The sequence below is a fragment of the Danio aesculapii genome, chromosome 8 (genome assembly GCF_903798145.1).
Source record: "Danio aesculapii chromosome 8, fDanAes4.1, whole genome shotgun sequence".
NCBI classification, from domain to species: Eukaryota; Metazoa; Chordata; class Actinopteri; order Cypriniformes; family Danionidae; genus Danio; species Danio aesculapii.
The window spans coordinates 42,412,001-42,481,808 of record NC_079442.1 but is presented as its reverse complement, the minus strand read 5'-3'; the positions used below and the strand labels follow the sequence as shown (position 1 = coordinate 42,481,808).

General features: G+C 35.5%; 2 protein-coding genes across 2 annotated transcripts; both read right to left on the bottom strand.

The window, feature by feature from the left end:
- Window positions 1-3,122: 3,122 nt before the first annotated feature.
- On the bottom strand, window positions 3,123-11,168 carry bcas2 (BCAS2 pre-mRNA processing factor). The gene is made up of 7 exons (XM_056464018.1): window positions 11,040-11,168; window positions 10,734-10,826; window positions 10,582-10,652; window positions 9,038-9,199; window positions 4,375-4,425; window positions 3,719-3,799; window positions 3,123-3,631 (listed from the first exon to the last, which is right to left on the bottom strand). The coding sequence occupies exons 1-7, from the start codon at window positions 11,130-11,132 to the stop codon at window positions 3,505-3,507; spliced, it is 678 nt and encodes a 225-aa protein (XP_056319993.1). The 5' UTR covers window positions 11,133-11,168; the 3' UTR covers window positions 3,123-3,504.
- A 5,703-nt stretch (window positions 11,169-16,871) lies between these two features.
- On the bottom strand, window positions 16,872-69,240 carry LOC130233258 (DENN domain-containing protein 2C-like). The gene is given in 24 exon segments (XM_056463210.1): window positions 16,872-17,503; window positions 19,321-19,407; window positions 25,015-25,257; window positions 30,327-30,435; window positions 32,177-32,218; window positions 38,189-38,366; window positions 40,464-40,500; window positions 40,503-40,611; window positions 43,251-43,391; window positions 43,485-43,557; window positions 46,679-46,703; window positions 46,706-46,746; window positions 46,822-46,859; window positions 46,861-46,932; window positions 48,354-48,496; window positions 48,499-48,540; window positions 48,661-48,705; window positions 48,787-48,849; window positions 51,005-51,014; window positions 59,614-59,781; window positions 63,767-63,831; window positions 63,834-63,878; window positions 66,988-67,112; window positions 69,200-69,240. Coding segments are annotated over 24 exon segments (1,974 nt in total). The 3' UTR covers window positions 16,872-17,471.
- Window positions 69,241-69,808: the final 568 nt, after the last annotated feature.

Here is a 69,808-nt window from a genome sequence, read left to right as displayed (position 1 = left end):
TTAGGGGAAAACAATAGATAGGTGAAGTTAGATTTACGCATTTGGCTTTTATCCAAGGCGACTTGCTTTACATTTATGCTTTACATTTTATTATTGCATTAAAAAAAAGATGAAATCAAGTTAAGGCATAATTTCTCAAAGTTTAATATGGCTAAACCGCAAATGAGACCGTTAATCATGAGCGTCACACAAACCCATTATCATTAATGCAACATTAATCTTCATATATCAGTAATTGGAGTTGATGTTTCTTATTCTCTGCTTTTCGTGAGCGACTATACGTGCATCTTTTCCCTTTGTGCTGTTCAAGCTGCTCTCACTCACTGATTCCTCATTAAAACTTTACATAAAGCATAATTTAAACACTGCACAAAAAATATAAAGGAATATTTCAAGTTATTTACTCTGTCATTTAGCAGCGCGGTGTATATGGGTGTTTCCCAGTGATGGGTTGCTGCTGGAAGGGCATCCGCTGTGTAAAACATATGCTGGATAAGTTGGCGGTTCATTCCACTAGTAGCGACCACTGATTATTAAAGGGTCAAAGCTGAAAAAAATGAATGAATGAATGACTTTTTATTAGAGATGTGGCATTTATACGAGTCACATCTCTAATTTAAAAAAAATCAGTTTTACATCGTTTAACATTAGATATGTTGATATCACGTGACATTTTCTTATGGGGAAAAAGCATGAAGGAAATATACTCACCGGCCAGTTTATTAGGTACACCTGTCTAACTGCTTGTTAAGACAAATTTCTAATCAGCCAATCACATGGCAGCAACTCAATGCATTTAGACATGGTCAAGACAATCTGCTGCAGTTCAAACTGAATGGGAAAGAAAGGTGATTTAAGTGACTTTGAACGTGGCATGGTTGTTGGTGCCAGACGAGCAGGTCAGAGTATTTCAGAAACTGCTGATCTACTGGGATTTTCACGCACAACCATCTCTAGGGTTTACAGAGAATGGTCCGAAAAAGAGTAAATATTCAGTGAGCGGCAGTTCTGTGGGCTCAAATGCCTTGTTGATGCTAGAGGTCAGAGGAGAATGGCCAGACTGGGTCGAGCTGATAGAAAGCCAACAGTAACTCAAATAACCACTCGTTACAACTGAGGTATGCAGAAGAGCATCTCTGAACACACAACATGTCCAACCTTGAGACGGATGGGCTACAGCAGCAGAAGACCACACCGGGTGCCACTCCTGTCAGCTAAGAACTGGAAACTGAGGCTACAATTCAAACAGACTTATCAAAATTGGACGATAGAATATTGGAGAAATGTTGCCTGATCTGATGAGTCTCGATTTCTGCTGAAACATTCAGATTGTAGGGTCAGAAGTTGGCGTCAACAACATGAAAGCATGGATCCATCCTGCCTTGTGTCAACGGTTCAGACTGCTGGTGGTGGTGTAATAGTGTGGGGATATTTTCTTTGTACACTTTGTGCCCATTAGTACCAATTAAGCATCGTGTCAACACCACAGTATTGTTGCTGATCATGTCCATCCCTTTATGACCACAGTGTACTCATCTTCTGATGGCTACATGATGACGCGCCATGACATAAAGCACCAATCGTTTCAGACTGGTTTCTTGAACACGACAATGAGTTCACTGTGCTCAAATGGCCTCCACAGTCACCAGAGCTCAGTCCAATAGAGCACCTTTGGGATGTGGTGGAACGGGAGAATTCGCATCATGTGTGTTCAGCCGACAAATCTGCAGCAACAGCGTGATTCTATCATGTCTATATGGAGCAAAATCTCTGAGGAATATTTCCAGTACCGGGTTGAATCTACGCCACAAATGATTACGGCAGGTCTGAAGCTAATGAACAGTTTAGATTCTAAAAGCAACATTTGGTATTGAAAAATATTACCTTGTCCAAAACATTATGGTGGAGTATCAGGAAAGTAGATTTACTAGTAACCACACACAGAGAGACACACACACATACACACAATCACTATCAAATCAATTTGAAAATGAATGAGCTGAGTGCAGTATTTCGGGGAAAGATCAAAGAAAAAGCACCCACTTAAACAAGGTATTAAAATAGCTTGTGAGCCACAAACAGACCGTTAATTGCAAGCAACCACTGTGGCATGAAATAAAAATCTAAAACACAAGATTACAACTTTGTTACTTTGAAGCTCAATTAGAACAAAGTTACAATAACTGGAAACTAAAGTTAGGGTTCAAGGTAAAACAAAAGGCAACATTTAATGAAATAATTTGTAACCATAAAACATTCTGCCAAACAGAGATCGCCACAGACAGCTCCAAAGTTTGTTCTTGAAATGCCAACTGACCCAGCCGAGGCTCAAACCAGCGACCTTCTTGCTGTGAGGCGATTGTGGTACCCACTGCGCCACCAGCACTAAAACATTTAAGCATAAAGTTTTTTCCCAGGTCATATCCAACTTGAATAGCTAGCATATCTGTTTACTACCTAGTTTTTATGATCATAAACAATATGGTAGTCTTTCTGTTTAGTGTCTGGAAGCAATAAATCCACTTATTAGTAAATACATATTGTCATTTATACAGTTAAATGTCAACAGTGCACATTTGAAGCATTTATATGTACACCTGACAAAAGTCTTTTTGCCTATCCAAGTTTTAGGAACAACAAATAATAACTTGAGTTCTAGTTGATCATTTGGTATCAGAAGTGGCTTATATGAAAGGCAAATGCCTCTAGATTAGGCTTATTTTACCAAAATAAAGTATGGTCTTGATTTTTAATGATTTCATTAGGACAGTAAGGTCTGACTTTGCTTAGACAAAAGTCTTGTCACTTAACAGAAATAATGTACAGTATAGAATATAAAGTCATGGTGCAGTGGAAAAGGAATTAATATTGTGAGTGCCTGCCATGAGCTTGGAGGACCGCATCCATACATCTCCTCAATGACTCCAATAACTTATTAATAAAGTCATCTGGAATGGCAAAGGAAGCGTTCTTGCAGGACTCTCAGAGTTCATCAAGATTCTTTGGATTCATCTTTCAATGCCGCCCCCATCTTACCCCAGACATGCTCAATAATGTTCATATCTGGTGACTGGGCTGGCCAATCCTGAGAGCCAAAAAAAAGTGTTTGTGCACAGAGAAAATGAACATTATTTCATCATTTTATTGTGTATTTCTAAAAAATATTACAAAGAGTAAAACATGAACATGAACTAAACGTCCATCATAAGACACAAAATTATTATAAAATGACAAAAACAGCCACTAAAGCTTTGGAAAAACACCTTTAGGCATACAGCAAACACAAATGTGAGGTATGGATTTCCAGAGACAGTGTGCAGTTCATGATTTTGGGAAAGCATATCTTTATGCACTACAACACTATTGCTCACTTGTGTTTTTATAAAGGCTATTTTCCTATATTACTTATTTGTTCGACAGGAAAAAAAACAAGCTAATTAAAATAAAAAAGCAGAATATCAGACTGTGCTGATCATTCGCTTTTGCAAAGTCTGTGCATGGTGTTCAAAAGTCCTGTCGAATGTTCTCCTTGTTCTCATCGCCCTGCTGCTGTTTCATCTGCGCCACTTCATTCTCCAGCTGCACGATGGCGCGCTCGATCTCATAGTTCTTACTGACGAGAGACACCCAGCTGTGAAAACACACGCAGAAATATGGGAGTCAATGAACTGAATACAGCACTTTCTGAAACGAGTTGAACATATAATGCAGTACTGACTTCGACTCAAGTTCTCTCAGTTTGGCTCCTCCAGCCAGCTGATCGTTTTTGCGCTGCCAGTTCAGGTCTTGTATTTCCTTTCTAAAAGAAAAACACACACACTTGGGTGGTGGCTGAATTATAATAAACAACTGCTTAAAGGAACACTCCATAATTTGGGGAAATAAGCTCATATTACAACTCCGCTAGAGTTAAAGTGGAGTTGAGATTATTTTTGAATCCATTCAGCCGATCTCCACTCGCTAATATTGTGCCGCTGCAGCTGTGGTACAGCAGTAAAGTGTCTCGATTGTTACACTGGAATGAGAGTATGGTTCCTAGCCATATAAGAAAATTGCAACTTTTCATTTTCTGTTGGGCTTGGAGAATGAACTCTACAAAAGAGTCAAACTTTAAATAGGAAAATGAGCTAAACTCTTTGGTCATTTGAGCGAGATGCTAATGGTCTAATCCGATTCAATAATCTATGCTAAGCTAAGCTAAAAGTGCTCCCTCTAGACCCGGAGATTATCTGAATGGATTAAAAAATGGTAAAGCTCAACGGTTTAACTCTAGGAGGATTAAGTGCTCCTTTCATATTACATTTGAAAGTCAATTAAACCACACATACAACATCTAAATAGAAAGTAAACTTCATAGACAGATAATGTGCTTACCTTACATTCTGCAGTTCCTTTTGTGAATTTTCAATCATCAAGGCCAAGTTACTGTTCCACAGAAAAGACGACAGTTATGATCAGCATAATGAACGAAAGAGTAATACGGGCCTCTACCTGTCAAAAATGATTGATGACTTCCAGCCCTGCCCCTTTTAGGGTGAGACTTGAGGTTTAAACCACACCTCTTTTAGGGCAGTACTTCGTTTGAACCCTGCCCCTTTTGATATAAATGTTATACTTCCATTAATCAGATTATAAACAGTTTAATCAAATTAAATTATCTATTATAATTCGATTGTAATTAAATTAATTAAATTATAATTCTTGCAATATTAATCAAACTAATTCAATTATCTCAACTGATATTAGAACGTAATCAAAATAGTTTAACTATTAGAACCATTATTATTTTAATTATTATATTAAAATTATGATTAAATTATTTTGAATAAACCATTCATTCATTCATTTTTCTTTGGCTTAGTCCCTTTATTTTTCAGGGGTCACCACAGCGGAATGAACCGCCCACTTATCCAGCATATGTTTTACACTGCAAATGCCCTTCCAGCTGCAACCCTGTACACACTCATTCACTCACATACACTATGGCCAATTAAGTAATCAATTCCTCTATAGCGCATGTCTTTGGACTGTGGGGGAAACCGGAGCACCCAGAGGAAACCCACGCCAACACGGGGAGAACACGCAAACTCCACACAGAAATGCCAACTGACCCAGCCGGAGCTCAAACCAGAGACCTTCCTGCTGCAAGTCGGCAGTACTAACCACTGAGCCACCGTGCCACACAGTAAACTATTAATATAATTCTATTTATTTTAATGTTTTGTATTATAGTTAATAAACTAACACTATAAACATTTCAATTTCTGTTTAGCCTTACTATTTTGTGTTTACCCTGTATGTTGAGTGTGTGTGTTTGGGTGTGTGTGATAAGGAAAACAGCCACTGTCCGTTTACAATATCCCAACAGCTGTTCGAGTAAGATAATTCATATCAGAAATGGATTACACATCTGTTAAGAGTGTGGTGTGTGTGTGTGTGTCTCCTGCTAAGTAGAATATGTTGTTAGGTGGTTAGGAAGTGTGATGATAGTGAATATCTATATATTTACAGGCAACTGACTGTGTGCGTGGGCAAAGGTTTAGTTATGCATATGTGTGTGCGACTGTAGGTATATGTGCGCGGTTGAAGGATTAAGTATAGGTGTGTGCGGATGTGTGTCAGTATATCTACACATGCCGCCACACAAACACACACGCGCACACACTGATACTCAATCCAACCACACACACATACCCACAGTCGCACACACATACACATAATCAAACCTTTGCCCAAGCACACAATCAGTTGCCTGTAAGTATATAGATATGCACTTTATCTTCACACTTCCTAATCACCTAACAACATGCACTATTTTGCAGGAGACGCACACACACCACACTCTAACAGATGTGTGATCCATATCTGATATAAATTATCTTACTCAAACAGTTGTTGGGGTGTTGTGAATGGTTAGTGGATGTTTTCCCTCATCGCACGCATGAACGGGATAAAGAAAATAATAAGGCTAAACAGAAATGTAAATGTTTTTAGTGTTAGTTTATCAATCAATATAAAAATGTATATAATACAATATAATATAATTATATTAGTAGTTTATTCAAAATAATAAAATCATAATCATTTTAATAGAATAATTAAAATAATATTGCTTCTAATAATTAAATTATTTTGATTACATTCTAATATCAGTTGGGATAATTTAATTAGTTTGATTAATATTGCAGGATTTATAATTTAATTAATTTGACTACAATCGAATTAGCGGAATTATAATATATAATTTAATTTGATGCAGCTGTTTATAATCTAATTATAACATTTACATGAAAAGAGGCAGGGCTTAAATTGAGTCCTGCCCTAAAAGGGGCGTGGCCGAAAGTAATCAATCATTTGACAGGTAGAGGCCCATATAACGCTCTAACGAAACCCAAATAAAATAACCAGTTCTTTAATCAAAGTTCATGATCTCGCAAATTCATATTAAATCAACACAGTAGGGGTGTGTGATATTTATCATCTACAGCAGTGGTAGGGAACCTATAGCTCACAAGCCACATGTGGTTCTTTGACCCAAAATATGTTGCACTCCAGCTGTCTCCCTTCAATAATATTTTACAAAGAGAATAATAGGAGAAAACCCCTATTAAAAATACAATTACAATTTATGGCATTTTATTACAGCAAAATTAATAATGTTTGCAATGAAAGGACATTTCGACCAATACACAGCACAATGGATTAACATATTTACATACAATAGCTATACACACAATGCAATATATATATACACATATACACACATCCCAATGGCCCTTTAAAAAATGCATTTGCCAAAAAAAAAACAGAAATGGCTCCCATCATACTGTGTTAATGAGCATTTTTAAGTGGAACATGGAAAATTCTTAAAATCCCTTCAGTTGCATTATGGTTTTTAAAGCGTGCTTGAAGTGGTTTTAGACCAACAATGTAAGGGTTATTGCAAATAACGAGAGACGGAAACGCATTTGCAGAATAAACTCTGATGTAGTGAACATTCCACCCACATGACTAATCACCTGGCACCATTATGCTTGCCTTGTTTACTGTTAGTTACTAGGTTACCAATACTACAGTCAGCCTCTCTAAATCAGGTCGCACACCGGAAGCGCCGCGACACGGCGCGCACATGACAGTTAAAAGTATCACACACCAGACGCGGACATTCGCATGATATTTAACATGAAACTAATCAGATGGCGCTCTGTGGCGCGGCAAAGAAATGAAGTGTCCCGAGTCGTGGCTGGGCGCTGCGGACAGTGCACACACTAGTGTGTGACCTGCTTAAGAGTGCACACACTAGGCTATCCCGAACCATGCCCAGGCATGTTTCCCGGTTCGTTTGGCAAGTGCGAGTGCTCCGAATCAGGCCCAGGTGCAAAGCGTGCCTGAAAAGGACTGTTTCATATAGATTTATTAATCATTTTTACTTTTCAAAGAACACAAACTGTTATAGTTTATCAAAGATACAAACCCCTCACTGCACGACAGCTGCACCTTCAGCAAACCCCCTAATATGTGCAGCACGATGACTTTGATCATTTATGAGCATCAAAAGTTGTGGATCTGTTCGGCAAACTATTTGACTATCACTGCATTCCAAATGACTAAAAACAATACAAAACGATATATTTAAAGCAATCTCCACTGTGCTGAACGAGAACGCTTCTCTTCTGTTAAACTGAACCGTCGCATCACTGATGATGCAAGCGTGCTCAGGTTTTGAAGGCAAAATGCTGTGTGAGTGCAGGCCGTCGGGGGAGAGGAGGACAATTGCGCTTCGGCAAGGTTCAAGGCAACTGTACCTGGTGTGAGTAAGACCTAAAAGCTTTTTGAACAAATCACTGAATCAATAATTTAATGAACTGTTCATAAACAGTCACTTGCTTAATTTATGAATCAGAAGTTTGAATTACAATCATTATTATTATTATAAAATTACAATCACTAATCATATGACTTGCACTCACCTATTGGCAGCTACTAGTGTGATATTAATCCATGACAGGCCTAATCCAGCCAAGGTAACAGGCCAAAAACACTCACTAAAATATTACATGATTAATTATCCTTATTTTTAAAAAGAACAGATATCTTCTTTTCGAAAAAGTACATTATATTGTAGAAATGCAGATTAACTATAAACATGTTTGATATTTGTATTTTTTCTGACTTTGTAACATAATACAGCAGTTCCTCATTATTCACAGGAGTTACTTTCTAAAAATAATCTGCAATAGGTGAAATCCGCAAAGCAGCCGGCTTTATTTTTTACAATTATTATAGATGTTTTAAGGCTGTAAAACCCCTCACTACACACTTTGTACACTTTTCTCAGACAGCCATTAACATTTTCACACTTTTCTCTCATTTAAACACTCTTAACGTTCAATTTTTCGTTGAAAAATATGTCAAGTATTATAGAATGAAACCAAAGATCAAAACCGTTTGATCTTCATTCATTTATTCTGTAATGGGGTCCTACAGCTGCGCAACTTCTACCCTCCTTTGACATGTCCACAAGTCCAACTTTTTGTGCGATGGTTAGCATCTTCCTCTGCCTTTTGGGTGCTACCGCAGGTGCCTTTGACAGTGCTGAGCGTTTCGTCGACATTTTGGAAGAAAACTTGCAAACATACAGTACAGCACTTCAGAGTCAGCGATCAAAGATTTAGGTTTGGCAAGCTGAACACATTCTGTACCTTACAGGAGACACGGCACAGAGAAGATTGATTGACAATGCTCTACAGCCAATCAGGACGCAGAACACAATACACTTCAGCAAAAAATATTGTCAAATTGCACAAAAAAATAGGTGAAACTGCAAGACTACGAAAGGTGAACTGCGTTATAGCAAGGGACCACTATAAAGTGCACCTTATATAAAGCTGCTTTGGAACAGTAACATTTATACTCATTTACAATAATTTAATATAAACAGCTTCATATTTTTGACAATATCACACACCCCTAGAATACAGAAAGTTTGATTTTCTTTAAAAGATTAGAATAGTCTGATTTAAGTCAGTTCACTCACTCATTAGACATCTTCCATGCATTGGTTCCATACTGAGCCATGAGCTCCAGGTTCTCTATGCGAACTGCTTGATGCTCCAGCTGCGCCATAGAGTTATTCACACAGTCCTGCCACGCTGTCATGTCGTTCTTCTGTCCGGACGATGGAGCGGGAAGCTCATATCTAAACAGACAAGCACAAAATTTGAGCTTGAGCACCAAAACTGTAGTTATAGTAGGATAAGCCTAGTTCTGTATGTAAACTCTGGGAATGAATGACTGTAGAGGAACTGATAATTATAATTATGTCATCACATTATTATGACGTCACAACAGACCAGTAGCAGCTTCAACGCATTTACCAGCTCAAGCAAACCTTGAGAAAGTTCGTTTTGGCCTGATTTTGAGTCTCATCAGTTTGTTTGTTTGTTTCTTGATTTTGCTTAAAACACTACAGTGAACAGCAACTTATTGGGTTGAAGCATATTCTTCAACGTATGAAGAGGGAACTAACCAGTTCTTAAATGTTTCAGTTTCAGATTATAAAAGATAAAAATAAAATGTAAATAAATTCTGTATATATAAACAAATTACATGAACTATAAATAAAATAAAACGCCTTCCAGAACCGTCAGGAAGCTAGAAGTGGTTCTTGATGACCAGCTGACCACACTGCTGCAACTGCCTGGTCATGCTTGATGAAATTCAAGGTGCTGTCATCCACCTACAAAACCACAACTGGCTCTGCGCTGATTTACTTGAGGCCACAACTTCAGACTACCTGGCAGGAGCTTGCACTCTGCTACTGAACACTACTTTGTGGTACCATCCCAAAGGGGCACAAAATCAATTTAACCTTAAAATGTTCCATCCCGGTGGAATGGCATTCCAAAATCTATGTAGTCCCTGACCATTAAAAAAAAACATCTGAAGACTCATGTGTTTCATCAATATGTAATTGTTTAATTGTCCAAAAATAGTACTCCCTTAGTTATATGCAAAAGAACTTTTTTTTTTAAAAACACTCCATGTTTCTGGGCAAACATTGTGTAATACTGAGTGTGCTTCATGCAGATGAATAGACTTGACAAGCACATGAAGCAAACACATTCTGGTTCCTCTCCATATGCACAAGACACATTCCTTTAAACACTTCATCACATGGAATCAACTACAATATAAATACAAACACCGCTAAACTAACTTAGACTTTTCATAACATCTATAAAATCGCTGCTTTCTGGGTCTTTGAAGTGCTTTTTATCCTCATTTGTAATAGATCTGATAAAAGAAAACTTTAAATGTAGATATCACTGTTTTATTATTTCATCGATTTAAATGCCTTAAAGACAAACAGATCAGCACATAAGATAACCATTTTATCTTACTGATCAAATAAATTACAAGAACTAAACATTATGTAAAAACACTGATACATATATATTAAGTAGCCTGAGACCTACCTGACTGGCAGAAACCTAATAGGCTCGTGAGTATTATAATACTTCACTATCCACTTTAAAAGGAAGATTTACAGACAGTTTTAACTTTGCTCAGTAAACTGACCTCTTCATACTGAGCAGCTCCATGGGTTGACGAGCAGCCAGTCTCTCAAACTCATTCCTCATGATTTCAGTCTGATGAGAACCAAAGCACAATATAAGCTTACAGTGTGGACATGCTGAAAAGTAACAGAAAATGATGCTTATTTTATTTACCTCAAACGCAGAGAAATCTGGTGTGGGCAGGTAACTCAAGTAGTTCTTAGTTGGTCTGTATCGTCTCGTCTCTTCCTCCACCAAAGCAGCGGCCTGAAATCCATCAAAAAAGATTATTCCTCGATTTAATAAAGATCACTGTAATACTAAATCGTATTTAATCCACAAAAACGAAGGATTAAATATCCAAACGGTCTCGTTTATGCAACAGAACTAGCCGTTAGCCAACTGCCAGCAGGGTAAATACTTCTTATTCTTTATCGTTAAAAACAGAAAGCACAAAAATAATTTATTCTGTGTACTTACGGCTTCTCTGACCCCTGTGGCATCGTAACCCTGGTCGAAATAAGGCAGGGCATCAACAAAAACATCTCCAGCGACTGATGCTGGTCCTGCCATCCTTCACATACACACGCTTCGTGCTCTGCTTCTACTTGCAATGAACTTGCAATGAATGTCAAATGGAAGATCGGCGCCATCTTGTGTTTCGGAGAGAAAACGCGTTATTAGTTTATTTAGCGCGAAAGTTTGACCGAAAGCAAAAAGAAAACATATTGACATAGGAACAAAAATACTATGGAAGTCAATGGCTGTTTTCCCCAAACATTCTTCAGTATATCTTTATTTGTGTTCAACACAAGACAGAAAACCAGACATGTTCAGAACAAGTGGATGTAAAAGCTTATTTTGGGTGGACTATTTCCCCAAATCATACTTAAACGTTGGCAAAAATTCTAAAACAAGTAAAATTAGTATTTCTTAGAAAGTCACAAAAAACATATGGTCACCCAAAGTTGTCTGGTCTTTAATGATCACCTCAAAATGTTGCTAATGAAACTTACCATTTTTTGCTTCGTTTTGGTTCATAATTGTTCATAAAAGCATTCAAATGTGAAATGTTTGCAAATTGTGGAATAAGCCATTCACCAAACATTTGTATGATCAAGCAAAAGACATTTGAAAAATGGTAACACTTTGGTAATACTAAGTACTAATTCTTACTATTTTGCACATTACTGCCTTAGATATTGGCACTTTGTTAGTAGCCTTATTCTACATTGCTAATCCCACTTATTACCTAAACTAATGCCTAATTATTAATAGGGAGTTATTAAGTAAACAAAGTCAGAGTTAATAGGTTTTTAATAGCAAGAATTGTACCTTAAAACAGTGTTTCTCAATCACGTTCCTGGAATCCCACCAACACTGCATGTTTTGGATGTTTCCTTTGTTTATTACACCCATTAGGTCTTTCAGTCTCTTCTATGAGCTGATGATCTGAATGTGTTAGGTGAAAGAGACCAGGTAACTGTGAAGAGCTGGTGGTGCTCCAGAAACATGGTTGAGAAACACTGCCTTAAAATAAATTGAGGCAGAAAAAAACAATAAACTGCAGGAATCATATTCCTATAATTTAATGGAACATTAGCAAAACATATTCTTAGCTGGGATATGAGTTAAAAACACTCATTTTATTATAAGTTTCATATTTATAACTCATGGATATTCACATTTGCTGGATATTCATCAGAAATTTAAACTGCAATTATTTGATTCACAATGAGGGGTGGCACGGTGGCTCAGTGGTTAGCACTGTCGCTTCACAGCAAGGTTGCTGGTTCAAGCCCCAGCTGGCCCAGTTGGCATTTCTGTGTGGAGTTTGCATGTTCTCCCTGTGTTGGCATGGGTTTCCACAGGGTGCTCCAGTTTCCCCGACAGTCCAAAGACATGCACTATAGGTGAACTGAATAAACTAAATTGTCTGTAGTGTATGAGTGTGTGTAAATGAGTGTGTATGGGTGTTTTCCTGTACTGGGTTGTGGCTGGAAGGGCATCCTCTGCATAAAATGCTGGATAAACATGCTTGCTTTGGAGAGGTTGAGATACATCAATAACAATAAACTGGAGATATTTGATGCTCAGTGATGGGTTGCAGAAGGAAAGGCATCCGCTGTGTAAATCATATGCTGGATAAGTCAGTGGTTCATTCCACTGTGGCAACCCCTGATTAATAAAGGGACTAAGCCTAAAAGAAAATGAATGAATTAACGTAGATATTTGCTAAAACATGGGGAAAGATATTAAAACACCTTAATGTATTGGAAAAAATGCAAGCATAACCAGTGACCCCTTTCAATAACATTATAATTAAAGATTGAGTGTAATTGATATTCTTTATTCATGATCTATAATGCTTTTAATAATGTGCCCAATCTATTATCATTCGATAATAAAACTAAAGTCAGGATAATGCATTTTTCTGGTAATATAAGAACAATGTTACTTTATAATTACTTTTATTTATGCATTACCTGACCAGCTCTATTATATTTTGCTTTCATGTGCATTTGTTTCTCTGGAGTTCTGTTGTCCTGTCATAGGTTAGTGTTTTTATGTATTGTATTTTGTATGTGTTATGTTCCATGAATGTCTCTTGTGGATACCATGGCTGTTTCTCAATATGCGTTCTTCAGCGGTCTTGCGTTCTCGTGTTCTTGTGTAACGTCATCATCAGCTGCCAAAGTTCAGTTCCAATACTTAAGACCGCAAGGACAGAGGACACGTGAAACTTAAAACTTATTTACCTCAGGAGTTTCCCTAAATGAAACGGTGAAAGTAAACATGACCATGGACATCTTAATAAAGGAATGAACACAATGGTGTTTGTTTGCTGAAAATTGTATTAAAATCTGTTTTGTTTATATTGTGCAACGTATATTTATAATGTTTTTATGCAGAGTATATATTTTTAAAAGGGGAAACCAATAAATCGTTGTATGAATGCTTTTAATGTTTAAATAATTTTCCATTAAAAAACGCGTGAAGGTCATGTGACCATGAGGAAGAACGCAGCATCTCATTCCTCAGAGGATACGTTCTCTGTTCTCATGGTCTCCTGAGTTCGTTCTTCCAAAGACACCTGGCAAGACCGGTATCCACAAGAACGTCCGTTCTCGCAATTGAGAAACAATTTTTTCTCCCTCTCTCTCCTCTCTCTTTAATTCTGATCAGGTGAAGTCAACCCTGTAAATTGGCTCTACTGATGGATTCTCTGTCCTGACTGGTCCATACAAAGGATTGGCTTGTGGATATAAGAAAGAGCTAGGATCTTTGGAGCAAGAATCCCTTCTGCTGGTTTGTTATTGGGGTTTCGTTTTTTGGTTAAATTGTTGATAATGTCTGTGAAGGCCTTTACTCCTCTTGTTAGAAGATTTGTTTAACCTAATTATGTGAGTTAACACCTAACCTGTTAGAAAGACCTGTTAGAATTGCCGGCAATAAGTCAGACTTGTTTCCAGTGCATGTTGGACTCCGGCAGGGCTGCCCTTTGTCACCAATTCTGTTCATAATTTTATGGACAGAATTTCAAAGTGCAGGCTGGAGGAGGTCCAGTTTGGGGACCACAGGATCTCATCTCTGTTATTCACAGATGATGTTGTTCTGTTGACTTCATCGAACATGGACATTCAGCATGCACTGAGGTGATTTGCTGACGAGTGTGACATGGCTGGGATGAGAATCAGCACCTCCAAGTCCGAGGCCATGGTGCTCCACTGGAAAAGGTGGTTTGCCATCTCCAGGTTGTGGGAAGTCCTTACCCCAGGTGGAGTTCATGTATCTTGGGGTTTTGTTCCCAAGTGAGGGAAGGATGGAACGTGAGATTGACAGGCAGATCGGTGCAGCAGTAAATCGGTCGATGTTCGTGTGTGGTAAAAAAGGAACTGAACCGAAAGGCAAAGCTCTCAATTTACCGGTCAATCTACGTTCCTACTCTCACCTATGGTCATGAGCTTTGGGTCACGACCGAAAGGACAAGATCTCGGATGCAAGCAGCCGAAATGAGTTTCCTCCACAGGGTAGCAGGGCGCACCCTTATAGATAGGGTGAGGAGCTCTGTCACCCAGGAAGAGTTAGGAGTAGAGCTGCTGCTCCTCCACATGGAGAGAAGTCAGCTGAGGTGGCTCAGGCATCTGTTTCAGATGCCTCCTGGATGCCTACCTAGGGAGGTGTTCCAGGCATGTCCCACTGAGAGGAGGCCTCGAGGAAGACCCAGCACGTGCTGGAGGAACTATGGTTGCTTTCACACCTGCCTTTTTTAGTTCTGTTGAATCGCACTAGAGTTTGTTTTCCCTCTTGGTGCAGTACGTTTGGGCAGGTGTGAATGTAGCAATCGCACTCAAGTGTGCAACAAAAGTGGACCAAAAAAAAACAAAAAGAAGACTGAGATCTCCTTGAAGAGTTGGTCTCGGTACGCTTCAAACAAACACTGGAGTGGTTAGTTTGTGCAGAGAATATGATCCGAACTAAAACAGACCCAACCGCAAAAAGTACTGCACCTTTTTGGACTAATCCAGGCCGATGCGCTGTGCATTATGGGATGTGGACAAAGAGCCTAGAATCACCAAAAGGCAACACTCAATAGAACGTTCTATTGCAACAGCAGCGCCCAGCACAGCCCCGTGATTCCACCATTCTGGAGTGAAAGAGATCGGCTGTCCATTAGATCTGCTGTCGCGATGGCAAGCAGCTGCTTTGTTTTTTATTTATATATTTAAAAAGCGTTAAAGCTGAGATACAACCAGAAAGACGACAATACAACACTTCATCAGAATCACAATCATCAGAACTTTTAATAGTTTATTTTACAGACTGCTGTTCTATTGGAATTTTCTTTCCAAAATGGCTGCCGCGTGACACTAGCTGCATCTAGAGTGGCTGTTTCCCCAAATCGCACTAGAGTGTCGCTTCATGGTGATTTTATGCTCTTTGATGTGGAGGAAAAATATTCGTTGACAACACTTTACCAACAATTTTAAACAGAGAGAGAGGGAAAAACATTACCTGATTGATCGTCTGTAATATTTCTGGAAGATGACCATGTCGCAGTTTAGCTAAATTAATTCATGCCTCTTCCTGAAGTGACTTGCGATGCGCCTTCGCCGTTTGCAATGCCTTAAAACATTGTTTTTCAGCCGCACTTCATTCTCGAATTGTATAGTTTGTCTAAAGTGATGTATACAAACTATATAGTACACTATGATCAGGGATACAATCAGCCAGTGCAGTTGTCCCTCCATAGTAAAAAGCGACATATTGTGTCTGCCGGATTATTTACTTGTGGGAGTTCCATTGGCATTTTCCCACATGTGAATTCTGACCAATCGAAAAGCAGTTTAGAAAATGCGTTCAACAACATCTGGCCAATGAGTGATGTGGGTTTTGTTACATGACTGCATTTTGTTTTTTTCTACTGGTTCGGATCAAAGCAATCAGCGGTGTGAAAAGGACCCAAAGACAACAGGAAATGCTACAATGTATCATTTGTTACCCTTGGTCTGGACCAAATGAACGGTACTACAGATGTGAAAGCACCCTATGTCTCTCGGCTGGCCTGGGAACGCCTCGGGGTCCCCCCGGAGGAGCTGGAGGAAGTGTCTGGGGAGAGGGAAGTCTGGGGTTCTCTCTTAAGACTGCTGCCCCCATGACCCGGCCCGGGAAAAGCGGTTGAAAATGAATGAATGTTAGAAAGAGTTTCTTTTTTTAACTTTGTTGCAAAAAGACTTGTTTGTTCAATTCATTGTTAATTTATTGTAAGCCGTAGGGAGGTGGTTGCCATTTTCTTTTGTCTAAGTTATCTCCTGTGTAAGAACAGAAAGGGAGTCAGTGCATTGTTTTGTTTTTTGTTTTCTTTTATTTACTAGTTTAGTTAGATTGAAGTTAGGATGTTTTGTTTATGTTGGCCTTGACCCCTCCTGAAGACTTGTTTGCTTATGTTAAATAAATGTATAGTTTTTTACGCTAAGCTTGTTGGTTTTGTGAGTCAGTAGAAGGGGAAATCTTTTAACCTCCACCACTTTTTTTTAACTCCTTTCCAACCCTAGACTGGGCAGGATGTAATATATGTAATATTATTGTATTGTTGTTATTTTTTCTTCTATATTTTGTTGTAGTTTTATAAAATGCAAAAAGCACATAAATAAACACCTAAAAAAAAACATATGCTGGAATAGTTGGCAGTTCATTCCGCAGTGGCGACCTCTGAAATAGAGACTAAACTGAAGGAGAATGAATGAATGATTCAGACTGCTTGAGCACAACTGCACCAAAAACGTGTTTTTATTTTAAAATGTTACAAAAACTGTAGTTTATCTACAAAAACAAAAGAAAACTGTACAAAATATAAAAGCCTCTGAAAAACTGAAACGTTTGTCATGATATTTCGCAAAAAGAGGCAGAGAAATAAATGTTTGACAATGAAAGAATTTCTGTGCATACAAAAAAAATCATAAATTAATTACTGAAGGGGAATAGAAGTCATCCTTCATCATATTTTTTTCAAACTAAACATTAAAACACAAACTTACCACCTTCTTGTCTGTTTTAATAAAAATGGGGTTAAAATCATATAAACATAAACATCTGAAATAACCCAACCCAAGCTATTATTCATTCATAGTCAGTTTTTCTTCCTTATTTATCAAACCTACATTAACATGACACAGACTCCTCCTCTTCCTCTTCAGTCGTCTTTGTTCCTTGTGCTTATGAACTCATTTCCAGCCCTTTCCTCTATTGGCCACAGAACAGCAAGTCTGAGGCTTAGAAATGTCAGAGCAGAACGAGTTGATTCCAGTCTTGAGCTCATCTCCACCCTTGAGTTTTCACAGAAGAGGAACCCACATGCTGCTTGAGTCACGTTTTTGAACAACAACAAAAAAAACCTTCTGACACCCTTCTCTATTTCTTCTGCAAGAATTTCATTTTATTTCCTGAAAACAAACAAACATAAACAAACATACTTGTGAGTAAAAGGATGAAAGTACAGTTGAAGTCACAATGATTTGCCCTCCTGTGAAATGTCTTTTCTTTTTCAAATATTTCCCAAATGATGTTTAACAGAACAAAGAGTTTTCCACAGTATTTCCTATAATATTTTTTCTTCTGGAGAAAGTCTTATTTGTTTTATTTTGGCTAAAATAAAAGTATTTTTTAATTAATTTTTTCAATATTATTAGCCCCTTTAAGCAAAGTATTTTTTCAACTGTCTACAGAACAAACTGCTGTTATACTATGTGCTCTTATTTAGTGATCTAAGCGCAAAGTCTAAAGCGCATGGTGCAAAAGCATTAAGGGTGTGTCCGAATGCACTTTTGCTATTTTAAGGATTTAAAAATACGCTCTGCGCCTCGGTGCATGGTCTAACAGGGTTGTGCTTATTCTCTTAATGAGTTATGGGTGTGTTTTGAGCATAACGTGCATTAAACCAATCAGAGTCTCATTTCCCATTCCCTTTAAGAGTCAAGTTGTTTCGCGCCATGGTGCATTTGATATTCACTGGCGGACTTTATAAAAGGAAATATTGAACGCTTCACTAGCGAGAAAACAGTTAAACAGACCATCTGCAGACCGAGGATAAAGAACGAGCCTCATCTATTTGGCCTCTTTACTTTTACTCTTTACTTTACTCCTTTACTTTCATGGATAAGGAAATGGTGTTGTACGCTCTCCACTAAAGACATCCTTTAGCCTACATATTTCATTTTGTTTGTTAAGCGTAAAGATTTGTTTCAAAACTGTTTCTAAAATCAGTTCTCATTTCCAGCAAATGAATAAATGCATAATAATAATGAAGTGTGGTCAAAACTGAGTTATATCCAAACACACGTCCTATTTTTATGCCCCATATGGTGATGCATACTTCTCCAAAACCCGACAGGTGGACAAATCTAAACTTGTTTTTATTAAAACAAATTTAAATATGCATATTTTATATAGTACTTTTAATAATAATATCAATACAAATGCAAGTTGTCATGTATAAACTGAAAAAAGCCCCCCCGAGATGAAGGCGGCATCGTTTTTATATTTATGTAGAAAATAATAATTTTTGTAATATTTTAATCTTTAACTTTTTTCATATGTAAAGATATTTTTGTATTGCTGTACATCCTGTGTGTATTGAGCAATGTGTGTAAGTGTTTGACCTAATGCGCTTTGAGCTGGACTTTAGAGCAGCTTTTAGTTTGTCAATGGCTCTATCTGTTTCATATGCTCAAAATAGCAACAATGCGCCAATAATGTGCCTTAACACACCTACTTTATAGACCAGCACACCCTCGAGTCCAAAAGTAGTGCAAATGGATTTACTATTTAAACAACAAGGCACAAAATGTGAAAATTATGGTTGCGCTGGTTTGAAAATAGCAATAAATCACGCCAAACATGTCTTGCAACTTATTGCACCGGGAGTATGATAAGGCCCAATGATTTGTCTAATTACCCTAACTAACCTAATAGTTAAGCCTTTAAATGGCACTTTAAGTGAATACTAGTATCTTAAAAAATATCTAGTCAAATATTATTTACTGTCATCATGGCAAAGAGAAAATAAATCAGTTATTAGAAATGAGTTATTAAAACTATTATATTATACTTAGAAATGTGTTGAAAAAATCTTCTTTCTGTTAAAACAGAAATTGGCAGAAAAATATACAGGAGGGCTAATAATGCTGACTTCAACTGTAAGTACTTCTCTGTCTTTACTGTTTCATTTGAGGGTGATTAAAAAGCCACAGAAAAGATTTACCGAGGCCTTTGAGAAATCTGTTGACTCCGCTGGTTTCAGGTTCAGGATACGAATCCAGATATTCTGCAGCTCTCAGTTCAAACAAGCCTGTTAAAACAGAATGAAACATGACTTAAAGGGTTAGTTAGGTTACCTAGTTAGTTTAATAGGTTACCTACAAACTATTTATTCACTTTCAAGTAAATAGCTTTATGACCTTTTTTCTGTTGAACACAAAAGAAGATATTTTGAAGAATGTTGCTAAGTAATAACCATTGACTTCCATAATAGGAAAAACAAATACTATGGCAGGCAATTGTTACCGGTTTCATTTTTCAACATGACTTCTTTAATGCTCGATAGAAAAAAGAAACAAGTTCGTGACAAGTGAAGGGTGAGTAAATGATGACAGAATGTTCAGTTTTTAGGTGAACTATCGCTTTAAAGTCCCTGTGAATTCAACATTGAAGTTTTTTACCTTTTATTAGGAATGTGATGGCCTTAAACCAGTCATAAGCTGACACTTTTGACAACATGTAATCCTCCAGAATGTGTCTGTGAAGTTTCAGCTCAAATACCACACAGATTAGTCATTATACTATGTTAAATTTGACACCTTTCGAATTTGATCAAAAATAGAGATTTCATGTGTGCTTTTAAATGCAAATGTGTTGTACCCTTAAACCCAACTGTCATTGGTGATGAGCAAATCATATTAAAATGTATGAATTGGATCATACAAATTCATATGACTTAGCCACTAAAACAAAAAGGTACGAATTGGCGTGACCTAGTGTTGGAAATTCATTTTAAAATCAGTTTTATTGCATTGTGCATAGTATTTTGCAAGGCTTTTGCACATAACATGTATATTGAAAAGGAAAAAACAATGATGCATTGCATGAATATTGTAGTGTTTAAATGATTTTCCATTACAATGCGTTTAGATCTGTGACCATCAGGACGATCGCAGCATCTCAATTCTCATACTAAATGTTCTGTGTTCCAGTGGTCTACAGAGTTTGTTCCTCCAAGATAACTTGGCGAGTTCATTCTCTGCATTCTTGGATTTGATAAACAGCCTAAGTCCTTCCGTTTCACTGGAAATTGTCAACTCATTAAATAGCACTGCATTTTTAAGACGCTTCTGTTAAACTAGGGCGACCTTCATGCACATGCCGGGTCTAGTTAACCTCCAGCACTTGTGTTCAGATTGTCGTTCACTGATAAGCTTAGTAAAATAGAGTTCAAACATGAAATTTATTAAATTTGATGATAAAGAAATTGAGATTGAGATTGTTCTGTGACATTGACAACTGTTTGCATCTATTCTCAGTGAATTACAGCAGAGTTGTAAATGCTGCATGTGAAAATATCACATATAATAACGTTTTTACTCCAAACTTACTGAATAACTTCAGTCGAGTGTTTGAAATAAATCCTTCCGTGAGATGATTCTGTAGTCGTGTGTTTAATAGTAACGTTGAACCAATGAAAGCAGTTAAATCTTCTGTTTATAATGCAAGGCTCTTGGGATTTACTGGGTTTCTTATTCCTGGGTGTTTGGAGCTTGTGTGTGAGTGCGCCCTCTGGCCTTTGGAGGAGATTTACTGCTGATCACACAACCATGCTTTCCTGACAATATATGCATGACAATCGTAGCTTTCGCTAAATCAAGTTTGCAATTCAATTTGGATTAATTGCCCAGCTCTAGTTTGGCCTTAAAGTAATAACTCCAAAGTCCTCTGTCCATTAAAACAATTATTATACTAGCCCAAAGATGTTACTTTGTTCATTAGAAGTCTTAAAAGCAGAATAGATTGATATTAGCTGTTAAAGGTTCACTAAGAAAAACTTACCAAACGTTGTTGATATCTGATACTAATGTTCATATACTAAAACTGCAATTCATCAAAATTCCGCTAGTCCTGGCTCCATAATAGAGGAAATTTCTATTGACCCCAATGTTAAAATAGCCAACTTTACAGAAGAAAAAAGGGTGTTTACAGCCTGGTACAAAGAACGATTTTGGTATATATAGCTAATATTACACTTCATTACAACTCTGAGGGGAGTGAATTTTTTTATAACTCATCCATTTCCTTTATATCAAGTTATATTAAATATGCATAATTAAAGGCGTGGCCACTTGAGTGACAGCTAGGTCTCACTTCACTTCAGCTGATTCCGGCTGATTAGCCACTGAACCCTTTTTTGGTTACCTCCGGTTGGCGTGATGATGCGTGAACAAAATGGCTTCATTTACGCTCCTCAGAAACATATGGGCAACATTATGGATACTACGTCCATATCTTTTACAGTTTATGACTAAAACAAACATGCCCAAAAACGCAAAAGACCACATCCCTTTGGAAGCCTCTGCCATCATTACATCATTATTACCCATACAAAATCACTGATTGAAATTGTTTCCAACAATATCATCCTTCAGTGTTGCAAGCGTTATAGTTGTGTGTACTTCCATATTCTCAGAGAATTACATCATTATTTAAAGGGTCGTGACATTTGCAGTTTTGAAAGCTTCCCACAAATGCATGATGCAAATCACCATAACATGCAACAATTGAAGCTTGGTGTATATAATACAAACAAACATGCACCCTATAAATCGCTACAATTTAACCCTTGTGTACTGTTAAAATTGACTACACTTTCATTATGTTAGTGGCTGTTTTTGCCCCGATGACTTCCATTATAATGACATTTTTTGATTGCAAAGCCATGACACCATATTAGCATGCATTCTTGATTGTTGATGTTTTTCCCTGTAGTGAAGAGGTCAAATTTGTACTTTTTACCGTTGATCATCAGTTGGCAGCATTAACCCTTTAGACAGGCCTGTGCAAAAAAGTTTCAGATTTTTATATGGAGGTCTATGGAGTAAAACAACAAATTAAAGCCTGCGTGCATAAACACACTTACTATGTTTTGAGAGCTGAACTGCTTATTTTTATCTTCTCAAACTTATCAAGGTAAGTCCGCAAAGGTCTGTCTTACACTCTCAAGTAGGTCAACAGAAGTATGTGAGTGTGTAAAGTCAATGGGGCAAAAACAGCCACGAACATAACGAAAGGGTAGTACATTTGCTCAGTGTATTGTTAATTTGTGAACATTTTCAAAGAATTTTCCCAAACTATGTGTCAAAATAAGATTTGTCACCAAAAAATTGTTCAATTTGCTAAAACACAGGGAAAGTTGTGGCCAAAATCAGACTCAAAGTCAACCCAGAGTGGATGAAAACGACCCAACAGCACACAAGGGTTAATACTAAAATTACACATGCGTTTGTAAAAATGTGTTTTTAACAACGTTTATTATCTGGTTTTGTTTATATAAGCAGTTTGATCAGCTATATGTCAAGGAGATATAAAGACCATACACACTCAATTGCAAATCATATTTGTGTTGAAGACTCAGGATATCTGGATGAGAATTCATGCCAAGCAGAAGCTCTTACAAAGCAAAATCAAACACTTGCAATCCATAAATGCATCTCTCATCTACTTCACAGTGTCTGTCATAGGAAATCTATGCATGCTGTCATGAAAAATTAAGCAATGTATCTTCTTATTGGACAAGGGCACGCATAATGATGAATAATTATGAGACGATGACAGATCCTCAATTATAGTTAAGTCCAGGAGATGTATACAGCAGAAAAAAATTCTCTCATACAATTAAAATTAATGAATGTTAACATTATCTTCTATGATGTCCAACACTAAGGCAGCACGGTGGCTCAGTGGTTAGCACTGTCACCTCACAGCAAGGTTGCTGGTTTGAGTCCCGGCTGGGTCAGTTGGCATTTCTGTGTGGAGTTTGCATGTTCTCCCCGTGTTGGCATGGGTTTCCTACGGGTGCTCCAGTTTTCCGCACAGTCCAAAGACATGCGCAATAGGTGAATTGGGTAAGCTAAATTGACCGTAGTGTATGAGTGTGTGTGAATGTGAGAGTGTTTGGGTGTTTCCCAGTACAGGGTTGTGGCTGAAAGGGCATTCGCTGTGTAAAACTTATGACAAAATAGTTGGCGGTTCATTCTGTATTCTGGAATTATGGAATGAGCTGGAAAATGTACATTTATGATCTTTATGGGTCAATTTTGAGCAGCTGCACAGACCTAAATAAATAAAGAGACAGATAGACGGACAGACAGACGGATAGACACAAATATAGACAGGCAATCAGAATGATAGATAGACAGACAGACAGACAGACTAACAGACAGATAGATGAATTGCTGTGAAGCTCTAAATTGAGCTCAGGTACATTCTGTTTCCACTGATCATTCTTGAGATGTTTCAGCAGCTTAATTGGAGTTCATCTGTGGTAAATTCAGTTGACTGGACATGTTTGAAAAGGCATACTTGTGTCTATATAAGGTCCCAGGGTTGACAATGCATGTCAAAGCACAAACCAAGCATAAAGACAAAGAAATTATCTGTAGACCTCCCAGACAGGATTATCTCGAGGCACAAGGCTGAAAGGGGTTACAGAAAAATTTCTGCTGCTCTGAAAGTTCTAATAAGCACAGTGGCCTCCATCATCCATAAGTGAAATATGCTTGGAACCACCAGGACTCTTCCTAGAGCTGGCTGGCCACCTAAGCTGAGTGATCAGGAGAGAAGGGCCTCAGTCAGGAAGGTGATCAATAATCCGATGGTCACTCTGTCTGAGCTCCAGAGTTCTTTTGTGGAAAGAGGAGAACCTTACAGAAGGACAATCATCTGTGCAGCAGTCCACCAATCAGGCCTGTATGGTAGAGTGACCAGACGAAAGCCACTCCCTGCCTGGAATTTGCCAAAAGGCATCCGAAGGACTCTCAGACCATAAGAAACAAAATTCTCTGGTCTGATGAGACTAAAATTGAACTCTTTGGAGTGAATGCCAGGCGTTACGTTTGGAGATAATCAGGCACCACTCATCACCAGGCTAATACCATCCCTACAGTGAAGCATGGTGGTGGCAGCATCATGCTGTGGGGATGTTTTTCAGCAGCAGGAACTGGAAGACAGTTCCCAGGATAGAGGGAAAGATGAATGCAGCAATGTACAGAGACATCCTGAAAAAAAAACCTGCTTCAGAGTGCTCTTGATCTCAGACTGGGGCAACGGTTCATCTCCCAGCAGGACAATGACCCAGAGCACACTGCCAAAATATCAGTGGAGTGGCTTCACAACAACTCGGTGAATGTCCTTGAGTGGCCCAGCCAGAGCCCAGAATTAAATCCTATTGAACATCTCTGGAGAGATCTGAAAATGGCTGTACATTGTCGCTTCCCATCCAACCTGATAAAGCATGAGAGGTACTGCAAAGAGGAATGGGCAAAAATTCCCAAAGACAGGTGTGACAAGCTTGTAGCATTATATTCAAAAAGACTTGAGGCTGCAATTGCTGCCAAAGGTGCATCAACAAAAAACTTGTGATTTTTCAGGCTTTTTATTTTTGATAAATTTGCAATAATTAAAAAAATATATTTTTTCACATTTCATTATGGGGTATTGTGTGTAGAATTTTGAGGTAACAAATGAATTTAATCCATTTTGGAATAAGACTGTAACAAAAAAAAATGTGGAAGAAGTAAAGTGCTAGGAATACGGATGGACGGACGGACAGACAGACAGATAGATGAGGATTAAAACCTTAATCATTCTTGCTGTGAAATGACCTTTAAACAGGCTTTATTTCTCCTCTTACCTTTAACTCCTCCTTTTCTGAGTTCTCGGTCCTGAATGAATCCAGCAAACATCTGTGTGTCCATGAAGAGCTGCAGGAGCTGCCGGACGCCTCTGGATGGGTGAGACTTTCTAAAAGCGTCTCTCTGCAGTTCTCTGGTCCCGCCGGGTCCCGAGTCGCTCATGTTGAGAGAATAATGGCCCACGATCTCCACGAAAAACCACACAAACGCCTCCGACACCAACGTGCTCAAGTCTGACTTATCTGAGAGGGGAATAAAACCACAACGACACTGCATTGACAACCATAGCTTATAATCTTTGTAATTTTAGCTACCGTTCTTATTAATTAATAATAAATATTAAGTGTCGTTAAGTAAAATAAATAATAAGGGTCTGTATAATTTTACATCTACATAGGATTTCTTTAGTTTCAGTTATTTTAGCACATGCTAATACATGCATATTTTTAAGTACAATATTTTTAAATATGCAGAAATAAAAGACATTTTCTGGACAAATTGTTTTTTAGATTAGATTTTTAATAGTTTTTTACAAATTAGCTTTATCACAAGTAATAAACGTGGTTTTATATTTTTCATTTTATTTAATAAATATCTTTTTATAAACACTATAATTTTATCTACATTTTAGTAATTCTGTTTATTTTATTTCTAAGTAAATGTCTATATTTATATGTGTGTGTGTGTGTGTGTGTGTGTGTGTGTGTGTGTGTGTGTGTGTGTGTGTGTGCCGGTCATATAATTAGAATATCTTCAAAAAGTTGATACTAATCCCTTTTCAAGAACTGAAACTTGTATAATGCATACATTTAATCCACACAGACTGATATATTTCAAGTGTGTATTACTTTTAATTTTGATGATTTTGATGACAACTACTGAAAACCCCAAATTCTGTATCTCAGAAAGTTATAATATTGTGAAAAGGTTCAGGAGTGGCACGGTGGCTCAGTGGGTAGCACTGTCGTCTCACAGCAAGAACGTCGCTGGTTCGAGCCTCGGCTGGGTCATTTCGCATTTCTATGTGGAGTTTGCATTTTCTCCCCGTGTTCATGTGGGTTTCCTCTGGGTGCTCTGGTTTTGCCCCACAGTCTAAAGACATGCGCTATTCACCTTATTCTCCGCGTACGAGTGGGTGCAGCCATTTGAATCATTTTGGCTCGAAACTTCCAGTCTCATTCACTTCCATTCATTTTTAAACGTTAAAAACAGCTCGTTTTGCTGCTGGGTGTTGCAAACTGATATTTTCTTATTATATTATTCTACTTTGTCTATATAGTTGACCGTTTTCTGCCGTTTATTATTCCTAGTCATTTCTCCCATAGGCAACTGAATCGGAAGTTCTAAAACAGTCGCAAAAACGAGCGCACTTCAGCATTGAAGAATAAGGTCAATAGGGGAATTGGGTGAGCTAAATTGTCCGTAGTGTATGTGTGTGAATGAGAGTGTATGGGTATTTCCCAGTGATGGGTTGCAGCTGGAAGGGCATCCGCTGTGTAAAACATATGCTGGATAAGTTGGTGGTTCATTCCACTGTGGCGACCACAGATTAATAAATGGGCCTAAGTTGAAAAGAAAATGAATGCATGAATGAAAAGGTTCAGTATTAAAGACACCTGGTGCCACACTCTAATCAGCTAATTAACTCAAAACACCTGCAAAGGCCTTTAAATGGTCACTCAGTCTAGTTCTGTAGGCTACACAATCATGGGGAAGATGGCTGATTTAACAGAACTGTGAAACAAAACCTATTCAAAAATGTTGGGGAGATTCACGCAGAGTGGACTGCAGCTGGAGTCAGTGCTTCAAGAACCACTTCGCACAGACGTATGCAAGACATGGGTCAATCCACTCTTGAACAACAGACAGTGTCAGAAGTGTCTCGCCAGAGCTAATTTCCAAATGCTCCATTTCCTGGAAAGCAGGGTCCCAGAGTCTGGGGAAAGGGAGGAGAGGCACGCAATCCACATTGCTTGAGGTCCAGTGTAAAGTCTCCACAGTCGGTGATGGTTTTGGGTGCCATGTTATCTGCTGGTGTTACTCCACTGTGTTTTCTGAGGTCCAGGGTCATTGCAGCTCTATACCAGGATGTTTTAGAGCACTTCATGCTTCCTGCTGCTGACCAACTTTACGGAGAAGCAGATTTAATTTCCGACAGGACTTGGCACCTGCAAACAGTGCTAAAGCTACCAGTACCTGGTGTTAGATTTTGCTGTATTTGGCTTAACTGCTCTTGGGTGGCTCACCAATGTATTAGATGACTCTAATACATAAAATAATACAGTAAACACAATACAATAGCAAATACAATAAATAAGCTGACCAAAGTTCCTACCGAAAGAAGTCTTTATTGAAGACAGTGAACAGTGTAGTTCCTCAGCAGTGATGTTAACTCGTCTGTCTTCATGTAACTTAACCCAAGTACTGTCTGTAAGACACTACTTTATAGCAAAGGATATGGCACCCCGGAGATTACAAAACTGGTTTGCTTGGGTCACAACCCTTGAGTTCCTGTAGCCCATTAGGTTCACAACTTTTCAGATGCAGATACTTGTTTGCATATGAAACAAGCCATACGATCTTTCACTTGTTTAAAGCCCATGGTATCCCTTTTCTTAACTGGCCAGCAAACTCGCCTGACCTTAAAAATCTATGCTTAAAATCTTAAAAAAGAATTTGCGATATGCCAGACTCAACAATGCTGAAGAGCAGAGGCCAATATCAGAGCTACCTGGGCTCTCATAATACCCGAGTAGAGTCACAGACTGATCCACTCCATGCAACACTGCATTGCTGCAGCCCCAACTAAGTATTGAGTGCTGTGCATGCTCATAGTTTTCATGTTCATACTTTTCAGTTGGCCAAGATTTCAAAAAATCCTTTCTTTGTATTGGCCTTAAGTTATATTATAATTTTCTGAGATACTGAATTTGGGGATTTCATTAGCTGTCATCAAAACCATCAAAATTAAAAGAAGTATACATTATACAAGTTTCGCTTCTTGAATGGATTTAGTGAAATCCACTTTTTGAAGATATTCTAATTATATGACCAGCACATGTATGTATGTATGTGAAAAAAAGCTGCATAGGGCAAAAATGAACTTTAAATAAGAATTTTGTAGCTTTTAGTCCATATCTATGAGTTCTGAGGCCATTTAAAGTGCAAATCTGAAATTTATATTGAATTTATACAGAACCAAAAATAGAATACATAACCAGATGTTTACTACTATATAAAACACAGCCTGCTTAACATTAACAAACCTAACACTTATCAGCACAGAAAAAACTTATGGTCCTTTAATATTTACACTGAATTTTTTTTTCAAGCAGTACTTCATCTAATTAAAAATTACCTTTCATTTCAGTTTAATATTATTTGTTTTATTTTTCAAGTAATATATTTTAAGTTCAAAACATAGTTAAATATAAATGTTTTTGATTAAGAGCTCAACTAAGAAACATTTGTTTTGACCAATGTAAAATTTTAAGGTTACTCAAACAGTAATAACCTGGCCCACAGCACTATAGCCAGGTGCATCATGAGGAATGGTTTAGAGTTAGTTTATGTGTTATATTAGTTAAAATACATGGGTTGTTTTGTTATAAAATTTATGTGTGCTTATGTTTGAGTTGGCTTCTGTGATTTAAGCTCAATATTTCATTTATTTATAAAATATTGGCCATAAATAAATTCAGTTCAATCCACCTTTATTTGTATAGCGCTTTTACAATGTAGATTGTGTCAAAGCAGCTTCAGATAGACGATCATAGTAAATTGAAAAAGTGTCAGTTCAGTTTTTAGAGTTGAAGTTCAGTTTAGTTTCATTCAGTGTGGTTTAATAATCACTACTGAGAGTCCAAACAAAGAGCAAATCCATCGATGCGCAGCTCCACAAGTCCCGAACCATGCAAGCCAGTGGTGACAGTGGCGAGGAACAAAAATTCACCAATTGGCGAAAGTGAAGAATTAAAAACTTATGGCCAAACGTCTTGTGCAGAGCTGCAGTCTAGGCGCCAGAGGCTGGAGTTAACGAGGGTGGTGTGTAAAGGAAGAACCCCGGTGGTATAATCTTGTTAGGGGCTATTCATGTTCTGAGCTCAGAATAAAAAAAGTTAACCGACAGTGCTGCCTCCTACCTGCCAGATTGCTGATAACAGAGACACTCGGGGTTCTGTGGTGTATGGGACATGAGTGTTCTCCTAGCTCCAGTTGCCCACATACAGCAATCATTACAATATGCTTTGTAATTTTATGGACTTAAAAAATATATTGTTTAAGGCAAATTATTTATTTTTCATTGGTTCAGGTGAACATATTTAGATGTGAAACCATTACCCAATATTTTTTTCATTGGATGAATGAAGATTTTATGGGAATTGTTGTTTTGATTAAAGCTACATCTTCTTGTTTAGAACAAAAAGAGAATTTCAATTAATTGACTTTCTTCAACATGTTTTGTACCAGGTTATATATATTTTTTCTCATGGAGATAGAAAATATTGTTTAAGGCAAATTATTTTTCATTGTATCAAGTGATAAAATTTAGACGAGACCCATTACTAGGCCCACATGGAATTTGCGCATGCAGAATTCCACAGACTTTCCGCATATTTTTAGTCCATCATTAATTCTGTTTATTTGCTTGAGTAAATGTGTGTAAATCTATATTTATTCAGTTTTTAAATTAATTTCAGTAATATTATTGATTAATATGAAAAATTTCATCTGATTTTTGTGCAATGCAGTTTGTACAGTAATTTTTTCTGTCTTTTAGTAGATATATTATATGAGAGACTTGCTTTGTTTACCAAATAAAGTGAATCTAATTGGCTTTGCATTTTAAACATTAAATAAAAGTTAAAAATATATATTATTTTTTATTTCATATAATAAGGTTTTAGTTATGATACTCCCAAAATAATTCTGCAGAAATCCGCAGATTTTTACCAAACTTCTCCGCTGAAATAGCTAAAAACGTCCGCAGATTCCATCTGGCCCTAGCCATTACTCTAATTTTTTTTAAATGGATGAATGAAAGCTTTTTTTACTCTGTAGCATACCCAGTGTAATGACCATTTTGCATTGTCTGTCTTAAAGAAACACCTGACATCATAATTATCAGCTTATTCCTGACCTCAGTGGCCTAGTTTAACGGTTAGTTACTCATCACGCCGTTAATGAACAGATCACAGCTCATCTGATACAATAAGACAATGGACCAAACCTTCAATCACACAGTTGAAACTGGTTTTAAGCTCTGATTCAGATGATGTGAAAAGAAAAAAGTGCACGTGTTCAGTCTGACCTCCTCTTCTGTCTCTGCGGTTTTGTTCCAGTATCTCCTCTCTGTTCTCCAGGATCTCTTGAAGAGCTGCCTGCAGTTTACTGGGCAAAATACAGTCCTCGTCTCCAAGCTGAGAGAAAGATGAAAGCAAATTTATTTAAAAAAACAACAAAAAACTGATTTTAGAATCTAAACACATAATTAGAGACTGAAAGTGCAATTTGAAAACACTAAAAAACACACACAAACAAGAATTTAAGAAGTATATAGGCAAGCAAAAACAAAAGATTTGCAGTACCATTTAAATGTTTGGTGTCAGTAAGATTATGTTATATTAGGTTTTTTAATGTTGTTTTTATGTTGTTATGTTTTTATGTTATGCTATCGTTATGTTTTGTAATGTTAAATTATGTTATTATGATGGTTGACAATTCATAGGAGTGCCGTTTCAACATTCTAGAAATTCTAAAAATTGAAAACCTGGTGTAATTAAAGAACTCAAACATTCTTCTCCAGAGTATCAAAGATTCGTCTTTTTGTATCTTGTTGTACATATTGAAAGGGGAGTTTAAATTGCTATGAAAATAATATTAGGCATAATAATAATAATTATAATGTCCCAATCAATTGATAGCGAAAGACAGCAGAATGCAGTTTGGGTAACTTTAGTGACTTCACTGGCAATTGTTCTTCTCAATATCATTATTTTTTGTAAAACTACAACAGAGAGGGGAAAAGTATGTATATATTAACATTTATTTTAATATGTTCAATTCAGCCAGCTGTAAAACTTTACTAATGCACATTTTTTACACAAATCTTATTATGCATATGAGCAAAATCTATTCATGTGACCATTTGAATTGAATATTAGCAAAATTATCATATTTACACCCCCAGCATAACGTGTAAGTCATGAAGAAGTGTTTGCACAACAAAATACAGGTGGTATAAAACCGATTATAATCAAATGACCCAAAATGACACTTACGGATATTTATTACAACGTTTAAATCAGCCACAAAAGTAATCAGCATGTGCACACTGACCGCACACTAAGAGAAACCGAAAGTAACCAGAATATATAGCACAGTACCTTCAATGTCCAGTGAGTGGGGGAGGATCAAAACCACATGCAACTTTATATTTTTGAAGTCAGTTGCGGGCTGGAGGAAGGAGGAGGTGGGGTCGCAAATAGCCCGCAGGCCGGCAGTCCGAGACACCCGTGTTATTGTTATGTTTTTATGTTATGTTTTTTTTATGTTGTTGTTATGTTATTATGTTATTATTTTATATAAAAATATATAAGCAACTGTTTAAAATATTTCTTATTATTTGTACAATTAATAAATGTTTCTTAACCATATAATGACCATATTAGCATATAGAACATTCAGTTTTGCATTGTAGGAATAAATCATATTTTTAAATGGATCAAAATACAAAATAATTTACTTATTTATTCATTAATAACATGTTACATATTAATGCAGGCTTGGCGAGAACAACAAGCTTTCATGAATGTTGGAAACTGGTAACCATCCATAGTAGACATCTATAGTAGGACAAATACTATGGAAGTCAATGGTTCCACCATTTTTCAACATATCTTCTTCATATGTTCAACAGAAAAAAGAAACACAGGCAGGTTTGAAACAAGTGAAAAGTGAGTAAACGATGACAGAACTTCCAGTTTTGGGAGAACTGTCCCTTTAAAAGCGTCACGTTTATGTCTCTGACTTACAGTAATGCACAGTTACTCAGGCCCTGACTTGAGTTTCAAACCGCACCCTTACGAACACACACGCACTGGTGACACTTTCACAATGACACACCCTTGCACTATTAAGGAACTAAACCAGCATACACACCTGAACGACAAACTTGTCCGTACACAAATCCACAATAAGCACCTGTGGGGGAATAAAGGGAAAAAAGGAGAAGAAAGGTCAGAATCACGTCAGCTCAGAAACACTGATTATGTAACAAATGCGTGTGGCTTTTATGCTCTTTTCAAACAGAAAGCATAAGCAAAAATGCATTCAATCACATAAAGTTGATATAAACGTCACTAGGTAACAGGCCTGACAAGAACCTCATGCTGAAATGTTACATAAGGTTTATTAGCATGGTAGTTTTCATTTCAGTATTAACTTGTGTTCAAATGTGCATGTTAAGGTGGTTGAGAGAGCTCAAATATGCTGCAAGTTAAGAAAACAAAAGTAAATATAAAATACATTGGGCCCAGTGGCGTAGCGGAATATGCGTGGACACCCCGCAAGGGTTAAAGATGGGGGCCCCAGGTGAAGAGTGGGGTGAGGGGTGGGGGTGAGGGGGTTCAAGAGGGCCACGCTGTTTAAATAGCAAATTCATTTGTGCCATTTTGTGGACTCAAGGGTGTGCTGGTCTAGAAAGTAGGTGTGTTAAGGCGCATTGTTGACGCGTTGCTATTTTGAGGAACTGAAATAGACCACATCATTGACCAACTAAAAGCTGGTCTTATGTCCAGCGCAGGGTGTGTTAGTTATGCATTTATGCAGGTCCAAACACTTACACACATTGCTTAATACACAGAGAATGTACAGCAACACACAAATATCTTTACATATGAAAAAAATAAAAGGATTAAAATGTTACAAAATTATTATTTTCTACATAAAAACCACTGCCTCCGTGCCTTCTTCACCTCAGGGGGCTTTTTTCAGTTTCTTCATGACAATTAGCATTTGTATAATGTTATTATTACTATCAGTATTATTTATTACATGCATATTTATATTTGTTTTAATAAAAACAAGTTCAGATTTGTCCATCTGTCGGGTTTTGGAGACGTCTGCGTCACTATATGGGGAATAAGAATAGGACGTGTGTTTGGATATAAGTTAGTTTTTTGACCACACTTCATTATTATTGTTTATTTATTCATTTGCTGAAAATTAGAACTAAATTTAGAAATAGTTTTGAAACATCTTTGTGCTTAGCAAACGAAATTAAATATGTAGGTTAATGGATGTCTTCAGTGGAGTGCGTACAACATCATTTCCTTATCCACGAAAGTAAAGGAGTAAAGTGTAAAGGTAAAGAGAAAGTAAAGAGGCTGAATGGTGGAGACTTGTTCTTTATTCTCGCTACAGATGGTCTGTTTACCTGTTTTCTCGCTAGTGAAGCGTTCAGTTATTCCACTTACAAAGTCCGCCATGTAAATAACAAATGTGCCATGGCGCAATGCATCTGACTCTTAAAGGGAATGGTAGATGAGACTCTGATTGGTTTAATGCACGTTATGCTCAAAACACCATGCGCCATGGCGCAAACCATATTTTTCCGTCCTTAAAATAGCAAAAGTGGATTCGGACAAGCCCTTAATGTTTTTCCGCCATGCGCTTTAGACTTTGCACCTAGATAGTTAAAATAGAGCCCTAAGTGACACAAAGTGAAACATTTTGAAAACATTTTTATCAGTTTGATAACACTTGTGCGTGCAAAAAACATGCAAATATAGAAACATGCTGCAAGAAAAAAAAAAAAAACATGCACAAAGAAAAACACTGACAAACTGCAAAAACATGCATATGTAAATTCTCCTAAAACATGCAAATAAATCATTTATGACTTTTATCATTTTTGGTGACCCCCGACGCATTTCTGTTGTGGTCTGCGCTATTTACAGCGTGTTGCTGTAGTTGTGTTTTAAGAATATACATGAACGTGTGTTTTCAAACTGATGATGATGTTTCCACAATTCGTTAGTGTTTTTTTTATTTGTTTTTTTTATTTGCATCGTGTTTGAACTCTCTCAGCCACTCTATTATCTTTCAATCACTTGTGTTCAGATTTAGTTTTGACCCTTTCCTCTTTTTTTTTATCATGTTTTTAAATACTTCAGAAATTGGACAAGCTCAAACCATTTTAGATCACATTTACACCTGTATTTAGTGTCGTTCACTTTTGACTGCATCAATGAAAAAGCATCTTAACTTTTGACGGTCATTATTACATATTCAGGTCTTTAGTGACCCGGATCTATTTATCAAACACAGATAGATCAATGATTGTTGGAATAGCATAAACTCCCCTGACACATTAATAACTATCATAAAAGACTAAAATCTTCTCAGTTTTTTGGAACTTAGAAAGGTTTCAATTTCACAATCATCATCAGAGCACAAGTACAGACCATTTCAATGTGGTGATGCCATTGGCCCATAAACATTTCCTGCTTGTTGCCAAACTATTTTAATAAGTGTAACACTAAGCAATTCAATCATATCTCAACATTAAAACAACTGTCATAATGTTATTTATCAATATGTGGACCTTTTAGGATTCCCAGGAGCTATGGAAATTAAAAATGTAAAACAGGAAATACGTTAGGACCATTGTTATGGTTTACATCCCTTAAAAGGGTCTAAAATCAACATCTGGATCATATTATCAATTTCTACCATTTCAGTATGGCTTCCAAGTTAATATGACTGATTTATATTTTGATGATTTATATTCAATATTTGATCCTCGACAGCTTATTCACCAGATCCACTATCAAGTGACAGTAACACTTACTGTGTGATGACTGAAAGTAATGGTACTTTTACTTGAGTATGGTTTTTCTGTACTCTTTCCACCACTGCTCAAAGACATGCAATAGTGAATGAGGAGAATCAAGTGGTCTCCTTGACCGCTTTATACCGCTTAATATAATACAGATTGCATACAGCAGTTGCTCTGCAGTAAGCCATTCCAGCCCAATTTAGGTTTTGCTGATGATATTCATTTGTTTTTTGAATGTGGTAATTAAAAATGAAACAATATCGCATCATCGTTGTTTCAGAAATTGCCACCTTTGATAATTTTTGCGCAGGAAACAAATAAGCAAATTTTTACATCCCTTGGGTCGGTAGTGACCCTATACAATATTTACAAAACTTTTTAAAAATTTTTTTATTTATTCTTATTGTGCCGGCGCATTAGCCTAGTGGTTAGCGCGCCGACATATGGTGCAGTAGCACGTCAGGGTGTCCAGAGTTCCAATCCCGGCTCCAGGACATTTCCCGAGCCTACCCCCTCTCTGTCTCCAACTTCGCTTCCTGTCTCAATACTGTCCTATCTAATAAATGCAAAAAAGGCCAAAAATAAATCTTTAAGAAAAATTCTTATTGTATTTTATAACGAACAAATTAAGGGATTCTAGTTTATGTCTGACATTAAAAAACAATTAGGGGGAGAGTTAAGAACAATATATGCATGTAAGAGATAATACCAGGTGTAAATGGGACCTAAAAGTTAAAAAATATATAATTTAAAGCACTTCCTATAGTATCTAAACTGCAAAACATACACTATTTTTTCACCATACTGAAGGTTACACTAAACTTGGATTCTGTTATAAATATATATGGTTTATGCCTCAGTCATATAATATTTATTGGCAACATGGGGAATTTTAGACTGTTAAACAATGGAAACAATTCAAGGAATGACGGTTATTAAATTAAACTCGAGGTTATAATCAAATCTCAGAGCTCTCCTCTCTGTTGTTTAGAAGTATCCATGACAGCATTCGAGAAAATTCCCTTCTGGACATGTGTTTTGTAGCCTACAGGCAAGATGAGACTGAAAGTTTAAATGGGTCATGTCGCATAGATTACTCGACTTCATAACCAAGTCATATTGCTGAAAATAATTTGGGGAAATGGCTAGAAATAAACAACGAAGACATTATCTCATCATGACCATAATTTATTATACATCAACGTATGTGGTGTTTAAAGTGCAAACATAAAGATCTTCACAGTATAGAAAGAAATATGGTTGAAAAGAAATGTGTTAATAAAATGTTATCATCCCTTTGGCACAAACAAACAAACCTTGATTATAAGTGGATCTAAATATGGCTCCTGTGCAAAGTCAAAATAGAAAATTCCTAATTATTCCATATAACAATGCAGTTTTATTACAAACAATTTGTGTGCTTATCATTATTCAGGTTATTGGTCACAATTTACAATAGGGATTCATTAGTTCCTGTTAGTTATTGTAATTATAGTATTGAACTAATAATGAACATTACTTGTACAGCATTTATTAATCATAGTTCAACATTTACGAATGTATTATTATAATCAAAACTCATGCTTGCTAGCATTAGTTAATGCACTGTGAGTTAACAAGAACTAACAATGAACAACTTTATTTTCAATAACCTTAAAGTCGAACAAATACTGTAATAAATATATTCTTCATTGTTTGTTCATGTTAGCAAATACAATATATTTAAGCAATATAACTTTACTGAAGAGAGGCATTATTATTTTATTGATGTACCCTCATCATTTGTTTATAATAATTATCATCTCTTTAATAATGTTTTAATAATCTTCTAAAATATCTCACCTCTTTGTGACAGATGCATTTCACTAGATGCTGATCTATCCCATAGTTTCATTTTTGCTCAGATACAGAATTATTAGAATGGAATTTGAAGTGTTTTCTGAGATGCTTAAACTGCAATTACTTTCAGACCTAATGCTTTTAATTCTGGGATTTTCTGAAATGCATTTATTGTCAAACACACAACACAAACTGCTCTCTTACAGCTCACCTACAGCCAAGAAGTTACTGCTACGGTTTTGGAAGAAAAAGAAGTCCCCTACATGTAAACTGTGTTTTTGGAGAAATGACTTCTACGTTACACTTAGAGCAAATTAAGTACTGTTTAAAAGAAAAACTTGAATGATTTAACAAAATCTGGCATCTTTTTATCTGTCACCTTAACAAAAACCTTGTGGACTAATGCATCATTTTATGTAATGTTTTAATATTCCCTTTCATCATACTCTGTTGCTCAAACAGGTCTTTGTAAACAAGTTTTTAGGAATGGCTTGTTATGTGGGGTGGGTTTTTATTTATTATTATTAACTTTTTTTTATAAATTTTTAGTTTTTTTTAGTTGTTTCTTTCTTTGCTTATGTAATATGTGGACAACATATGTAAAACAGATAAGCCTTTTTACTGAATCTTTGTCTTCAATAAAATATATTTAACAGAAAAAAAGAATTGTTCTTCTCGAATTTAATTTATTTTAAAAGTCATTTTCATTGGTTTTACAATTTTTTAATTGTATATACAGGATTCACAGAGTGAAACTCAATACCTTTTAAGACCATTTTTAAGACTTTTTCCATACATTTTAAGACCTTATAACCACTTTAGCTTTCAACTGGAAGCACTGGCGAGATTTTAACTGCAGTATATTTACTAAATAATAATGTAAGAAATGAATCCAAAACTAAAACATTATTCATATCCTGAATACAAATCTATTAAATCTAGCTAATTCAGCAGGGTGGCAGTGAACTAAGCAGCATGTCAAATCTAGTAGGATTTCATTAATTTCATAAACTACACAGCATCCTGATATTCACAGATTTAATTTAGGCAAACTTTAGCATACAACCATACATTACTTAATCAAAAATGATATAAAATTGAATACCTTGCAAATAACATTTAAGAATTTTTTATACTTTTTAAGGGCCTTCAATTTCTCTACATTGATTTATCAACTTTTAATACTTTTTAAGACGCCACAGACACCCAGTAAATAGTTGTTTTTTTATATTTAGTTTGTATTTTAGCTATAGCTATTTTAGTTTCTAGTTAAAACAAGACTAAATTAAAACTGATTATAAACAAGAAATACTTTATTGGCTAAAATAAGGAAAACCGTTTATTGGTGTCTACAAGGCAAACCACATTAATTCAATCCCTCAATCAATTCCCTAAAGACAAAATGAAGTCCCCACCCTACTCTGTATTCTTTTTCACAATAATGAAGAAAAACTACCGTAGCTTGCATGCCATGATAAATGTATGCGACTGACCTCCTCAATGGGCATGTCCAGCACCTCGGGCAGGGATGGAGACAGAGCCCCCATTACAAATGGAGTGGGAGAGCAGCAAATGTCCAGCATGCCCGCCGGAAGAACAGGCACGAATGTGTGCTGCCATGTGAAGGGGTAGAGTAGTGCCAGGGCAGAGTGGGCACACCGAGATAAAACACTAAAGAGAGATACAGACAGTTTGAATGTAAAGCAACTACTTTTCTACTATATTTTTTCTCTACAACACTAATTTTTTTTAGAAATAGGCTTATTTTATATTTCTCCTAGAGCTTAACAGTTGAGTTTTACGTTTTTGAATCTATCAACTGATCTCAGGGTCTGGAGAGAACAATTTTAGCTTAGCTTAGCATAGATTATTAAAATGGATTAGACCATTAGCATGTCTCTCAAAAATAAATCTAAAAACTCTTATTCCGGCGTAACAATCAAAGAACTTTGATAACATACCATGGCTGATGTAGATGCATATTTATATTACACAGTTCTGCTAGAAATCTAACCGAGGACTATTTTTTAGGTGCTGTGTAATATCATTGTGCGTTGTACAGCAGCAAAGTTCCTTGATTATTTTGCCGTAATGAGAGAATAGTTCCTAGCCATATCAGCATAGAAAATAGCAACTTTTAATTTTTCGTCATCCTTAGTACACAATGTAAATACAGAGTTAAGCTTTGAATAGAAAATGATCAAAACCTATTTTTTAATTTTTATTGCACGAGATGCTAAGGCATGCACTAAGTTCCAGGGGTTTCATTACCACTGCGTAAAATTAGCGTTGGAGTGGTTGGTGTTGGGAAACGCCCCTAAAAAACAACAATATTAAGAGGTCACGAGCATGCACAGAATAGTTTTTTTATTTGTATTTTTTTTTTTTTGTGGTCATTTCAAATACAGGAACTCATTAGCTCCAAAGGATGAAGAACCTACTGCGATGGATAACGAAGGAAAAAAAACAATCATACAGGTTATTTTTGATTTTATAATGTTATATATTTAGGATTTCATTTGCAGAGACAATAGACCACAAGAAGTGTAAACTGCGTTAGTAGCAATTTTATTTTACTCTGTGTTCAGCGTAAAATTGAACATAGTTTTACAACTATAAATCTCGGGGGTTTTGTACTTCCATGGTAAACAACAAAATAATATAATGGTTGTGGTATATTAGATTAGGGGTGTTTTTGTAGTTTAACACATGGTAATCAGTTCTGTTTAAACAAATAAATACCACATTTTTCTGTAATAAACCATAGTTAACTTTACTGACTCAATCTTAGTTGGTTAATTAACAGAACCTATATTTATTTTTTATTTTTTATTAAAGTCATCATACACAAGACGCCTGGAATCAGGACAGGTATCTGATGTTACTGTATATAATAGCATAACTATTAGACACGAAAAACGAAACAAACAATTATCATACATGAAACACCTGCGATCAGGACAGATATCTGATGTTAAATGATATAAAATGATCATACACGAAACACCAGGCATCAGGACAGGTATCTGATGACACTGTTTATGATGTATAAAGTATTTGACACAAAACCCCTGGGATCAAGATCTTAAGTTCTAACAGTATTAATGTAATCTCGACAGGTATCTTAAGTTACTTTGTTTAATATAAAATACACTGACTTCACACGAAACACCTGCGATCAGGACAGGTATCTGATGTTACTGTATTTAATAGAATAACTATCACACACGAAACACCTGCGATCAGGACAGGTATCTGATGTTACTGTATATGATGTATAAAGTATTTAACACAAAACCCTGGGATCAGGATCTTAAGTTCTAACAGTATTAATGTAATCTGACAGGTATCTTAAGTACTTTGTTAATATAAAATACACTGACTTCACACGAACCCCTGCGATCGCGTACAGGTATCTGAAGCAAACGGCTGTTTTCACAATCTGCGCATGATCTGTGACCTAAGCAAATTCACAGATAAGCCACGCCACGCCCCTTGATGACATAGTAGCGGTTACGTTGTACTGAATCCCCTGGAAAAAAGTGCCCGCCGAGATGCTAATGGTCTAATCTGATTCAATGATCTATGCTAAGCTAGCTAAAAGTGCTCCGGCCAGATCCAGAGATCTGCTGATTGGATTCAAGAATGGTAAACTCAAATGTTTAACAATAGGTGAACAGAGTTAATTAGCCCATTTCCAAAAAAAAGTTGAGTGTTCCTTTAACTCTACTTGGCATTCAGAATTGAGCTGTATGTGCTGGTCTGTACCTGAGTTTGTCTGCGATGAAGATCACTCTCCTCTCCGCATCAGTGAAGCGAAGACCTGCAGGAGTCTGGAGGACACTAAGACCTGCAGCAAACTCTCAAAGTCCACGTGCTCCAGACGAGAGTCCACCGGCCGGCACAGAGTCAGAACCTGCATGTATAGCAGAAACACAGGGAGAATCAGACTGGCAGAAGTCAAAACCTGAACTAAAGTAATTAGGATAATGAACTGATTCAAGTTGAATAACGACATTGCTGAGCTTGTCTTAAAGTCTGTGTGAAATCAAAATTCACAATGTTCATTTTGCTAGCGCACATTGTAATTCTTTATCCATGCAGTTAATCCACTGAAAAAAGGTTTGTTTTGGTAATCTTCAATTAAAGTCTAACTATTTGCTTCTGCATTTGGAGTGGCGGTCCTTCTCTGTTGACATCATTTTGACAGCTTCAGCCTCAGTATTATTAACCATGCTTCTCTAACCACATGCTTGTTCACGTGGACTCTGAGCTGATGAACTCCATGCTGTTAGTAATATAATTGATGCTATTTTTGATTTTATTTGTAATGCTGCCTTGAAGCAATCTGTATTATATTAAGAAGTGTAGAAATCAAGGAGATCATTTGATTCTCCTCATGTACTATTGCATGACTTTTGAGCAGTGGTGGAAAGAGTACAGAAAAATCATACTTAAGTAAAAGTTCCATTACTTGCCCAAAAATGTAGTGCAAGTAGAGTAAAAGCGTCTGTTGTAAATATTACTCAAAGTATAAGTAAAAAGTAGCCATTTTAAATGTAATCACGAGTAGAGAGTATTGAGTATTAAGCTGTAAATAGCTAATGGGTTTACATACTATTTGTGTGTGTAAACGTAACATTCTGTGATTGTTTAAGACTATTTAGTGATTTCAGTCATCATACAGTAAACATCCGCCATCTTCTCATCAATGACATGCAGTCTAAACAGTCTCTCGGTTGTTGCGTGTAAGATTTTGGATCTTCTTGGACACTTTTAATGCTTCCAAACAGTTTGCTGCATTTATAAAGCGTCCATGTCTTGAGGTTGTTCAGTATGATGGGATTTACTTTCTATGTGTGATTTGATTGGACGGAATTCACAGGACTGATTTTTCCACTCAGCCAATCCACATAGATAAGAAAAAACAAAGCAAATAGAAAAAAAGAAAAAGAAAATAGTGGAGTAACAGATACACACAGTAAAATGTGCTAAAGGGAAAGTAAAAAGTACTCATTTTTAAAACAACTTATTAAATTACAATTCCTGAGGAAAAACTACTCAATGACAGTAATTTGAGTATTTGTAATTTGTTACTTTACACCACTACTTTTGAGTAATTACAGAAGGGATTCACATAGTCAGGAATCTCAATGTAAAAGGTAAAATTGTTTAACTTTAATTTATACAATAAGATAAAAAAGGTTTGACTCTGTATTGTTTAAAACAGGAGTCATTTGTCTTTAAACAAGAAAGAATTCATTATTAATATTATCATAAAATATTCTAAAAGCCTTAAGGTTATCTATAAGCTTAAGTGCTTCAAAACATTGACAAAATTTGCATTTATAAAATATAAACATTCTAAGCTTGCAGTTCAACACTTCCGCCTAAATGGAACAACCCTTTTTTAATGTAATTCTTCAGTTTCACATCAAATCTTCTGACCAATCAAATGCTCTAGTATTTGACATGCTCCACCCAATAAGATGCTTCTCATTTGATTTTTCATTTGAGCCACTCCTACTGGCAGAGCTGGAAACTAAACGCTAGTGGCTGCTTTTTAATGCCACAGCTATTTCACTCTGCAGCGTAAGACTGGTTACTCACTGAAGCTAAGCAGGACTGAGCCTGATCAGTACCTGGATGGGAGACCACATGGGAAAACTGGGTTGCTGCCGGAAGTGGTGTTAGTGGGGCCAGCCGGGGGCGCTCAACCTGTGGTCTGTGGGAGTCCTAATGCCCCAGTATAGTGAAGGAGACATGCTGTCAGTGAGCGCTGTATTATGGATGAAACCTTAAACCGAGGTCCTGACTCTCTGTGGTCATTAAAAATCACATGGCCCTTCTCGTAAGAGTAGGGGTGCAGCAACCGGTGTCCTGGCCAAATTCCATCTATCAGCCCTTATCGATCATGGCCTCCCAATCATCCATATCCACTGAATTGGCTCTATCACTGTCTCTCCACTCCTCCTATAGCAGTGTGTGGTGAGCACACTGGCGCCGTTGTCCTGTGGCTGCCGTCGCGTCATCCAATTGGATGCTGAATACTGGTGTTGGTGTGGAGAAACCCTCATTGTGTTTATGAAGCGCTTGGTGTGTATGGCCATACACAATAATGTGTTATATAAATACGCATTACATTTAAAGGGGAGGAGCTACTCTACGTCTTGCCCCGTCTTCATATTTCAATTGAACTTACGTCTCACATCAAACAAAACTTCACATTTCAGAGTACTTCATGGGACCTTTAACCAAATAAAGAGTACCACATGTCTATATTTTTTTAATAGGTATCTTAAGTTATAAAAAAGTAATAAATATAAGAACATTATTAACACACTAATAAATTAAAAACAAGTACAGTAAAATATATACAGTAAATAAAAATACACACACAGACATAACTACACATACATGGTTTTATGAGAAATAATAATATAAATATCTAAATATTTACAATGTTTTAGAAATAATAATTTTCCCTTATTGCGAACAACGCATATCTAACATTATTAGAGAACTGAATTAAACAACAGTTAAACATCAGCGTACCTCATTTCCAGACCCTGGCAGGAAGCTCTTGACGGTGATTGTGCGTCCAGGAGCTGGAAAAGGAGCTTCCATGACGCTGTGCATGAAAGGAGAAACCAGCGCAGGAGAAATCTCTCTCCTCCTCTCCACCTCCTCCAGGATCTGCTCCCAAACATTTCAGACAATATAATTCACCCTGTGTCTAGAGCTGATAAAACAGAACATTTATGGATGATCAATAAAAAAAGCCCTGACCTTTGAGAAGAGATTGAAGCAGCCCAGTCTGCTGATGATACAGTGAACTTCGGGCAGTCTCTTCCCTTTCCCACTGGGCTGCAGGACACAGGGGTCAGAGGTCAAGATTAGTGCTCATTATTATTAATAAACATGTGTTAGATACATTAATACATTACAATCTTAGAGGGATAGCTCACCAGAAAATAAAATGTACTCACTGTTTACTCACCCTCAGGTGGTTCCAAACATTTATGAGTTTCTTTATTCTGTTGAACACTAAAAAGGATGATTGAGGAAAGCTGAAAACCTGTAACCATTGACTTCCATAGTAGCAAAAACAAATACTGTGAAAGTCAATGGTTACAGGTTTCCAGCTTACTTTAAAATATTAGATTTTGTGTTCAACAGTAGAAAGAAACTCATAAAGGTTTGGAACCACTTGAGGGTGAGTAAACAGTGAGTACATTTTCAACAAGTAAATTGTTTAAGTAAAGGTTGAGTAAATTATGACAATTGTCATTTTTGGGTGAACTGTCCCTTTAAATCACTTTAAGTAACTAAGGGCTCTATTTTAATGGTCTAGGAGCAGAGTCTCAAGCATTAAAGGCGTATTTGAATCTACTTTTGCTATTTTAAAGATGGGAAAATACAGTCTGCGCTGCGGCACATGGTCTAACAGTGACTACGTTTACATGGACACTAATAATTCGATTTGAATGCAATTAAGACAACACTCTGATTAGAGTTAACCATGTAAATAGTGATTTTTGATTAATTTAATCAGATTAAGATCATAATCAAACTAAAACAGAAATCGAATTAAGACGTGTGGAGTATGTTGATTTTAGTCACATTATTGAAGTGCAGTACGGCATGTAAGCACCTTTATTGAATTATTACCGTCATGTAAGACTTATCGCCGTGTTTTGCGACAGGATAGTCCACACACACGGCTGTTTGACACTCTTTGCACCTACCCAGTCAGTGCAGATCACAGACACCTGTATTGTGAAATGCTAAGGTTTTTTTCTTCCATTCAGCATGCGGTATGAACTTCCTTTAAAACAACACTCTTCCAGCAGTTTATAGTTGCATCCAATATCTCGTTTGTCACGGAGGGCGTGCATGAAATGTTCGTGAATGAAAGTGAAAGTGCCAAACTGCAGTTAAAGTCGACAATTTTAAGTGAAACAAGCGAAATTGCATAAAAACTCCAGAGGAAATGCGGATAGCGTGTTGACGCAATGACGTTAATCGAATTATGTGTTATAACATGTAAATCGAGATCATGAAAGTAACACTCAAAAAGCAACTCATGTAAACACCTTAGTCTTAATATTCTCTTAATTAGATTAAAGCAAATAATTGGATTACTGATGTCCATGTAAATGTAGTCAGTGTTGTGCTTATTCTCTTAATGAGTTATGGGTGTGTTTTGAACATAACATACATTAAACCAATCTCCCATTCCCTTAAGAGTCAGTTGTGTTGCGCCATGGCACATTTGCCATTTACATGGCGACTTTGTAAGTGGAAAAACTGAACGCTTCACTAGCGAAAAAACAGTTAAACAGACCATCTGCAGAGAATAAAGAATGATCCTCCTCCATTCAACCTCTTTACTTTCTCTTTACTTTCATGGATAAGGAAATGGTGTTGTACACACTCCATTGAAAACATCCATTAGCCTACATATTTGATTTTGTTTGTTAAGCACAAAGATTTGTTTTAAAACTATTTCTAAATTTAGTTCAGATTTCCAGCAAATGAATAAATGAACAATAATAATGAAGTGTGGTCAAACAACTGAGTTATATTCAAACACACGTCCTATTCTTATATGGTGATGCAGACATCTCCAAAACCCGACAGATGAACAAATCTAACTTGTTTTTATTAAAACAAATATAAATATACATATAATGAATGATACTACTAAACAACATTATACAATAAAGCTAATTGTCATGAAAAAGCTGAAAAAAAGCCGCCCGACATGAGGAAGGCATGGAGGGCAGTGGCTTTTATATTTTATATGTAGAAAATAATAATTTTTGTACTATTTTGATCCTTTAAATTTCTTTTATTTGTAAAGATATTTGCGTATTGCTGTACATCCTGTGTGTATTAAGCAATGTGTAAGCATTTAAGACGCACAACTAACATGCTCTGTGCTGAACTTTAGACCTGCTTTCAGCTGGTCAGTCTATTTTAGGTTCCTCAAAAATAGCAACGCGCCAACAATGTGCCTTAACACACCTCCATTCTAGACCGGCACATCCATGAGTCCACACATTAGCGCAAATGGATTTACTTTTTAAACAACATGGCACAATACGTGAAAATTAGGGTTGCGTTGGTCTGATAATAGCAAAAAAATCAAGCCAAACACGTCTTGCGTCTTATTACGCAGGGTGTATGATAGAGCCCTAAATGTGTTGGTTACTTTTTAAGTAAGTGATCTGAAAGTATTGAATGTTTTTAAGATTAAGATTGTAATATATTACTAAATTACTTCAACTGTTATGACTGAACTATTTTAATTTACTAGAACCTTTTCATCTATGTTAAGCTGCTTTGACACAAACATACATTGTAAAAAAGTGCAATAGAAATAAAGATGAACTGAACTGTATTACTTTTAAAAGTAACTTACCCAACACTGTCCAACACTGACCAAACTCAATATACTCTTGCAGCATATTATTAAAAGGCTTGTGAACAGTTCTGAGGCCCACTTGCTATGTATTGAAATTTTAAACATCAAAAATAGGCTATTTTGATGCCCTTCAACTTAAAAACAGTTTGAATAGGCTTGGCGTATTGTAAGGTCGAAAGTAAATGCCTACTGGTACGGTTGGCAGACATTTTGTACATTTATAACATTTTCTAAAGTTGGAAAAACTGCATTTTAGTAGATTGGGTCCAATATAAGCGGTTTTTAGACTAACACAAAAGAGTTCCAGGATGTTTTATTGTACAAATGACCTCTTGTATATCAAAAGATCAAGGGAATTTTGATTTCTCGGTTCATGACCCCTATAATTCACTTTAGTGTTAATCCAGACCTGCATGATATGAACTATGAGACGTTTTAATTGACAAAGTTGACAGAATGTGGATGTTTGGTCAAAGCATTATTTTAAATTGACAAAGTGAAATTATGTTTTTTGTTTGTAGATTGAATCCATATTTAAAATAAAAAAACTCACCAGGATTTGCGGCAGTATCCAATAAGCGACTCCCATCCTCCCCCGTCAGGACAAATGAAAACGTTTCACTGTGGGCGATAGATAAAATGTGTCTAAGGAAAGTGAACTAGTGGGACAATTATAATAATAGGTTGATTTGTTACCTGGTGTGGTCCGAGGAGGGACGCCAGTCATGACAGTCCAGGAAAACAAAACTTGGGAATCGCTCTCAATCTGTCTTCAGCCTCACGAGACAGACGGGAAGACTTCTCAAACTATATGCAAAACAAAGAGGAAAAAGAACACTAAAAATACATTTTATAGTAAAATATATAATATTTATATATTTTAAATGAACAATATCTACAATATCTATCTATCCGGCTGTCCGTCCATCCATCCATCTACCTATTTATCTATCCATCTATATAAATATAAATCTATCCAGCCATCTATTTATTTATCTACCCATCTATTTATTTATCTATTTATTTATCTATCCCTCTAGCAATCCATCTATCAATGCATCCATCCATCTACATATACATCTATCTATCCATCTATTTATTTATCTATCCCTCTAGCAATCCATCCATCCATACATCTATTTTTCATCTATTATTTATCTATCCCTTTAGCAATCCATCCATCCATACATCTATCTATCCATCTATTTATTATCTATCCCTTAGCAATCCATCCATCCATACATCTATTTTTCCATCTATTTATTTATCTATCCCTCTAGCAATCCATCCATCCATACACCTATTTTTCCATATATTTATTTATCTATCCCTCTAGCAATCCATCTATCCATACATCTATCTATCCATCTATTTATTTATCTATCCCTCTAGCAATCCATCCATCCATACATCTATCTATCCATCTATTTATTTATCTATCCCTCTAGCAATCCATCCATCCATACATCTATCTATCCATCTATTTATTTATCAATTTATTTATCTATCCCTTTCAATCCATCCATATATCTATCTATCCATATTTATTATCTATTCAGCTATTTATTTATCTATCCCTCTTTCAATCCATTCATCCATCTATCTATTATTATCTACCCTCTTTCAATCCATACATACATCTATCTATCCATCTATTTATTTATTATTCAGCTATTTATTTATCTATCCCTCTTCAATCCATCCATATATCTATCTATCCATCTATTTATTTATCTATTCAGCTATTTATTTTCTATCCCTCTATCAATCTGTCTGTCTGTCCATCCATTTCATAATAAGACATTAATAATACATAAACGTTATATATATATATATATATATATATATATAATATATATATATATATATATATATATATATATATATATATATATTTATTTATTATTATTATTATTATTATTATTTTTTTTTTTTATAATAAAATTATTCAGTATATACTTATTTTAATTCAAGTGCATTATAAATATCATAAATAGACTAAATGTAATGTACTTTTTTTAAATAAAGGATTTTTATTACATTACTATAATAACAATATATAATAATAATATAATAACTAATAATAATAATAATAATAATAATAATAATAATAATAATAATAATAAATTGATTAAATATAATCAAATACTCAAAATGGTGAAACACAAATTCCATAAGTAAAATGTAATTTTATTTTACATTAGAGATCTCATTAGAGGTCTGTTTACCTTGGTAGGGAACTGTGTGTGGATCTCAGGTATGTATGTGTTTCCAGGGGAGCCTTTTCTAAGCGACACCACAACAAACTGTTGGAAAAGCTGCTGCTGCTGAAGTTGGATCAGATCCCTCTCTAAAGTGCGGTAACCTGGCTTCGTTTCAGGGTTGACTGAACATACACTGTGCGATGAGAGCGATCTATGACAGAAGAATGTAAACAGCATTGATGGGTTTACAAAACTACTAAAATGGGTTGATATACAAGTAAATCTAGAGTAAACAGAGTCATGTTTGCTGAGGCCTGAGGGAGACACTGACCTTTAGAGCTGTCCTCGGGATCGCTTTCTGTCCCACTCAATTCATCTGCCAGAAAACACACACTCACTGATCTATTACACTTTTTCTGTTGGTAACAAGGTTAATATGAAATATGCATGCTCTTACCGCGGGTTGCAGTCACCCAAACGCGCTTCCTTCCTCTTTTGGACTCAAAAAATCTCCTGGATCCTGTTTATAAGCTACACTTAGAATGAAAATGAAACACAAACAACATTTCCTCAGCATTTAGTTTATATAAAGCAAATTTCATGTTTTTGAAAGATGTCTCTGACTAAAAATGCAGTAAAAAGAGGAATATGGTGAATTATTATTACCCTTGAAATATTTCCTATTTTAATATAATTTATATTTATTTGAATATATATATATATATATGTATATATATATATGTAGGATATATATTATATATATATATATATATATATATATATATATAATATATATATATATATGTAATGAGCAATATCACACGAGTAGAAGGGGCAATGTGGCTGTATATCTGCAGAACAGCAGAAGCCGTTACTAATTCACCAACGTCCATAGAGCTAGTGTTTGAATGATTCTCTAGCGTAAGTGAAAGTGATGTCAAAACAGGTGATTTTGCTCACATTTTAAGATTAGAATGCTGAACCACAAAAAAAATGCCATCAATCTACAGAGATTTCCCAGTATTTCTCTGTTGCAATTGGGAGATCACAATAGTCCTATGGTATAAATACAGCACTACAACATACAAAAGAGAGAGATCGACTTAAAAAGTCATTTACCAGTTTAATAATGATTTAATCAGTTGTAGTTTGAAATTACGCTGTTTTGTCCTCTTAGGGCTTTTTATACGGTCTCTGTCATCTTGTGGATGAACATCGTCAACCATCTTTGCTCAAAGATGGGCTAATGGCCATCGACGCGCTGTCCTCTCAGAAATTACAAATGTGGGTGGAGTATTACAAAAGGGTTAAGGAGGCTGGACAAGTGCTGTTATTTGCAGAATATCGCACAGCTATTAGCCAATCAGATTCAAGAACCAGACAGAACTGTTGTGTGTGTGTGTATATATAAATTTAACTACAACATCATCATTACTGTATCATTTCTACAACATTTGGCCTTTACTCTGCGACACATAGTCCTTCAGAAATCATTCTAATATGCTGATTTGGAGGAATATTTTATTATTATTATTATGAGGAATATTCATTGTTTCCAATATCAGGATTTGATTTAAAGAGAGAGTGCAGCTAATATGAAAATAAGATATTAACTTACTCATCCAATCCAAGATTTAGTTAATTTTTTTCCTTTAATAGGGAATTAAAAATGATTTTCAGCTAAAACTGTGGTTCTTCATCACTCATGAAACAAAATTCGGCAGCTATTCAGAGTTTGACAGCCATAAAATAAATATACAGTCACAGATTATTTCACTTCATTAGATGTTACTGTATCATCAGAAGCAACTGGTATCATTATTATTTATTCATTTACTCTCAAAATGTTAGTAGCCCAAACAGAATCTGATACATGGAAATGAAAATGACATATATGACATGCAAGTTTTTATTTGGATTTCACAAATAAAATGCCATATATGCAAAATATATTTCCAAATATTGTATAAATGGCTTATACATGTTCAAATATATTAGCTATAATATTATATGAACATATATGAACACATTACGGGTAAAATATTTGCACATATAATGCCATGTTTTGTAATTCCAACGGTTGAAAAACTGAAATGGCCATTTTTGCAATATTTGGACTTATATATTGCATATAACATGTAATATACATGAAATTCAAATATATACCTGTCATTGCATATACAGCTAAGGTATAATGTTCTATTGAATCACAGACACAACATGATAATTTAGGCTAAAAACATGCTAACATGCTAGTGCATGCCAGAAAACACAACAACTTGTTATTCATGTTAGAAGCCTTTCAATTCATGCTAGCACCATGCTAATCACTGTAAAAACTTAAATTTATTATGCTGTCAATATACTAAGATGCTTAAATCATGCTAATTCGTGATAAAAAATATGCTAACCTGCTAGCAACTTGCAATTTTAAACTAACTTTACTCCTCCTATTGAATTAATCACAGATGCAACATGATAATCTAAGCTAATGCATGCTAACAACATGCTAATTCATACTAGAAACACAAAAACAACTTGTTAATTCATGTCAGAAGCCTTCCAATTTATGCTAGCAACATGCTAATGTCACTTTAAAAACGTATAATTTATGCTGTGAATATGCCAAGTATGCTAAAACTATGCTAATTCATGATAACCATATGCTAATGTACTAGAAACATGCTACAGCATGCAATTTCAACAAACTTTACTCCTCTATTGAATTAATCACAGACACAACATAATAATCTAAGCAATTGTTTAACGGAGAGAAGATTTTCAGACATTTCTTAACATTATAGTTTTAATAACTCATTTTAAATAACTGATTTTTTTATCTTTGCCATGATGACAGCACATCATATTGTACTGGATATTTTAAGATATTAGTATTCAGCTTAAAGTGACATTTAAGGCTTAACTAGGTTAATGAGGCAAGTCAGGGTAATTAGGCAAGTTATTGTATAAACGATGGTTTTGTTCTGTAGACTATCGAAACAAATAGTGCTATAAAGGGGCTAATAATATTGACCTTAAAATGATTTTAAAAAAAATTAAAAACTGCTTTTATTCTAGCCGAAATAAAACAAATAAGACTTCTCCAGAAGAAAAAATATTATCAGACATACTGTGAAAATTTCCTTGCTCTGTTTAAACATCATTTGGGAAATATTTGAAAAGCAATATTCACAGGAGGACCAATATTCTGACTTCAAATTTATATGTGGGAGCCTCTGACGTTTTATGAACCACCAAGGAGGACCGCAGTTACAATCTTAAAATCTACTAAAGGAAAAGTATAATTACACTTTCTGCATCACGATGACCAGCATCTCTGTGTGTATTTCAGTGCTGTTTTCCTCAATTGGTCAGAATAGGATATGACACGCTAATTATGGTTCATTTTCATGAAGACCACAGCGGTGTGCCCACATCACAGCGAGAGCATGAGACAGCAGACGCTTGTGGCATGATGAGCGGAAACAGCCTGGTGCTGCTGCCACGCAGATAAAGGCAACGCTCAACATGTGTGGATGGTAAAGGCATGATGCACTGCACTGAACTTCACACGAGTTTCAAATACAGTTATAAAGGAGGATTTTATGAGGTCGCTAGGCAGCAGAATAATCATTAGCACGGTTTAACAAATAGTCGAAACTAATCGCATACAAAATTAAAGTTTGTATTTACATAATAGACAGTTGAAGTCACCATTATTAGCCCTCCTGTGATTTTGTTTTTCCAAATATTTCCCAAATTATGTTTAACAGAGCAAGGAATTTCCATAGTATTTCCTAAAATATTTTTTCTTCTGGAGAAAGTCTTATTTGTTTTATTTCAACTAGAATAAAATAAGTTTTTAAACCATTTTAAGGTCAAAATTATTAGCCCCCTTAAGTAATATTTGTTTTCGACTGTCTACAGAAAAAACACTGTTATACAATGGTTTGCCTAACTACCCTGACTTGCTTAATTAACCTAGTTAAGCCTTTAAAAGTCCCTTTAAGCTCAATACTAGTGTCTTTAAAAATATCTAGTAAAATATTATGTACTTTCATCATGGCAAAGATAAAAGAAATCAGTTATTAGGAATTGGTATTTATAATTTAATTTGTATTATGTTTAGAAATGTGTTGAAAAATCTTCTTTCAGGGACTATCAATTATAACTTCAACTGATATACTGTAGGTGGATGTACGCATTTATAGACTTTTTTTTCGTTGCTGCTTGGAGGGCACCAGCGTCTTGCAGTAGGATGCTTAGAACTTCCATTTACAGCGTTTACAACTGGTAAATCTTGATCCAAAAATGGTTGTCAATACCGTTTTGAGTAGCTTATGGAGTGCTTTTGTGATCCAAACTTCAATTTTGAAAGGTGTGTTAAAGCCGTTATACTTCTGTCAGATGCGATTCAAGCGCGAGAGAAAAACCTTCTCCTAATTCAGTCAGATCAGATGCTGAAATACAGTGTCATGCACTCGACCTGTCAGCTGTTATACTGTACTCAGCAGCTCTTCAATGCGCGCGCGCATGCGCACGCACACGCACACACACACAAAATAGATCACTGCATTATAGAGCAAACCATATTACTGGCATGAAACTTAACAGGTATGTAACGAAGCCAAAAAATAAAAGTCCGTTACTGATATTCTGCTGGCTGATTTGCATGATGATTCTAATCGGGAGCCGTTTAGGTTTCGTTTCGTTCGTTTGTATTGTGTAGTATTTACCATGGCATGTGTTTTTGTGTCATTTCAAAATGCCATTTTATTTTCACTTTGTGCCAGTCTTTCAATCCATGTGTTAGTGGGACAGTACGTGTGTGTGTCAAACATGTTGGTGAATTACATTTGTTTGGGTTGGTTATATTGAAAAAAAAGGAGAAAATGTTCACTTTAGCAACGACGATGCTCCATTTAAATGGCACAAGATGCCGTCTGACGGTAATGGTAAATGACTAGCAAAATGTTGTTTTTCCTTCCTAGATTGCATTATTTAAAATAATCAGTCCAGGAGGTGGCGCTGATCGACAGCAGTATTAGATCAAAGACGTTAAAAGCAAGTATAATAAATTAAAAACTATCATTTCAAAGCTGTCCGAATGTGACACATCATTCAATTATACGCATCAAGCTGCCGACTGGAAGTTCTCAGCGTCCTCCTTACGAATATACGCAAAGCATAATGGGTAATTTTACGTTCTATATACTGTATACATAAGAAATAGACAGTACATATACAATAACGTGTATAGTTTTATTAAGAAACTTTGTTTATAAATGAATCAGCCATTTGAACGAATCATTTGAATTAATGAAACTAATGAAATGGAGACTTGTCACCATCTACTGGCGGTTTCAGTTTCATATTTACTTATCCATGACCCGCTTAAAACTAACCCAGACAACAACACACGCATGCTTACACGCAAACTAAATAAGATTTTTTGTTGTTGTTGAAGGCACAATAAGTAATATTTTTAAATAAAAATATGCAATAAAAAACCATAACAGCATTATAAATTTCTCTCAGGTGTGTTTAATGTAAATACTACTACAAAACTAAAAAAAAAACTACAATAAAGACAAATGCATCAAAAGCAACAAAATGACTAAAGTCAAAATGAAGCTAGAAACAAACAGCCTAATTCAATATATATATATATATATATATATATATATATATATATATATATATATATATATATATATATATATATATATATATATATATATTATATATATATATATATATATATATAGATAGATAGATAGATAGATAATACTAGGGTAACAAGCTTCTGATGTTTCACTTGGACTGCTATACTCTGCAGTAACCACTAAGTAAGCACAACCTACACAAGAGCTAGACATCAGAACAATTTCCACATTTCTCTCTTGCTGTCTGACGTTAAAATAAGTGATTTCCACTGAAGACAAGCAGCATCTTACCTCCCCTTTCTGCTTGCGCTCATTATTAAAACAGCATTCCTCCATGAGCCTCATCTACACCGTTTCGTCCTTCTGATTCTTGCTTTTTTTTCAAATAACAAAATGGATCATTCTGGCACAAAGCTGAACAAAACTGATTATTCAGCAGCGTCCAGTATGATGAGCAACTACTTCATGATAATCCTCAACCTCCCGTTTCCTGCCACCATCATCCATTTCTCACCACTTCCTTTCCTCTTCCTCTATGATTATCAAAGCTGACATTTCTGATGCTTCTCTTCCGTAACGTCTTACATTCAGTGCAATTAAGAGCTAGGACAAGAAAAAAAGGATCTATATTTTACGAATCATCACAAAAAGACAGGCTAAGATGTGATGATATGCGTAAAGGCATCAGTCATCAGGCTGTGGTGCTTTAAAGTAGATTCATTAAAAAAATATTAATTGGATTCTCATACAAATTGTCTGTACAGTTATGCCAATGTGTCATGCAAGAAAATGGATTAGGCTAATTCAATCGAGGAGTAAAGTTTGTTGAAATTGCAAGCTGCTAGCATGTTTCTAAGTTGCTAACATGAATTAACAAGTTGTTATTGTGTTTCTAGTATGAATTAGCATGTTTTAGCATGTTTTAGCTTGGATTATCATGTTGTGTATGTGATTAATTCAATGGACAGTTAAGTTAGTTGAAATTGTAAGTGCTAGCACGTTTGCATATTGAAATCACAAATTAGCATGTTTCTAACATACTTAGAATTTTGTTAGCATCAATTAACATGATATTATATTTTATAAAGTGAGTTAGCATATTGCTAGCATTAATTGGAAGGCTTTTAACATGAATTGGCAAGTTGTCGTATTTGTAGCATGAATTAGCATGTAAGCATGTTTTAGCTTGGATTATCATGTTGTGTATGATTAATTCAATAGAGGGTAAAGTTTGTTGAAATTGCAAGTTGCTAGCACATTAGCATATTGTTATAAAGAATTAGCATGTTTCTAGTTTAGCGTTTTGTTAGCATCAATTAACATTATATACGTTTCTAAAGAGAATTAGCATGTTGCTAGCATGAATTAGAAGGCTAATCTTATTTAACAATTTGTATTGTGTTTCTAGTATGAATTAGCATGTTATTTGTATGTTAGCTTGGATTATCATTTTGTGTCTGATTAATTCAATAGCATAAATACCATTTGGCTATCATCAATTACCATGATATTATTATTTTTTAAGTGAATTATCATGTTGCTAGCATTAATTGGAAGGCCTCTAATATGAATTAAAAGTTGTTATTGTGTTCTAACATAAATTAGTTTGTTGTTAGCATGTTTGAAGCTTGGATTATCATGCCGTGTCTTTGATTAATTTAAGCACACTGAACTGAGCTAAACTGAACTGAACTTAAACACAGAAAACTGAACTACACTGTTCCAATTTACTATGACCTTTTATGTGAAGCTGCTTTGACACAATCTACATTGTAAAAGCGCTATACAAATAAAGGTGAATTGATTTGTATAGAGGAGTAAAGCTGGTTAAAATTGCAAGTTGCTAGCACGTTGACATATTGTTATCATGAATTAGCATGTTTCTCGCATACTTAGCATTTTATTAGCATCAATAACATATTATATATTTCTAAAGTGAATTAGTATGTTGCTAGCATACTTAGCATTTTATTAGCATCAATGAACATAATATATTTCTATAGTGAATTAGTATGTTGCTAGCATAGATTGGAATGCCTTTAGTATGAATTAACATGAATTAGCATACTGTTAGTATGTTTTTAGCTTGGATTATCATGTTGTGTCTGTGATTAATTCAATAGCCAGTAAAGTTTGTTGAAATTGCAAGTTGCTAATACATTAGCATTTTGATATCACAAATTAGCATGTTTCTAACATACTTAGCATTAACATTAACATGATATTATATGTTTCTAAAGTGAGTTAGCATGTTGCTAGCATGAATTGGAAGGCTTCTAACATGAATTAACAATTTGATATTGTGTTTGTAGCATGAATTAGCATGTTGTTAGCTTGGATTATTATGTTGTGTCTGTGATTAATTCAATAGAGAGGTCAATTTCTTGAAATTGCAAGTTGCTAACACGTTATTTTCGTTATTGTTATCACGAATTAGCATGTTTCTAGCCAACTTAGCATTTTGTTAGCATCAATTAACATGATACTATATGTTTCTAAAGTTAATTAATATGTGGCTAGCATTAATTTGAAGGCCTCTAATATAAATTAACAAGTTGTGATGTTTCTAGCATGAATTAGCATGTTGTTAGCATGTTTTAGTTTGGATTATCATGCTGTGTCTGTGATTAATTCAATTAGCAGGTTTCTAGCATACCTAGCATTTTGTTAGCATCAATTAACATGATATTATATGTTTCTAAAGTGAATAAGCATGTTGCTAGCATAAATTGGAAGGCTTCTAATATGAATTAACAAGTTGTTATTGTGTTTCTAGCATGAATTAGCATGTTGTTAGCTTGGATTATCATGCCGTGTCTGTGAACATATTTCTAACATTATTAAACCTGCTGTTACCATGCTTTTAGTATGAAATAACCTTACAAAGCTGAACAAAACTGATTATTCAACAGCATCCAGTATGATGAGCAGCGACTTCATGATAATCCTCAACCTCTCGTTTCCTGCCACCATCATCCATTTCTCACCACTTCCTTTCCGCTATGACCAGCAAAACTGACATTTCTGACCTTTCTCTTTCGTCCTACATTCAGTGCAATTAAAGACTAGACAAAAAATTGCTTATACATCAAAATGGTTTATGTGCTCAACAATTGTGTTGCTGCGCTGAATGACATGCAGTTAGTTTCCTAATATTTTTGCGGTGCTGTTTGCTTTGTGTCGCATTTCCCAAAAGATGACACGCACTACGTTCATTTTTTACTTTAGATAGCAGCTTGTAAGATACTTGTATTAATTGATAGTAATTATACTTGTATTATACTTTGGTCACCAGAAATTGGCCACAAAAACATGAACCTCTGAGTCAGGTTGCAACTCAATTCTCAAAAACTATTCAAAACATTCAATTCTCAGGCTATTTTAATTAAGTTTCTGAGTTCCTGGTTTCATGGATATAATTATGGCAAGAAAGTGCTAAAACATGACCTAGATGTTTCCTACAACATTGTGGGTATTAACGACAAAGAAATACAGATTTTGTAAAAAATGTTGCGTTTTTTTTTTCTGGAATGTTATTTTGACATTAAATCGAGAGTTTGAGCACTCTTGTGTCTGAATCAATATACATTTACAATATGATTCAATATACACTACATGACAAAAGTGTTGTTGCCTATCCAAGTTTTAGGAACAACAAATAATAACTTGACTTCTAGTTGATCATTTGGTATCAGAAAGAGCTTATATGAAAGGCAAAGGCAAAGTTAAAAAACCATGTTGACATGGATACACAGGATTTCTTCAGGTTTCACCAAATTAAATTTAGGATTTTTTAAGACCATGAAATTTAAGATATTAATAATACAATAATTATTTTGAATATTTTTATTAATTTTCAAATATATCCTTTCACAAACCTATAACCCTTACCAAGAATAGAACAAAACATAACTCTCAGTTATTTCAGTCTACAATAATAATAATAAAAAAATCTAGGTCAGGTCAGTATCCTCAGCAGTAAATAAATGAAAAAACTTTAAGCAAATGTTAAAGTAATTACATGCTATTTTTAAATAAAAAGTCTAAGAAATGGGTTATTTTTTGTTTTTTTCTCCTGTTGCGCTCAACGAAGGACCAAATGACCAGAGAAGGGTCATATGACCTTAAGGTTAACTTTCTCCAAATTTCAGGAGGTAGAATATTGACTCTATGATAATCATGCTGACTCTACAAACTCAAATTATGCTTTGCAATCAGTAATAATGTGCACCTAGTTCAGAGAGAGAGTGGACCAGATCAACTCACTCTTCACTCTTACCTAATAGGCCAACCTTTGACCAGCACCCAAATTTTGACTATAAAGATGAGGGTTTTTTACTGAAACATTGAAAGCTCAGCCATGGGATAAGTGCACATTACCCGGCATTCTCGCAATGACTGGAGATGGTTTGCAGATTCATCAAGCATAAGCCAAGCACTGTTGGTCCGAGTGTTGAAGCTGGCTTCTGCTGATGAAACTTCAAACTAGCTTCGGTTTTATTTTCTTACACTTGTCTCTTTTATTCCAGTTTACGTAAAGCACTTTAAATTGCCACTGTGTAAAAAATGTGCTATATAAATAAACTTGCCTTGCCTTGACTGCAATGGGCTCCCCAGTCTTTGAAGAGGAAAATGATGGCACGTCTATGAGGTTGTATACTTAAATCAAATTGCTTGGGGTTTCATTATCTGTCTTTTATTCATGTAATCCTCATTACTCCACTTTATTTAGCATTATAAGCCTTTTATGCAATTTTGTTGTATTGTGTTCATAAGTATGATTCATGATTATTGATTATTATTGTGATAATTGATATCAGCCGTGCGTACCAGCATTAAACAGTTACATTGCTTGATTAGTATGGTGTAGGGACTGTTATTGGTGCTCCTCTTGTCGATTAGCACCACACTTGTCTCACTTGCATAAACATAATCCCTACTAAAACCTTTTTAGTATGCTGAAACATTTTACATACTAAAATTTGGGGCATACTAAAACAAAAACATTTTAATGAGATGGATTGTTGGTGATTGTATGGATGTTAATAGCCAGATTGGGTAGCTATACATGAACAAAGGAAAATTAAGACCTGTTAAAAAAGGATTCAAGACCTTCAACACAACATTTCAGTATATTTAAGACTTTTTAAGACCCCGAAGACACCCTGATACATGTATGAAGATTTAAATGTAAAAAATATGCATTTTAAGTATGCATTAATAACATTACAAATAAACATGACATGATTTCTTGTTAAATAAACTATTGTTTATTAATGACATATGTATGATGCTGTAGTGACATATTAATGTGTCTTCCGTAAATCGTGGTAAAAAATTTATATTTACATTATTTTTGTTTCATAATTACTGAACACATTGTAATGTAAAACTAAATTTAAAGCCATAATACACTTTTACTCGATTTCTCAAGGAGCAGTGCTGTGTTATCAGCATTTGGGTGCAGCTCCTCTTTATAAAACTCTGAGGAATACATTATGTCATGTCAAAGTGTGTGGTTAAAGTTCACATGCACAATCAGAGAAACAGGTGGTGACAGACACACGTTGTGCAATGTTTAATGCCACCTGACACAGTGTTTATGTGTGTGAGTTTACCAGGGGTTGCCGGCTTGTCTTGTACGTTGCAGCAGGTTTGACTGCTGATGATCTGGGAGAGCTGGAGATGGTGGTGCATGTAGGTGATGTTGTTAGCTGTCTATGGTCTCGTCCCACTTTATGCAGCCGGTCACCATTAGGCAATAGTGTGAAGGGCTTCGGTGAGAGCTGTATACGGTGACAGACAAGAAAAGATGTAGGGGGAGTTAAGTTAAGTTAAGATAAGTTTAATTTAGTTTATTATAGTTTATTTATTAGTTTATTATAGATAGTATAGTATAGTATAGTATAGTATAGTATAGTATAGTATAGTATAGTATAGAACAGTATAGAACAGTATAGTATAGTATAGTATAGAACAGTATAGTATAGTATAGTATAGTAGTATAGTAGCGATGCTCCGATCAGGATTTTTGCAGCCGATACCGAGTACCGATTCCTTGTCATGGTGATTGGCCGATACTAAGTAGCGATTCTAATGCTTCAAGTTTATAATGTATTAAGCACATTTTCCTTCCAATTATGAACCTAAAGAGAAGATCTCGCCTTGCCCAAGAGAATAAATGAATGATACTGCATATAATACCTCAAACACATCTCTTATAACCATTTAGGTGTGAACATGTCATGGCTAGAAGCAGCTTTACAGGAAATAATTCATTCATTCATTTTACTTCGGCCTAGTCTCTTATTTATTAGGGGTCTCCACAGTGGAATGAACCGCCACAGAAAATAATAAAAACAGAGATAAAAATTGGTAAGAAAAATTACAGTAAACAGTAGTTTATAAGCCTAAGTATATTACAAGAAGTTATATTATTAAATATAAGTTGTTTTTTTTTATCTAAAAAATTCCAGTCAACTTTTAGTGAACTTGCAATATTGTCAAAAACACAGAATTTCTGTGATTGGTTCATGAGATCGGCCAGATTGGCGAGTACTGATCGAGGCATGAAATGTGATTATCGGCCGATACCATCTTCGACGGATCGATTGGAGCATATTATAGTATAGTATAGTATAGTATTGTATAGTATAGTATAGTATAGTAGTTCAATTCAGTTCAGTTTAGTTTAGCTTAGTTTAGTTTAGTTCAGTATAGTTTATTATAGTTTAGTTAAAAATTAGCCAGTGGACTTAATGTCCATTTTTTGTTGCTATTAAAATACACAGTTGGAATAAATGACTTAAAATTAAAAAGACAAGAGGTGCATTTATTTGATTATTTAAACAATTTTCTTTCTTAATTTAAAAAAGTCAGTAAACACATTAATATTATAAAACATTATTGCATTTTTACATTACCCTCCCCATTTTAATATTTTTAAATAAATAAATAAATACAAAAATAAAGAAGAATATAGAAATAAATTTTTCAAAGTTTGGACTCCATATTTGGATTATTTGTAACCTAGACTTTGCCCTATAATGCTAAAAGTAATATTGTAACTGTATTATTAAGTTTTAATAATAAACTGTATTTTTACTAAGGAAAATAAGCAATGTTTTTAGCCCTTTTTCTGATCTGTTTACTCTCGTTTATTTATAATTTCTTTATGTGTCCTTTGAAGACTGTATTATTGTGAAAATTCAATAAATATAATTGTAAAAAATTAAATAAATAAACAACTTATGTTGGCCAGTTGTCGTGAATATATAAAAAACTATATATAAAATATAATATATAAAAAAAAAACATATATCATGTTTTATTGTTCCACTATAGTAATGGTTATATACATTTTCCTTCAGCTTAGTCCCTTATTTATCAGGGGTCCCCACAGCGTAATGAACCGCCAACTAGTTCAGCATATGTTTTACTCAGCAGATGCCCTCCCAGCCGCAACCCAGTACTGGGAAAGTAATGATAATATTAACAATAAAATATTAAACTTAATACATGTCTCTCATGTTGTCCCACAGTAACAAAAATACGATGTATGGGTCGAGTTCAGTAGCTAATCAGCCAGAATCAGCCAGCTGGAAGCGGTGACGACCAGCGAGACTTAGCTATCACTCAAGTGGCCACGGTCTTAATTATGCAGACTTAATATAACCTAATGTAAAGAAAACGGATGTGTTATAAAAAAATTCACCCACCTCACAGTTGTCATGAAGGGTAATATTAGCTATATACACCAAAATCATTCTTTGTACCAGGCTGTAAACACCCTTTTTTCTGCTGTAAATTTGGCCATTGTAACAGTGGGGTCAATGGAAATCTGCTCTATTATGGAGCCAGGACTAGCGGAATTTCGCTGAATTGACCCTTTGCTAAGCCACACCCAAAAACTGCCACTGACCAATCGTGGCTTAACAACCGTAGCTACACGCAGGGGCTCTGTCAAGCTTTCGAGCGAGGGAAACAGGCCAAAGCGCTGTCCATATTGATTGTGCAAATCTGACACCTGGACCAGGTGGTGGAATTTTTCCCTTTTCAAAACCAAAAACCCAAGAGGAGAAATGCCAGCGTGGATCAAGCTGTGTGAGGGGCTTTTGTTTTGATATCCCTAACACATTCAGTGATAGACGGCAATAACTCACACACCTCTTACCCTAAACAGATCTAAACTGTGTTTCCTACAAAAATACAAAGCAGGTTATGTTTCACAGCTGTCTTTTTTTCCCCGCTCGATATTATGAGCAATGCTCCGTTTAAGCCTTCGCCATAGTAACGTTAACATTAGTCATATTAATAGCGAATAGGTCATAATAACATGAGTTATTGATTCGGAAAATATGAATCTGCGAATCTGTTGCTAACTTTACTGAACTTCATATTTCCATCTGTTTCAAGCAACGAATGTTTGAAATCACAAATCAACAGAACAAAACCGAGATGTGATCACAAACTGAGCACTTGCAATCAATATACTTTACCAGCAGCTGTTTTTCAGTAACTTATAAAGAGCACACAAACATAATGACAGTAATAGGTAACTTACTGTACATTGTTATGGGTCAATGATGCTAATATTCGGCACAAGTTCATCAATTTCCCCTTTCTGGCTGTTCTTTCTATGAATGAATTATGTAAAAGCTCTGTCCATGCGCGTTTCCTCGTCGGTTAGTAACACTATATTTCATTGCACAACAATAGCCTATCAGGCTTTTTGGCTAAAAATAGAGAAATCATGGTTTAATTTGTTATTATTAGATTATTTTTAAATGTCACCTCTCCTGCTGTGCATAAACTGAACTGTTGAATGATCAGCATATGAGGCAGCTAGGCTAAGCTAGCTTTAATTTTGATTGAATTATTCTCCAATCCGTCACCTATTATGTCGTGAATATACCCCTGTAATACATACTGTAGTCCCTTTTTGTCTGGCTTTCTCTGATATCTCACCTGTTCATCAAAAATGACTAATTATATCCCGAATGTCTGACATCGGCGCATGCACATTGAAAAAATGTGCCAGGCACGAAAGCTTGACAGGCGTAGCAACAGTAACTAAGGAGGGCGGGGCTTAGCGAAATGTCAATTGAAGTTTTAGTTTTATAACAATAGGCGGCATGATGGCTAAGTGGTTGCAAGAAGGTCGCTGGTTCGAGTCCCAGCTGGGCCAGTTGGCATTTCTGTTTGCATCTTCTCCCTGTGTTTGCGTGGGTTTCCCCCACAGCTCAAAGACATGCGGTACAGGTGAATTGAATAAACTAAATAGTGTGTGTGTGTGTGTGTGTGTGTGTTTGTGTGTGTGAGAATGTTAGAGTGTATAAGTGTTTCCCAGTACTGAGTTAAGTCTGGAAGGCCATCTGCTACGTAAAACTTGTGGCGGAATAGTTGGCGGTTCATTCTGCTGTGGCAACCACTGATAAATACGGGACTAATCTGAAGGAAAATAATGAATGGATGATAATAATTTATGTAATTTAGTGTCCATTTAATTCAACATACAGTTTGTAATCTTTTTTGAGATTTTTTTTTCAAAAAGTAATGCAATAGTTACTTTCTCTGGTAATTAGTTACTTTTATAATGAAGTAATTCAGTTACTAACTCTGTTTGCGAGAAGTAACTATAACTAATTACTTATAATTTGTTATACTATGAATTTAATTATTAATAACTAAAATAACTAATTGCCCAACACTGGATATAGTTTATAGTAATAAAGAATCATCAAATCAGTATGCATTTAAAAGCACAGTCACCTTGAGCTGTGGCCTTTCTCTTTGTCCAACTGTGTAGTTTCGTTGCCGTCTTATAGGTAAACACATGGAGAAAGCGTGATGTCTTCATATGGGTTTTCTTTTGGCATATCCGCTGCAAATAAATAGTTAAAAATGTAGAAGATATTAGATAACATTGCAAAAACAATTTCCTCCATTACAATTATGGATGTGTAAATCTACTAGTCAGTGGTTTGTCTGTCTGTCTTGAGAAGGCCCTCTACAATTAAATTTGTTTATAATACACTAAAGTTGCTTTCAAAAACAGCTAGACAGTCTATTCAGCTTCTTGAAATGCAGTTAGAAAAGTTAGACTATATCTAATTCACACACACAATCACAAAAAATGCTAAGATGTGATGAAATGTGTAAAGATGTCGGTCTGTAAATGGCTGTAGCTGCAGTGTTTAAAAGCAGATTCATTTAAATAATTGTAATAGGTTTTCTCAGAGTCATAGCAACTGTCTTTTCTTCACAGTTATGCCAACGTGTCATGTAAAAAAGGGCATCATTCAATAGAGGAGTAAAAATTGCATGATGCTAGCATGTTTCTAGTATGTTAGCATAAATCGTTATCATGAAGTAGCATGTTTTTAGCATACCTAATATATGGTTAGCATCAATTAGCATGCTACTATGTTTCTAAAGTGTATTAGCATGTTGCTAGGATGAACTGGAAAACTTTTAACATGTATTAGCCAGTTGTTATTGTGTTTCCTGCATGAATTAGCATGTTGTTAGCATGTTTTAGCTTGGATTATCATGTGTCTGTGACCATACTACTAACATTAATTAACCTGTCGTTACCATGTTTTTAGCATGAATTAGCATTACTAACATAAATTAGAATTGCTGTTGGATTTTTTTAGCATGACTTGGCATGTTGATGTGCTAGAATGTTATTAGCATGAATTAATGTTACCATCATAAATTAGCATTATTGTTGGAATGTTTTAGCACACTGGGCTGCATGGTGGCGCAGTGGGTAGCACGTTCGCCTCACAGCAAGAAGGTCGCTGGTTCAAGCCTTTGCTGGATCAGTTGGCGTTTCTGTTTGGAGTTTGCATGTTCTCCCCGTGTTGGCGTGTTGGTTTCCTCCGGGTGCTCCGGTTTCCCCCACAAGTCCAAAAACATGCGCTATAGGTGAATTGGGTAGGCTAAATTGTCCGTAGTGTATGTGTGTGAATGAGAGTGTATGGATGTTTCCCAGTGATGGGTTGCAGCTGGAAGGGCATCCGTAACGTAAAACATACGCTGGATAAATTAGAGGTTCATTCCACTGTGGCGACCCCAGGTTAATAAAGGGACTAAGCCGAAAAGAAAATGAATGAATGTTTTAGCATATTGATGTGCTAAAATTATTTAACATGAATTAACATGCTGCTAGCACAATTGAACATGTTGTTAGTGTTCCAGGCTAGTTGCTATGCCTTAATAGTGATAGCTACAGTATATAGATTAATGAAGGTCCAGAGGTCTTGTAGATGGTGGTAGTAAATTAAAAGCTTTTTGAAATCTACCATTTAAAATAGGGCTGCACGATATTGGAACAAACTGACATTGCAATACTTAGCTTTTCCGCAATATTTAGCGATATGAATATAATTTATTTTCAATAATTTATAATTATAATTTCTATTGAATATAAATTCATTTTCACAATATGACTGAAGTAACTGTTTGGAAAGAATTCAGCATTTTACATTGAATGGGATGATTTTTTCTAGAGGAGGGCATCTGCATAAAATATCTAAAAATATAACAAATTAAAATAAAAAAATAAATTAAATAAACAGTGCTAAAAATACTGAAGTACAGAAATTCAGTTGTCAAATCTGAAATCACACTGTATAGTCTTAATTTTTATACATAAATAAACACAATTAATCTTTGTTAAAGTGGCAAACTTTATATTTCCTTGTGCCCCAAATGCTTTATATCTTACAGTCGCATGCCTTAAAACACATCCAAGTAAAATTCTTTCACACTGATTATGGTGAAAATTCACAACGACTCCACAAATCATGTGTACTGTGATTACTAGTTAATTATAATCCCAATTTGACATTGCAGCTCCTGCGATGTGACAACTGCAGATGCTCACATTGTAATATTGATGCTGAAATGATATACTGTGCTGCCCTAATTTAAAACATGTGACTCCCCTCAATGAAAGCCTATGCACTGTAAAAACTGCTGGGTTCCACACAATCGATTTGTGTTTGGGCAACATGAAGGAATAAGATTAACTTATTAGTTTTTACTAATTTAAGTGGTTTGAACATAAAACAATTAAGTTGCCCCCCTCCCAAAAACAAAAAAAAAAAAACTCAAGAATTGTGTAGTTTTAGCTCATTTTAAATAAAAGTTTAAACAAACAGCAAACATCATTTTTTGAGTGTGGGGTTTTATTAGTCATCTTTTGAGTACACTAGCAACTTTTAGCAAGTCTGATCAGTTTGAAAACACATTGCATGAAACCTCAGCTTAGCCTGAAGCTATGAGCAGAGTTTGGCGGTTATAGCTTGAAGGCTCTAGGAAGAGATGTGTTTAAAATTCAGGTCTATCTTCCATTTTTTATCAGTTTATCGCATATTTAGTGAACACTGTAAAAAATATCCATAAATTAGTAGTTTTCCTTATTTTGTAATTTATTTATTTATATTTTCCCCCATTTATTTCTGCTTTTGAATTAGATTACGGGACCTTGATCTTTCTTCCAACAACTTTTAACCTTGAAAAGTTTGAAAACGTGACTTTTATTTACATTTTTAATAGTTTAAAGTGATATATTGTCTGGGTTGGTGTTTATTGGGTTGGGTTGGTGTATATTAAGGTATAAAAACTTACATTTTCAGTCACATTGCCAGGACATGCCAGTACATTTTCTGTTAAAGACTTCTTAATATATATTATTTCTTTTCTATATATATATATATATATTATTAAACTATTAAAAAGTCTGTTTGTTTAACTGTAGAGTTGAATTTTCAGCATCAAAAGTCGACAGAGCACAGATCAACATCTCATAATGCAATTCACAAGCATAAATAAACAGAAAACGCGTGTGAATCACAAAATACGGAAACTGTAAAACTGATATTATTTATAGTGTATATGAACATTTTATTTTAAACAAACATCAGTTTTTTTCTAACCATATTTCACAGTAATATCTGATGGATGATATCAGAATCACTCACAGATGATGTCCTCATAGATGCTGTCTTCAGACAGGGCGTGATAAAGACCCGAGCGGCGGCTCTCCTTCCCTCTAGAGGCCGTTTGGGCTGACAGCCGCACCACATCCTCAAACTCAAATGACTTCCTGTGGAGAAAGAGGACCAAGAGTGTCTGTAGCAGGAACAATCCCTCATAGTGATGACAATTGGTTAAAATAACAAAAAAAAGCCATGTTTTAGACATTTATTTTCATTTTTAGACAACACATTACAATCGGAAGGATTACGAAATCAATATTTGGTGACATAACCCTGAATTTCAGTAAAAACCAATTAAACCATTTATTATTTTGATCAATTGTAATTTTCTGCCAAAAATGCCCCAAAATGACAATATTTTTATTTAACATTGGAATGAAATATAATAAGACCTTATAAAATGAATCATAAATTAACATTATACTCATTGTAAATGATTGGAAGATATAATGTGTTTCAAGTTATCAGATAGAAAAACAATTAGTGGAAAAGTAAACAAAAACAGCGTGACCACATGTGAGTGTTCACAAAGCCCTTGCGTGACCCCTGAAGTATTCACTGAAACAGAAGTAGGCCGAATGTGGACAATGGGCTGCGATTCTGCCAAAGCACAGCTGACATCACAGCTGGGGACGAGGCCAGACAGCTAAACTATCATCCACTCACAGTTAAACGCTCCCCAGTGTCCTCTGACACGAAGCTGTACAACCCAAAGTATGAAATAAACAAGTACAAGAGTCACATTTTCTAAGAGGGACAGTTCAACAGAAATGACTTCTTTCTTCCACTGAACACTAAAAGTAGATATTTTGAAGAATGATGCCATACAACAATAGCCACTGACTGATATACCATTTTTTCCCCCTATTATTGATATTAATGGCTACCAGTTACCAACATTTTTAATGGTGAGGATTTTTTGGATGAACTATAGTTGCGTCCCAAATGACACATTATACACTATGACTTATAGGTTGTTTTCACATGACGTCATTGATGATGACCGAAATTCAGTTGGCGGGCAGGAAACGATTCTTCTAAATAGGAATCGCTATCAGAACATCAAAATGTTTCTGTTTTATGTTGTTTATAATTGTTTAAATCTGCCAAAATAAGAAATGCCAAACAGCTTTTATAGACTTTAAAAAGTTTTTACTCATAAAGTTCAAGAAACTGTCTGAAAAACAAAAGGCGGCATGTAATAAACATTTATTAAATACATCCATGTGTACAAGCTTTTTTAACGTGATAATTCGTTTGACAGCACCAATACAGATTATATATACAGGTCTAGCTATGTATATAATATTTTTATTTGCTATAAAAATCAGATACAAACACCACCACTTATACAAAATCCAGGAAATATAAATAACGTACTCTGCCCTGTAATTGCTGCATGGAAATCTCTGTCTTGCTTTGCAATAATCCAAGTCTTTACTGGCATTTCGGCAGAATAAAGAACCGTAACGTGAACATCGAGATGCGCAGCAGCGAATGTTTGTTGATGATAAGATCATCGACAGAAACAAAAAAGAAAAGCAACCCTTGCTACAAAACAAGAGGGTTATTATTTTGGAGCACTTTTCCCCCTTACAAAAATAAATAAATAATATAATGTAGACTATGTGTCCACACTTTTGTATGCTTTCATCTGTCGTTTCGTGATGTCTGGAAGATATCCACATGGGAGAAAAACTATAGTAATTTAAAATAAAGATGTTTTTGAACCACATAGTAAAGTCTATAATGTGTTTAACTCAAAATATTGTAGCATAGTAAACTGATAAACTGTAATAAATGCTGTACTTTTTGTGTAAACTGTGATGTATTGTGATGGTGTAGAATTATAGAGTAGAAAACTGAAGCCTATTAAATACTTTGTTTATTACTACAGTTGTGTCGTACCACAGCAACAACATAATTACTACGAAAGTTTAATTAAATTATCTACAGTATGCTTCCAAACTCTATAGTATTTACTATAGTATCTTTTGATGTAACATAACAGCTAATACAGTATGTACCGCATCCATGGCAGGCAAAAATATTTGAGTTCAGTAGAAAACTTGGCCCCTTTCAAGATATAAGGATCATTCCCAACATGTGCTTATTTTCTATTTATATCTCCTCTGAAAAATGATATAAACCGCTAAAATACATACTTTCCTCTATGTCCCATTCAGTTTTTTACTTCCTGCCCTGCATCTGAATGTCACGCATCACCAGAACCATTGATTGAAAACAACCTATACACTTAACAATGTAGCGTACGAGTTTAATGTCGTCCCAGTTGAAACACAAAAATTTTTTGGACTAAACGGAAATTCAAACAGTTTCCAAGACAACTTGTGTCACTAAATCATTTATTATTTAGTGAAATAAATGACCAAACTTTCAAATACCTGTCATGAGTAACCACATTCACCATCAGCAGAATTTTCTTGCACAATCCAAAATAAATAAAGTAATCAAACCTCAGCGCCGATAGCTCCTCCCCTTTATCAGTAGCTCCTCCCATTAATAATCAGCTCCTCCCCATCCGATATGTGAGCAAAGCTGCGACCGTTGAGTGCATGATATGTTCAACATTCTTCACTTTTTTTATTGGTTGAATAATTGAATCATCTGGGTATTTAAAGTGCACTTATTGTTTTTAGAATAACAAGAATATATCAGTGTGAATGCACTTATATTTATACTACATGGTAGGGCTACACAATATGTCCTTTCAGCATCAATGTCGCAATGTGATCATTTGCAATAGTCACATCGCAGGATATATGCAATGTTGAGTTTGTAT

Excerpts from the sequence above, each read along its gene's own strand:
- bcas2 (XM_056464018.1), bottom strand. The coding sequence starts at position 11,132 with ATGGCAGGACCAGCATCAGTCGCTGGAGATGTTTTTGTTGATGCCCTG. Across the intron at positions 10,827-11,039 it reads CCACAGGGGTCAGAGAAGCC|GCCGCTGCTTTGGTGGAGGA; the intron begins GTAAGTACACAG and ends GATGGATTTCAG. Across the intron at positions 4,426-9,037 it reads GCATGGAAGATGTCTAATGA|TAACTTGGCCTTGATGATTG; the intron begins GTGAGTGAACTG and ends TCTGTGGAACAG.